At 41.4% G+C, this 72,089-nt stretch overlaps 4 protein-coding genes across 4 annotated transcripts; all 4 read right to left on the bottom strand.

Annotated features, from left to right (window-relative positions):
* Positions 1 to 25,885: 25,885 nt before the first annotated feature.
* Positions 25,886 to 26,660, bottom strand: LOC118888982 (melanoma-associated antigen B3-like). Its single transcript, XM_036840501.1, is given in 2 exon segments — positions 25,886 to 26,591; positions 26,593 to 26,660. Coding segments are annotated over 2 exon segments (774 nt in total).
* Positions 26,661 to 38,914: 12,254 nt separating this feature from the next.
* LOC118888981 (melanoma-associated antigen B5-like) lies at positions 38,915 to 39,966 on the bottom strand. The gene is given in 2 exon segments (XM_036840500.1): positions 38,915 to 39,919; positions 39,922 to 39,966. Coding segments are annotated over 2 exon segments (1,050 nt in total).
* A 4,037-nt stretch (positions 39,967 to 44,003) lies between these two features.
* Positions 44,004 to 44,990, bottom strand: LOC118888980 (melanoma-associated antigen B4-like). Its single transcript, XM_036840498.1, has one exon. It carries the CDS (start codon positions 44,988 to 44,990, stop codon positions 44,004 to 44,006), a length of 987 nt encoding a protein of 328 aa, XP_036696393.1.
* A 20,115-nt stretch (positions 44,991 to 65,105) lies between these two features.
* Positions 65,106 to 66,146, bottom strand: LOC118888865 (melanoma-associated antigen B18-like). Its single transcript, XM_036840389.1, has one exon. The coding sequence runs from the start codon at positions 66,144 to 66,146 to the stop codon at positions 65,106 to 65,108; it is 1,041 nt and encodes a 346-aa protein (XP_036696284.1).
* Between the last annotated feature and the right edge of the window lie 5,943 nt (positions 66,147 to 72,089).

The following is a 72,089-nucleotide window of genomic DNA, read 5'->3' as shown; positions in this document are numbered from 1 at the left end:
CGTTGCTGCGCACGAGCTTTCTCTAGTTACAGCGAGTGGGCGCTACTCTTAGTTGCGGTGCGCGGGCTTCTCATTGCGGCGGCTTTTCTTGTTGTGGAGCACGGGCTGTAGGCGTGCGGGCTTCAGTAGTTGTGGCTCATGGGCTTAGTTGCTCCGTGGCATGTGGGATCTTCCTGGACCAGGGCTCGAACCCGTATCCCCTGCATTGGCAGGCAGATTCTTAACTACTGCATCACCAGTGAAGCCCCGGTTTTGTTTTCTTCATTTTCTCTTTCTGATATTTCATCATTAGTGTGTGGAAATGCCACAGATTTCTGTATATTAATATTATATCCTGCTACCTTGCTGAAATCATTTATTAGTTCTAATAGTTTTTGTGTGAAGACTTAAGGTTTCTCTATATAGAGTATCATGTCATCTACAAATAGTGACAGTTTACCTCTTCCCTTCCCATTTGGATAACTTTTATTTCTTTTTGTTCGACTGCTGTGGCTAGGACATCCAACATTATGTTGAATAGAAGTGGTGAGAGTGGGCATCCTTGTCTGGTTCTTGAATTTAGAGGGCAGGGTTTCAGCTTTTCACTGTTGAGTATTATGTTGACTGTGGGTTTGTTGTAAATCACCTTTATTATTTTGAGATATGTTCCCTCTATACCCACTTTGATGAGAGTTTTTGTCATGAATGAATGTTGAATTTTGTCGAATTCTTTTTCTGCATCTATTGAGATGATCATCTGTTTTTTTGTATTTTATTTTGTTAATGCGGTATATCCCATTGATAGATTTGCGTATGTTGAACCATCCTTGTGACCCTGGAGTGAATCCAGCTTGATCATGGTATATGATCCTTTTTATGTATCGTTGGATTTGGTTTGCTAATATTTTGTTGAGGACTTCTGCATCTATATTCATCAAAGATATTGGCCTGCACTTTTCTTTTTTTTATAGTGTCTTTGTCTGGTTCTGGTATCAGGGTAATTGTGGCCTCATAGAATGAATTTGTGAGTGTTCCATCCTCTTCAATTTTTTTGAATAGTTTGAGAAGGATAAGTATAACTTCTTTGTATGTTTGGTAGAATTTCCCAGTGAAGCTGACCCCTCCTGGACTTCTGTTTGCAGGGAGTATTTTTTATTACAGGTTGTATTTCACTTCTAGTGATTGGTCTATTCAAATTGTCTTTTTCTTCTTGACTCAGTCTTGGCAGACTGTATGTTCCTAGAAATTTGTCCTTTTCTTCTACAATAGGTTGTCCAATTTGTTGACATATAACTGTTCATAGTATTCCCTTATGATTTTTTTTTTGTATTTCTGTGGTATCGGTTGTTATTTCTCCTCTTTCATTTCTTATTTTGTTTACTTAGATCCTTTCTTTTCTTCTTGGTGTGCCTGGCTAGAGGTTTGTCAATTTTGTTTATCTTTTCAAAAAAACAGCTCTTGGCTTTATTAATCTTTTCTATTGTTTTTTATTTCTATTTTATTTATTTCCTCTTTGATCTTCCTTCCTTCTGCTGACTTTAGGTTTGTTCTTTTTCTAATTCTTTTATGTGGCAGGTTAGGTTGTTTATTTGAGATTTTTTGTTTCTTGAGGAAGACGTGTATCACTGTCAGCTTCCCTCTCAGTTTTGCTTTTGTAACGTTGTGTTTTCATTTTCATTTGTCTTGAAGTATTTTCTGATTTTTTCTTTGATTTCAGCATTGACCCATTGGTATTTTAGTAGCATGCTGTTTAGTCTCCACCTGTTTGTTCTTTTCCCATTTTTCTTTCTGTAGTTGATTTCTAGTTTCATACTGTTGTAGTCAGAAAGATGCTTGATATTAATTTGTATCCTCTTAAATTTGTTGAAGCTTGTTTTGTGACCTAATGTGTGATCTATCCTAGAGGACATTTCAGGTGTGCTTGAAAAGAATGTGTATTCTGCTTTTTTTGGATGTAAGTGTCCTGTAGGTATCAGTTAAGTCCAGTTGGTCTATTGTGTCGTTTAGTACCTCTGTTGCCTTATAGATTTTCTGTTTCAATGATATTCCATTGATGTCAGTAGGGTGTTAAAGTCTTCTACTATTATTGTATACTGTCAATTTTTCCCTTTATGTCCGTTAGTATTTGCTTCATATATTTAGGTGCTCCTGTATTGGGTGTGTATATGTTAATGAGTGTAATATCCTCCTCTTGTATTTATCTCTTTATCATTATATAATACCCTTCTTTGTCTTTCATTATGGCCTTCGTTTTGAAGTCTGTTTTGTCGGTATGAATATTGCTACCTCCTCTTTCTTGCCATTTCCATTTGCATGAAATATCTTTTTTTATCCCTGCGCTTTCAGTCTGTGGGTGTCTTTTGCCCTGAAGTGAGTCTTGTGTAGGCAGCATATTAAAGGTTCTTATTTTTTTTAATCCAATCAGCCACTTTATGTCTTTTGATTAGAGCATTTAGTTTACTGGCAATTAAAGCAATTATTGATAGTTATGTAGTTATTACTATTTTATTCCTTGCTTTCCAGTTGTTTTTATAGTTCTCCTTTGTTCATTTCTTCTTTTTGTTTTTCCTTTTGTGGTTTAATGATTTCCTTTTGTAGTGTGCTTGAGTTCCTTTCTTTTTGGTTTTTGTGTATTGTATATTTTTGATTTGTGATTGCCATGGAGTTCATGTATGTTGACCCATAGCTATATCTACTTACTTTAAACTGATAGTCATTCAAGTTCAAACACATTCTAAAAGATGTACATTTTTATACTTGCTTCCTCCACATTTTGTCATTTTGATGTTCTACTTCACATCTTCATGCTTATCCTTTTACTGGTATTTGTAGTTATAATCACTTTTACAACTTTTAAATTCTTTTTAAATCTATGTACTGGCTTATTTAAGTGTTCTTCAATCCTTTTATATATTTGCCTTTCCTATTGTGATTTTCCCTTTCCTATAGATTCTTGCTTTTTTTTCTATTTAGAGAAGACCCATCAATATTTCTTTTAGGGTAGGTTTAGTATTGCTGAACTCTCTTAGTTTTTGTTTGTCTGAGAAATTATTTATCTCTCTTTCCATTCTAAGTGATAATCTTGCTGGGTAGAGTATCCCAGGTTGCAGGTTTTTCCCTTTCAGGACTTTGAATTTATCATGCCACTCCCTTTTGGCCTGCAAAGTTTCTGCAGAGAATTCAGCTGATAGCCTTATGGGGGTTCCCTTGTAACTGACTGTTTGTTTTTCTCTTGCTACCTTTAGAATCCTCTCTTTAACTTTTGCCATTTTAATTATGATGTGTCTTGGTATGGGTCTGTTTGGGTTCAATTTATTTAGGATGCTCTCTGCTTCCTGTACCTGGATATCTCTCTCCTTAATTAGGTTTGGGAAGTTTCCAGCCATAATTTCTTCAAACACATTTTCAACCCCTTTCTCTCTCTCTTCTCCTTCTGGAACCCCTATTATGCATAGGTTGGCAAGTTTTATATTATCCCATAGACCTCGTATGTTGCTTTCATTGTTTTTCATTTGTTTTTCTGTCTGCTGTTCTGATTGGGTGATTTCCATTATTCTATCTTCCAGATCACTTATTCGCTCTTCTGTGTCATTTAGTCAGCTATTCATTGCTTTTAAATTGCTTTTTATCTCAGAAATTGAATTATCTATTTTTGATTGGTTCATCACTATAATTTCTAGTTCCTTGTTACAGTGATCTGCGTTTATACTGATAATCTTTCTTAATTCAATTGGCATTTTTTATTACCATGTTTTTGAACTCGGGGTTTGGTAGATTGGTAATCTCAGTTTCATTATTTAGTCTTTCAGGGAATTTCTCTTGCTCTTTTATTTGGGAGTAATTCCTCTGCCTTTTCATTTTACTTAACTGTTTCTTCCAAATTCATAGAGACAGAGAAAGTTATCTATTGTGGTCTAGAAAGGGTGTTTTTATGTGGAGTGTCCCTGTGTAGACTGTGTATGTCCAATGTCTTTTGCTGTGATGGCTGGCTTTGATATGGACTCCAGCCACATCTTTCCCCAGGGTGTGCTGGCCTTTATCACCTTGATAAGGGGTGTGGTTGGTGTTGAAGGATTTAAAGCCTGTGCATTGTGTGAGGTGGGACTTCCTCTCTGCTCTGTGGCTGTCACCACCCTATCAGGGGTGAGGTCTGCTCCCCAGTTGTTGGAGTAGAATCCCTGAGGGTCAGGCTCAATCAGGCTCCATTCCCCTTGAATGCAAGTGCTATGCCCCAAAGGAGGGGAGTGCTGAAACAAGTGAAGGGGTCATAGAGGTCTGATGCCCTGCCTGTGTACATGTCTGTGGCTATGCTCAGCCACAGCCCAGGGTCACATCCCTTCCCCTATTGTGGTCATCCCAGATCTAATGCAAGGCTGTGGTATGGAATGAGTGGGACCAGAGTGCTCGCTAGGCTGGGGCTGGGGGTCTGGGCACTGTGGCTACAGGAATTGAGGCAGTCATGCTGCTGCCAGAGATCTGGGGTGTCCCTGTGGCATTCTTCTTGCTGGACCTGTCTGCCCCAGATCCAGCACGAAGCTGTGGTGTGGAGTGGGCAGGGCTGGAGTACTTGCTGGCTGGGATATGGACTGTGGCCTGCCAGTTTCAGTGTCTCCTGTGGCACTGCCAAAGTAAGTGCCAACAATGGCAGCCGCTACCCCATTGAGTGGGGACTGAGGCATGCTGGTTCCTGGCACCACTTGTGTGAGCACTGATAATGTCCACTGCCGCCCCACCCAGACCACACCCTAGGCCCCCAGGCTGTCTCTCCATAGCTAGACTGAGTCTTTTCCCAGGGCTCGGCTGGCCCAGATCCCATGCCGAGCTGTGGTGTGGAATAAGTGGGACTGGGGTGTTTGCCTTGCATGGATTAGAGGCTACAGCAAGGCAGCAGCAGCCAGTGCAGAGTTCTCTCTGCCCTGATTGTTAGCAAGCTAGCACGTGTGTATTCCTTGTGAGTAGAGTCTAGGCTTCTCCAGAGCTTCTATCTATTTCAGTGGATTTCCCAGTAGTCAAGGGGGCTTGTCTCCTCTGCATAGGATGCCCAGTCTGTGGCTCAACCTACTGGCTCCCCAGGGTGAGGGTCCACCTGTGAAGATCTTTTCCTTTCAGATCCCTTCCAAGAGTGGAAGTCCTGACACTATGCCTTTTTTCTGTCCTCCCTGGTTATGTGGAAATCTTTCTTGCATATAATCTTTGGTTATATAAGAGTTCTTCTGCCAGTTTCCAGTTAGTTTTATGTGAGAATTGTTCCATGTATAAATGTATTTTTGATGTGTTTGTGGGGAAAGGTGAGCTCCACATTCTCCTAGTCTACCACCTTGATCCAGTCTCTAGGATTGTTGTTTTTGTTGTGTGTTTGGGTCCTGCCACTCAAGAGAAAAATTTCTTGTGACTCCAGAGCTAGTGGAATACAGAAGAAGTCATCTTTTAAATCTAATACAGAATAACAGCTCCTGGTGGACAGTAGAGCAGACACAAGGGTATAGGGATTATGGACTCCTGGATGTATATCCTCAGTGGCTTCATTGACTGCCCTGAGGTCCTGTACCATCCAGTATTACTTATTGGGTTTCTTTACAGGGAGAATGGAGGTATTACAGGCTGATTGTCATGGTCTAATAAGGCCCTGGTCAATTAGGCCCTGTATAACAGGGGCTATGTGCAACAAGGCCTCCCGAAGGAGAATACTGTTTTCTACTGGGCCATGTATGTCCAGGTTTTAGATGGACTATCATGGGACTGGCTCCTACAGTTTGTTCCACCCATCCCTGGGCCCAGACCTCAGGGTTTACTCTGGAGAGATCCACTTGCTCTGTCTGGGGAGGTGTGTCCTCAGCCATTAACATTATCATCTTATGCCCTTTGTCTAAGGGGACACCAGACTCCAATTTGTCTCCCATTAGGTGGGTAGTAGCCCCCAATTTATGTAAGAGATCTCTTCCTAGTTGGGGTATAGGGCATTCAGGGACATACAGGAAGGAATGGGTAAGCATGTGTTCACCCAATTTACATTTGAATGGCTCTATGAATGCCCATTCTTGGGCCTTCCCTGACACTCTCATAATTTTACAACTCTTGGACTGAGTTTGCCAGATCTGGTATTCAGAACTGAGTAAGTGGCACTGGTGTTGACTAAGAATTCAACAGCCTTTCCCCCTATGTCCAGCGTCAGTCGGGCTCCTCAGGGGTCAATTGAAGTGCCAGGTTAGGAGCCCCCTGGCCCCCGTCATTCTTTATCTATTTGGACCATCTGCCTTCGACAGTAGTGGCCAGGATCTGCCATTTCCATCCCCCTTTGGGCATTCTCTCTTCCATCGTCCCTCTTGTTTACATATGGTGCACTGATTGGGTCCTAGTTTCCTTGGCTTGCTTGCCATCTCTCAGTGGGGGCCTGAGGACTCACCAGAGTCAAGAGTCTCCATGGGCAGTTAGTCCAGATTCTTGTGCTGACCAGTTGACATTGGAGGGCAACAACCAGTAGGTGGGTCTCTGAGCCTTTTTATCCTCTGACTTTTCCTCCTCTATATTTCAGTTATTAAACACCCAGCCTTAACCAGGTGAAAGGTAGGGGTATCTGGTTCTATTTCCAGTTTCTGAAGTTTATGCCTAATGTCGGGGGCACTTTGGGAAATGAAATAGGACCTCAGGATTGCCTTCCCTTCCACTAACTCACGGTCGGTGATAGTATAGATTCACAGGCATCCCCTGAGGCTCTAGGAATGCAGAAGTGTTTTCTGTTGGCTTCTGATTGATTTCCCTTATCTTATTCCACTTGACAGGCTCCTTTCCTGCTACCTGGATTCCTTTTAGGATCATATTTTTATAATGGGTCAGCCTCTGTCTTACACCCCCTCTCCTTTGTCTCGGTGGTCCCAGTTAGGTTTGTTATCTGGGACCCCTCGACTCCCCGGTCTGCAAATAGCATGACCTGCACTGATTCTCTTCTCTTTGTCTGCAGGCTTTTGAAAAGACCCTGGCCTTTTCTTCCCGTTAGGAGTACATTGAGGAGGCTCTAGATGTTAGCCAGGTGGGGTCATGGATCTGAAAGCTTCCCCTAATTAGATTCAGGAACCCTTCTGGATCTTCCCTCAACCGCTTTACTGTGAGTTTTCCAGTTACACAGATCAGAAGTGGTAAATGGGATGCATATACCTGGATGAATCCTTCTCCACTGGGGACCTGCCTCAAAGGGAGTACTTTTCCTAGTGGGGTGTTGGACCCTGGCTGGTAATTAGTTCTGCTTCGTGTACTTGCTGAACTGGGTTCTGGGGGGATGGGGCTGGGGCTGGTATGGAGGGGGCCCCTCAGGCCTGTGGCCCAAATCAGGACATATGAAGGAAGGGGGAGTAGGGAAGGAGCAGTAAAAGGGCTAGGGAGGGGATCAGGGAGGTCCTCAAGGGGAGAGTGAAGGACTGGTATTACGTCAGTGGAAGAGAGCCCACGTCCCTTTTGAAGGCTTTTGTTCTGATATAAGGCCATAAAAAAGTGGACATAGAGAATTTCGTCCCATTTCTTTTGTCTCTGGCATAGCAGGTCCAATTGTAAAATGGTGTTCTAATTAAAAGACCCATTGATGGGCCAAATTTCCCCATCTTCCAGCCGGTATTGGAGGCAGGCTGTATTACATAGGAAGATTAAATGTTTTTGGTCAGGGGGTGATACCTGAAAAATTCCCATCTGCAGGATGCACCCTAGTGGGCTATCCTTAGGTATGGTGGATGTTTGGTTCCCCATACCTTAGATGTTCTGTTTTGGATTTGTTGCCAACTACTGAGGGGGGTGGTTGGAGTGATTTGTTGGCACACAAATGCCACAAGATTTGACCCAAGTAAGATTTCTGGTTTGGGAAATTTGGAACCAGCCCCAAACTGTTGATGGATTCCTCAAGAGAAAAAAACTAGGAGGCATCCAAATAGCATGGACTCTGATATAACTGGGGGTCCTCCTTGAATGTGTAATGGGCTGTGCTTGGGATAGTTAGTCTCTCCTCAGTCAGAATGTCCCACAGGGGGGTTGGACAGGTCTGCCTCTGGGCCAGAGCAGCTTAGCCATGTCACTTCCTGACCACCTTGGTCCCTTAGGGAGTGGCACAGCTATCTGAGGCAGGGCTCTTCTCTTTCCTCCTTTCAGCCGAAAGGAGTTTTCTGACTTCCCACTAGGTGAGATCTAAAAGTATGAGGGATTCCCACAGGGTACTCACCAGATCACTGGAGTAGCTGGTATTCTGTGCTGATACTGGGAGGAGAGCCTGTGGAACCTCAGTTGGTAAAGAATCACCCAAGGTTCGCCTCCCAAGCAGAGTGGGGAGGAGAGGTCAGGCAGTGGGTGTTTCCTGTTCTTGCCAGCAGCTCACAGGGCTTCCCAGTAATGGTCTTGTGAGTGGCTCACAGGGCTCCCCAGCCCAGTTCAGAGAAACTAGCACTGACCAGAAGAGGTCAAGTCCCCGGTCGCATACCTACCTTGGGACCCTTTCGCATTTGGGCGTTCTCGGTGCCTTTTCCTGAACTCAGATCAAGCGTCCTCAGTCTGTTTTGTCAGGTGGTCCTTATTACCTGGGCCTTGTTCTGGTCTCACCTCCTGGCTCACGGGGCTGCCCACTTTCCTTTACCACACTGAATGTGACTATGGAGAATGCTACTGTTGACCCCTGGAGGTGGGTGAGGAGGGCAAAAAGCCCTGGTGTAACTGCTACTGCCTTGTACAGGGGTCAAGAGGTCAGCACTACTGGTGAGACCGTGGACAAGACTGCCGTGGTCCCCTCTAGTCCACGGATCCTCACCGTCCCCAGGCGTGCGGTACCGAGGGAAGGCCAGCCAGAGGCAGCGGGCAGATACTCATTATTGAGTTTCAGGCTCTGATCCCCAAGGATGCCAGAGTATGATCCCCTCAAGGGCGTGCAGTCCAGATTACTCTGGGGGCTACGCTGTGTGTGCACCCCACCCAGGTATCAGGTTGCTGGGCAGAGTTGCTTTGATTTGGCTGCCAAATCAAAGCAACCCGTTAGAGTGTCCTCAAAGACCAGAGTCAGCCATCCTCACGTGAACCTCCCAAAGCCTCCGCTGTCCTCCTGTTGGAGCCAGGGTGAGCCCAGAGCCTAGTGGATAAGTGCAGGCAAAAAGACCACAGTCGGTCTCTTCATGGTCCTCAAAATTTGTTACTGCCCGGGCCCCCACAAGGGTCCTCCTGCCTGGTGTAGCTTGCATCAATAGAATGAAACTGAATTCAGTTCAGAGAAAATGAAAGCTTTATTTTTTGATCAAAGAATGGAGAAGAGCAAACTTGCTTTCTAGAACACATGCTCTCCCCAAAAGGCCGTTGGTGGGGCTGCTTTATAGGGTTCTTGTCAGCAGGGAGGGGACAGTTCTTGCCGGTCAGATGCAGCCATGCTGCTCACAGCACTCCAGATCAAAGTGCCAGGTGCAGCATTTCTGCACATGGTACACTAAGCTAAAGTGTTAGGCTGAGCCATTTTACACTAGGAACTCTGGTCTGAAGTGCCGGATGCAAGACCTCTGCATGCAGTACCATATGAGCAAGTGAAACTAAACTAAGCATAAAGGAAAAAAAATAAGGAAATCTTGAAAACTTCTTATAAAAAGCCAGGGCAGGGACTTCCCTGGTGGTGCAGTGGTTAAGAATCCGCCTGCCAATGCAAGCGACACGGGTTCGAGCCCTGGTCCAGGAAGATCCCACATGCTGTGGAGCAACTAAGCCCGTGAGCCACAACTACTGAGCCCGCATGCCACAACTACTGAAGCTCACGTGCCCTAGAGCCCGCATGCCACAACTACTGAGCCCATGTGCTGCAACTACTGAAGCCTGTGTGCTCTAGGGCCCGCGTGCCGCAACCACTGAGCCTGCGTGCCGCAACTACTGGAGCCCGCGTGCCTAGAGCTCGTGCTCTGCAACAAGAGAAGCCACCACAATGAGAAGCCAGTGCACCACAACAAAGAGTAGCCCCCGCTCGCGCAGCTAGAGAAAGCCCGTACGCAGCAATGAAGACCCAATGCAGCCAAAAAAAAAAAAAGAAAAAAAAAGCAAGGGCAGAGAAGATTTTAATCACAACTGAAAGCCAAAAAAGCTATAAAAGAAAATATAAAAGTATTTTTTAAGTACAACAAAATATAAACCAAATTGATCAATGGGTGGTAGATCTAAAGAGAAAAAGTAATGCAATTAACAACTAGTTAATTTCTATAAAATAGCAAATACTCTTACAAATTGACAAGAAAAAGGCTTGTAATCCAATAGAAAAACATGTAAATAGACATACAAATCCAAAGAGTTGACAGACATGTGAAAAGAGGTTCAAATTCACCAGCAGTCAGAGAAATGCCAATTAGAGTAACAATGAAATACCATTGTACCTATTAGAATGGCTAAAATTAAAAAGTGCTCTAATCTCTATTGTTGATGGTGACTTGAGGAAAGAGGTACTTTCATAACTGCTAGTGAAATTCTGATGTATTAGAGACTTTTTTAAAACAACTTGGCAACATATAATAAAATTAAAAATACATAAACCCACTCCTGGGAATCTATCCCATAGAAATAAAAGCACATAAGGACATATGCATGCAAAAGTTCATTGCTGCAATATTTGTTTTAGTAAAAAAAGTGAATCTCTGTCATTAGGAAAATGTCAGGATAAGTTGTTGTGGCACATCCATACCATTAGTTATTATATTGTTATTTAAAATAATGAATTAGAACTTTATCAGTTGAGTTGGATGTTTTTCACATGTATTATTGAGTGAGAAAAACAAGATGCAAACATGTGTGTCCAGTGTAATGCCATTCTTATAAAATCAACAGTGACAAAAATAAAGATTATACTTATATAGAGAGATATGTGTATGTATTTATACAGGACATGTAAGGATGCCGACCATGTTATATTGGTCATCTTAAAGGCAGAGAAGGGGACATATACTGATTTGAGAGGAGGGAGAAGAGGAGAGCCAAGCAAAAGAAGACATGTAAAAAAAGGCTGCACTAAAAATAAAGCATCTATATCCATTTTAAGCATATATTTTAAATTATGTATCTATCTCCATATATTTAATAAAATTAAAAATACAAAAGTGCAAAGATATTCGAATATCAGTAACACTAGAAAATCAATTCTTATAAGCACATTCCATTTTATTCTTAAGTATATTATAATCTTCAAACTATCAACTTAGATATTTCAATATTGTATTGCATTTTTTGGTTGTTTAAAACCACTCACTGCCAAAAATGGATTAGTCACTCAGCTAAGAGTCTCTTTTGAACATGGTTTAGGTTGGCATAGGTTTCTGGTTTTTGTTTTGTTTTGTTTTTTTAAATAAATTTATTTATTTATTTATTTATTCTGGGCTGTGTTGGGTCTTCACTGCTGCACGCGGACTTTCTCTAGTTGCGGCGAGCGGGGGCTACTCTTCGTTGTGGTGCGCAGGCTTCTCGTTGCAGTGGCTTCTTGTTGCAGAGCATGGGCTCTAGACGTGCGGGCTTCAGTAGCTGAGGCATGCAGGCTCAGTAGTTGTGGCTCACGGGCTCTAGAGCGCAGGCTCAGTAGTTGTGGCGCACGGGCTTAGTTGCTCCACGGCATATGGGATCTTCCCGGACCAGGGCTCCAACCGTGCCCCCTGCATAGGCAGGTGGATTCTTAACTACTGCACCACCAGGGAAGTCCAGGTTTCTGTTTTATAATGTTTTCTTTTAACATTCATATCTTCAGTATTCCTTATTGTGCCTCTTAAACTGTCCTTTATGTTCATTCTAAAATATGTACATCTCCCTTTCTGTGATGGTTTGATTTATCCTAATGATTCTTTCCTCAGTTCTGCCATCTTAATTTTCATCTTATCATGTTGTTTTATCACCTCTCCCTTGCTTTATTGTATTTCTGTCTTGAGTCTTCAGTCAGAGAGTTGAATGTTTGGTTATATTTTCTTAAACATTCATTACAAAATATTTGGCCACACTTTGTTTCTGCTCTGTGGCAACATGTTTCTAGTAGGTGTGCTTCATGTGTTAATTAATGGTGATACTCTTTTTTTTTTTTTTTTTTACATTTTTATTAATGGTGATACTCTTGATCTCATATTTTAATAGTGTTTTTATAAAACTGCTGTATTAGTTTGCTTTTAAAATAATCTCTCATTAACATTGTTATCCCAGAAATCGGCAATAATAAGAAGATTCATACTTTTGGTTAGTCTTACTTGTCCTTTTTGTTTGGGTAGTCAGAAAAAAGTATTGAAATTTTGATAGCCTTCATCTTAGTTCAGTCTTTTTTTTTTTTTTTTTGGCCGTGCCGTGGCGCATGCGGGATCTTAGTTCCTCCACCAGGGATCAAACCTGTGCCCAGTGCAGTGGAAGCGCAGAGTCTTAACCACTGGACCACCAGGAAAGTCCCTTAGTTCAGTTTTTCAATTGCCAAGTTTGGACAAAGTAGTTTACATGCCTATTTTTTGCACTTTTTGGATTTTAATGTCTTAATTTACTATTTAGTATTTAGTATTTTAGATGTCACAGATGTCTATTTAACCACCTGGACAATTTAGAGAGTAATTAGTATTAAATACTATTTTCAATAACAGTAATAAAGTTTGCAAAACAGTAAAACAAAATGATCAAAATGAGCTATCTGAAGAAATGTGTTTTAAATAAATACACTTTTATAGGGGAGGAAAAATAATTTTTCCTCTATTCTTCTAGGTTCTTGGCTGAGACCACCCCCCTAGAATAAAAAGACAGGTTAACAGGAAAAAAGCACAGGAGTTTAACAATATGTATGCCTCCTCTATACATGGGAGATACTCCGGAAAACTGAGTAACTCCCAGTTATGGCCTGAGCCACCACCTTAAATATCATTTCCAGCTAAAGACAAAAGAAGATGTTACAGGGGAGGCCAGTTATGGGAGGTTACTAGGCAAAACACAGTGTACAAGGGTAAGGTTGTCATGCAGATATAAGTTGTTGTCTTCTCCATCATTAAAAGTTTCTGGAGATTTAGAATCATCCTCTTCTTCTGGTATAGAGAGGGAGACACCCTTACAAATGGAGATTTCCCTTATAAATGTAAATGTTTCTTAAACTTCTAAAGAGTAACTTCTTGGTTTTCAGAGCTTCTTCTGTGTCTGCAGTTCTTAAAAATAATCAGCTCAAAATAATCCTTATGCCAAAGAGATATATTTTGGAGTGGTAAATTCTGCTACCTTTCATTTTAAGAGTAAAATAAAGTAACATCCATCAGCAGAAACCTCTTTGGCATTTCAGAACTAGATTCTCTAAACCAAGAATTGGAATTGATATAAATAGCCATTACTTTTATCTCACACTGAGAAATTATTTAACTTCAGTTTTGTAACGTCAACACAGACCTCACAGTCCAGAGCTATAATTTCAAATGATTTTTTTCTCTTAACTTCTTGAATGAGTTTTTGTCATTATCCATACAGCCTTATTTTGTAGAATACAAGTCAAAGAGGGGATTTGAAATGTATCCACTTTTTTAGTACCTTTATGGTCCTTTTCACTTCTCACATTCTATGGATCTCTATTGTGAAAATTTAAAGGTATTCATTTGCTCTACACAGTATTTTTCCTATTATCTGGCTTGTGATGTGATGATTAACTTGATATTCTGGTTGAAAGAATTAACATAACCCTCATACAGGAATAACTCATTTCCAAGAGAATGTGATTCAATACAATAATGCCAACTATAATTGAATGTGTAATGCTATTAATCAATTGATTTGCTTATTTTCGAGCACTTATATTGGTAATGTGCTTGATGCTGAGCAGAATACTCAAAGGTATCTTTCAAAAGGGAATTTATATCATTCAATATCCTTTGATTGTTCAAATAAAGTATCAGCATATTAAGGTCCACTAGGACCATTGTCAATTATTGTTCAAAATAATGGAATTCTAATTTTTGTTATTTCTGTTATTTTCACAATATCCTAGTAAAGTCAGTACAAAATGAAAGAACATAAATCATCCTTTCCTTTACTATTTTAGCCATTTAATGCTTTTTACTTTCAGACTAGATAATCAGATTAAAATTTATTTTTATTGAAGTATAGTTGATTTACACTGTTATGCCAGTCTCTTCTGTACAGGAAAGTGACTCAGTTATACACACATATATATTCTTTTCCTTTATGGTTTATCACAAGATATTGAATATAGTTCCCTGTGCTATACAGTAGGACCTTGTTATTTATCCATTCTAAATGTAGTAGTTTGCATCTATCAACCCCAAACTCCCAGTCTATCCCTCTCCCTCCCCCCACTTGGCAACCACAAGTCTGTTCTCTATGTTTATGAATCTGTTTGTTTTGTAGATAGGCTCATTTTTGTCATATTTTAGATTCCACATATAAGTGATTTGTCTTTTTCTGACTTACTTCACTTAGTATGATAATCTCCAGTTGCATCTATGTTGCTGCAAATGGCATTATTTCATTCTTTTTATGGCTGAGTAGTATTCCTTTGTATATATGTGCCACATCTTCTTTATCCATTCCTCTGTTGATGAACATTTAGGTTGTTTCCATGTTTTGGCTATTGTTAATAATGCTGCTATGAACATAGGGGTGCATGTATCTTTTTGAATTTTAGTTTTGTCCAGGTATGTTCCCAGGAGTGGGATTGCTGGATCATATGGTAATTGTATTTTTAGCTTTCTGAGGAACCTCCATACTGTTTTCCATAGTGGCTGTACCAACTTACATTCCCACCAACAGTGTAGGAGGGTTCCCTTTTCTCCACACCCTCTCCAGCATTTGCTAATTGTAGACTTTTTTGTTCTGTTTTGTTTCTTTTTTCCTTTTTACTTTCCTCCTTGTGATGAGAACTCTTAGGATTTACTCTTTTTTAAATATTTATTTATTTATTTATTTGGCTGCGCTGGCTCTTAGCTGCAGCACGTGGGATCTTCATTGCCGCATGCGGGATCTTCGTTGAGGCATGTGGGATCTTTTTTTTTTTTTAACATCTTTATTGGAGTATAATTGCTTTACAATGGTGTGTTAGTTTCTGCTTTATAACAAAGTGAATCAGTTGTACATATACTTATGTCCCCATATCTCTTCCCTCTTGCATCTCCCTCCCTCCCACCCTCCCTATCCCACCCCTCTAGGTGGTCACAAAGCACCAAGCTGATCTCCCTGTGCTATGCGGCTGCTTCCCACTAGCTATCTGTTTTACGTTTGGTAGTGTATATATGTCCATGCCACTCTCTCACTTTGTCCCAGCTTACCCTTACCCCTCCCCGTATCCTCAAGTCCATTCCCTAGTAGGTCTGCATCTTTATTCCCATCTTGCCCCTAGGTTCTTCATGACCATTTTTTTTTTTTTTAGATTCCATATATATATGTTAGCATATGGTATTTGTTTTTCTCTTTCTGACTTACTTCACTCTGTATGACAATCACTAGGTCCATCCACCTCGCTACAAATACCTCAGTTTCATTCCTTTTTATGGCTGAGTAATATTCCATTGTATATATGTGCCATATCTTCTTTATCCATTCATCTGTTGATGGACACTTAGGTTGCTTCAATGTCCTGGCTATTGTAAATAGAGCTGCAATGAACATTTTGGTACATGACTCTTTTAGTTGCTGCATGTAGGATCCTTAGTCGCGGCATGCAAACTCTTAGTTGCGGCATGCATGTGGGATTTAGTTCCCTGACCAGGGATCGAACCCAGGCCTCCCCTGCATTGGGAGTTCAGAGTCTTAACCACTGGACCACCAGGGAAGTCCCTGTAGACTTTTTTTTTTATATAAATTTATTTATTTTATTTATTTATTTTTGGCTGTGTTGGGTCTTCGTTGCTGCTCACAAGCTTTCTCTAGTTGCAGCGAGCAGGCGCTACCCTTCGTTGCAGTGCATGGGCTTCTCATTGCAGTGGCTTCTCTTGTTGCGGAGCACAGGCTCTAGGCACGTGGGCTTCAGTAGTTGTGACACATGGGCTCTGTAGTTGTGGCTCGTGGGCTTAGTTGCTCCACAGCATGTGTGATCTTCCTGGACCAGGACTCGAACCCGTGTCCCCTGCATTGGCAGGTGGATTCTTAACCACTGCGCCAACAGGGAAGCCGCCCTGTAGACTTTTTAATGCTGGTCATTCTGACTGGTGTGAAGTGGTACTCAGATTACAATTTTAACTCAGTTACAGGTAAGTATAATCATTTTAATCTACATAAATATAATTTGTGCTCTATGTTTGGTATGGCTTGACAAAATAATGTTATATAATGTGATACTTTCATTTTGTAAAGAATAGTGTGGCATATTATTTTAAAGATTTCATTGAGTTAAGAAATTTACTTAGTTTCCTGCAATTTAAGAATCCCCCTCCCCTCACTATATATAAGAATTTATGCTGGACCCACAGCAAATCAAAAAATGAATATATCTTATTTGCAAAATGAATAACTCCCCATTTGTAAAAACTAAAAAAGAAAGAGTATTTTGAGAGTTTGAAAGACTATTTAATAAGTATGATCACATGACTGGCAGGCAAAGGAGGAAATTTTAGTTTCTGTTTTATGCATTGGTCCAAAAACATTCTTTGTTTCTCTAGAAGAAATTTTATACACCATTGGACCATATCATGAAATAGTCACATTTAATTGTTTTAAAAAATCTTGCTATAATGTGCACTATCCCTATAATACTTACATGCCAAACTTTTAAATTTCCAAATATTGCCTTAAGATCAGTATTGTATTCATGGATAGCAGGTGCCTTGGACCCGTGCCGTACTTTAGCACTATGGTTTAAATTTCAATTTCCACAAACTTTTCATGCAGTGAGAGAAGCAATTGTACATATTAATTCTCATGGGCCTTCTGTCAGTATTCACTATATGCATTCTTTGTAAGAATGGGTATTACTATTTTATTATCTGACATGGAGCCCAACATGCTGAAATAGTTTATATATTTCCGTTTTTTGAAATCATTATTTTAAAATATTTATATTCTAACAATTACATGTGTGACATTGGGGATAGGTTACTTTATTTACATAACCTGTCTTTGGTCACATTGTAGGTGTATCTATAGCTTTCCAAGGCAAATTAATGATTTCATCATTCTTTAGGCTATGCAATTGTAGATCCAATTTATAATATTAATGTCATTACCAATTATGTGTGATATTTCACAAACCACTTAGCTATGCATTTAAATTGTGTCTGTATGAAAAAAAATTTGCCTCACTAATTCAGAAATGTTAAAAGTGATGGAAAAACTAACTCACAGAAAACAATTTATGATCTTAGGAAAAAATGTACTTAAAAGTACTATATGATTTAAACAGTATTGTTGAAGAAAGTACTTGTTTTTAAACAATTTTTAGCCTTTAAAGGGTTAATTCATTGAGACCAGAAAGAATGCTGAGAAAACTAAAAATCAATCATTAAAGTCTTTACTATTAAGTTGTTTAACATCCTATTATATATACCCAATGATATTCAGCAACTTTTTTTTTCTTGAGCCAGTAGTATATAAGCCTTTCACCATTCTCGCTTCAAACATGCAGAAGAAAATGTTTATATTATAAAACACTTCACAATCATAGAACTTAAGATTGTTTCACCTTAAAAATAGGGGAATGGAGTAAATTCAGTGAAAATGGTGGAGTAGAGAATTCCAGAACACTATTCTGAAACAAAAACATCTAAGAAACTGGCAAAAACTGTCAGAATAAACTTTATTAAAACTCTAAAAATTAATCATAGTTTTACAACAACTGAGGAGACTACTTAATTTAAAAAGGGAGCTGACTTAGACTGGAAGAATTAATATTGTTTTAATGGCCATACTACCTAAAGCAATCTACAGATTTAATGTGATCTCTGTCAAATTACCTTTGACATTTTTCACAGAACTAGAACAAATAATCCTAAAATTTATATGGAACCATAAAAGATCCAGAATTGCCAAAGCAATCCTTATGAAAGAGAATAAAGCAGGACGCATAACCTCCCAGGCTTCAGACAGTACTGCAAAGCTACAGTAATCAAAACTGTGGTATTGGCACAAAAACAGATATATGGATCAATGGAACAGAACAGAGAGCCCAGAAATGAACCCACACACCTATGTCAATTAATCTTCAACAAATGAGGCAAGAATATACTACGGAGAAAAGACAGTCTCTTCAGTGAGTGGTTTTGGGAAAGCTGGACAGCTGCATGTAAATCAATGAAATTAGAACACACCCCCATACCATACACAAAAATAAATTCAAAATGGCTAAATAACTTAAAGATAAGACATGACACCATAAAACTCCTAGAAGAGAACATAGGCAAAACATTCTGTGACATAAATCGTACCAATGTTTTCTTAGGTCAATCTCCCAAGGCAATAGAAATAAAAGCAAAACTAAACAAATGGAACCTAATCAAGCTTAGATGCTTTTGCACAGCAAAGGAAACTATAAACAAAACAAAAAGACAACATACGGACTTGGAGAAAATATTTGCAAACAATGCGACCAACAAGGGCTTAATTTCCAAAATATACAAACAGCTCATACAATTCAATAACATAAAACCAAACAACCCAATCAGAAAATGGGCAGAAGACCTAAATAGACGTTTCTCCAAAGAAGACATACAGATGACCAATAGGCACATGAAAAGATGCTCAACATTGCTAATTATTAGAGAAATGCAAATCAAAACTACAATGAGGTACCACCTCACAGTGGTCAGAATGGCCATCATTAAAGAGTCTACAAATAACAGATGCTGGAGAGGGTGTGGAGAAAAGGGAACTCTCCTACATTGTTGGTGGGAATGTAAATTGGTGCAGCCACATGGAAAACAGTATGGAGGTTCCTTAAAAAACTAAAAATAGAGTTGCCATATGATCTAGCAATCCCACTCCTGGGCATATATCCAGGGAAAACTCTAATTCAAAAAGATACATGCACCCCGATGGTTATAGCAGCACTATTCACAATAGCCAAGACATGGAAACAACCTAAATGTCCATTGACAGGTGACTGGATAAAGAATATGTGGTACATATTTACAATGGAATACTATTCAGCCATAAAAAAATGAAATAATGCCATTTGCAGCAACATGGATGCAACTAGAGATTATCATACTAAGTGAAATAAGTCAGAAAGAGAAAGACAAATACCATATGATATCACTTATATGTGGAATCTAAAATATAACCCAAATGAACTTATTTACAAAACAGACCCACAGACATAGAAAACAAACTTATGGTTACCAAAGGGGACAGGGGGGTGAGGGAGGGATAAATTAGGAGTTTGGGATTAGCAGATACAAACTACTATATATAAAATAGGTAAACAACAAGGTCCTACTGTATAGCACAGAGAACTATATTCAGTATCCTGTAATAAACCATAATGGAAAAGAATATTAAAAAGAATATGCATATATATGTATAACAGCATCATTTTGCTGTACACCAGGAAGTACAACATTGTACAACATTGTAAATCAACTATACTTCAATTTAAAAAATTGACCAGAAAAAAAAAAAGGCAAGGGAGCTGAATCTTGATAAGAGAACTTCGTGGAATTTTCACTTACCTCTTACCTGGCTCCTCCAATGAGTACTGGCCTTAAGGAAGGGAGCCAGATATGGGTTCCTCATGCTAGAGAGAGCAAAACGGACCTGTTCTCAGGAAATTGTGGTTGTTTTGACCTATCTAATGGCTCCCTGAAGGATGAGTTCAAAGGACTCCTTTTATTTCTCCAAACTCTAAACTCTCCCAGGGAGAAGGCATTTTTCTGTGCACTGTTTGTCAAAAACATTTAAAGATAAGCCACTGATGCCTGAAGGATAACAGTTGGAACAAATCTTAGGCAAACCAAAAAGCATGGGAAGAAAGGTTAAAGAGTGAGATGCTTTGGGGGAAAGGAGCTTTGAAAAGCTACCACATATTCCTGGGAATCTAGAAGATCATATGAATGCCCAGGGCTAGCTAATGCTAAAAAATATACCTGAAAGGCCCTAATCTCTCACCTCAGGCTCACAGTTAGGCTCCATGCAAGCAGGAGAAGTATAGGCAAAGTTGTAAATTGCCCAACTGATTGTAGAAGGCATACTCCAACACAAACATATAGAGCCCATCTGCAAAGAATGGAGGTGATTTATATTCTTTATTCCAGGCATTAAAGGATCCTCAATTTCATTCCAGGATTTGAAACCTCTGTCAAATCACTAGCTGACCAATAACCTAATTGAACAGAGATGTCAGTGACCACTCATTACAAAAAACACATATCTTAAAAAGTTAGTTCAGAAAGTTAATGAAGCAAACAAACAGAAACCACAGCGAGAAGCAAAAATAAGCCATGAATGGGGGAAGAATCTGATCTCAAAGTTGACATATTATAATATTCAAAATGTCTAATTTTCAAAAAAAAATCATGAGGTATGCAATGAAAAAATGTATGGAAAAAAGGAAATTAATAGAAACTGTACAGGAGGAAACCCATGCATTGGACTTACTAGACAAAGAACTTAAATCAACTATTTAAATATTATCAGAGAGGTAAGGGAAACCAGGAACAAGGAACTAAAGGAAACTGAGAATTAATGTCTCCCCAAATAAAGAATATAAACCAAGATTTAGAAATTATTAAAATGAACAAAATAGAAATTCTGGAGTTGAAAAGTACAATAACAGAAGTAAAAAATACACTAGAGGGATTCAGTAGGGGATCTGAGCAGGCCAAAGAAAGACTCAATAAACCTGAAGATGGGTCAATTGAGACTATATAATCTCAGGAACAGAAATAACAAAATAAGAAAAATGAACAGTGCCTAAGAGACCTGTGGAACATCATCAATTATGAAAGCATACATATAATAGGAGTCTCAGAGGAGAGAAAGGGGCAGAAAGAGTAACTGAAGAAATAATAAAGTTACAGTTTCCTGTCTGACATGTGAGGAGCTTAGAAGTCGTCATTCCATCCTAACAACAAATAAAAAGCTAAAAAATCAATAAATTTTGTTAGATCTGCCAGAGAGGTGAGACCACAGAGCAAACTGCTGCCCCTCTAATTGGAAAGGCAGATAGTTCAATACAGAGAATCAGAACTTACCAGAGCAGAAACCTCCATGGGAACCGTGCCAGGGTAGGAAAACCTGAACTGTAATTGAGAAACTTCTTGGCGGCTCATTGTGGAAAAGTCTGAGAGTTAAAAACTCTCTACAGGGACTTCCCTGGTGGTGCAGTGGATAAGAATCCACCTGCCAATGCAGGGGACACGGGTCTGAGCCCTGATCCGGGAAGATCCCACATGCCGTGGAGCAACTAAGCCTGTGGGCACAACTACTGAGCCTGCGCTCTAGAGCCTGCATGCCAGAACTACTGAGCCCGAGTGCTGCAACTACTGAAGCCCGTGTGCCTAAAGCCCATGCTCCGCGACAGAAGAAGCCACTGCAAGGAGAAGCCCATGCACTGCAACGAAGAGTAGCTCCCACTTGCCGCAACTAGAGAAAGCCCGCATGCAGCAATGAAGACCCAACGCAGCCAAAAATAAATAAAATTAAATCTTTAAAAAAAAAAAAAACTCTCTACATTTTTGTGAATTTTACCTCCAGGAGCTCTACCAGATTGTCACAGTGAAGACTAGAAAAGAAATCCCTTTGGGCTTCCTGCAAAGGGAGGGAAAAGTAATCATTTGACATATGCCAGAGCATTCTGTTCGTAACAATGCCTGCCCTCAGAAGAAACTATATTATCAGAGCCTAATCTATTGGAGTTTTATCAAAGCCCAACTGGTCTGGGAGAAATAAAATACCCAACTCTAGCCTTCTCTATCCTTCGATGTGGGACAAGGGAAATAAACAATTCCAGTTCCATATAGCCATCCTGTCCAGTTTAAGAGGGGCGTGGGACTGAGAATCACTTGTGAACTTTGTAGCTAGTAGGTCAGAAGTACAGGTAGCAAACTGGGACTTGTGATTGGCATTTGAAGTAGATTCAGTCATGTGGGACTGAATCTTTAACCTGGGGGATGTGATGCATTCTCCAGGTAGATAGTGTCAGAATTGAGTTAAATTTGTAGGACAGCCAGTCACTGTCTGCTGAGAATTGGAGAACTGCTTGGTAGTGTTGGAAAAATCCACACATCAAACTGGAGAAAATCAAAGATAAAGAGAAATTTTAAAAGAAGCCAGAGGAAAAACAACCTATCTTTAGAAGAGCAAAGAGTTACATCTGACTATTCCTCAGAAACCACACAAACAAGAAAAGAGTGGAGTGAAATATTTAAAGTGTTGAGAGGACAAATAGAGGATTTCTCTATCCTGCAAAATGATCCTTCAAAAGTGAAGAACAAATTAAGACTTTCTCAGACAAACAAAAATTGAGGGAATTTGTTGCTAGTAGATCGACCTTGAAAAAAATAAAAGAGGTCCTTCACAAAGAAGGAAAATGATGTAGAATCCATATAAAGAGAAGAGAATTAGAGAAAGAATAAATGAGAGTGAAAGAAAACTTATATTTTTCTTATTCATAATTGATCTAACAGATATCAGTTTGTTCAAAACAATAATTACAACCATGTATTTGATGATTATGGCCTATGTATAAGTGAAATAAATAATAGAAATAATACAAGGGACAGGAGGGAAAAATTAGGAATACTTTGTGATTATAAGCTACTTGCACTATCTGTAAAGTGATGTAGTGTTATTGCAAAGTGCACTTGCATTTGGTGTAAATGTATACTGCAAACACTAGGGCAACCACTGAAAAGAAATTTTAAAAAATAATTGATACAATAAAGGATAGAAAATGGAATCACATAAAATGCTCAACTAATTTTTTCCAGTTTTATTGAGGTATGAATGACAAACATTATATACATTTAAGGTGTGAAATGTCATGTTTTGATATACATGTACATTGTGAAATGAGTCCCCCAATAAAGTTAATTAACGTAAAAATCACAAAAGGCGGAAAAAGAGTATAAAACAAAAATAAGAGAAAAACGGGCAGCAAATAGAAAACAGTAACAAATATGGTAGATATTAACCCATTCACATCAGTAATTACTTTGAATATCAACAGTCTAAAAACACCAATTAAAAGGCAGAGATTGTCAGCGTGGATCAAAAAACAAATCCCAACTATATGTTGTTTAGAGAAAGAAACCTGTTTTAAATACAAAGATACACATAGATTAAAAGTAAAGGAATGAAGAGGGATATACCCTGCTAACGTTAATCAAAATAAAGTGGGAGTGGTTATATCGATTTCAGACAGAGCAGAGTTCAGGGCACAGAAAGTTATCAGGGATTAAGAAGGGAATTACATAATGATAAAGGTGTCAAATCTCTAAGAAGGCATAACAGTCCTTAATGTGTATTTGCCTAACAAGAGAGCATCAAAACGTGTGAGGCAAAAATTGATAGAACTGTAAGGAGAAATAGATGAATCCAATATTACAGTTGGAGACTTCTGTGCCCCTCTATCAGAAATGGACAGAACCAGCAGGCAGAAAATCAGTAAGGACATAGTTGAACTCATCAACATCACTTATCAACTGGACATAACTGACATCTATAGACTACTTCATCCAACTGCAGAAGACACATACTTCTTAAGCTCACATGGAGCATTCACCAGTATAGACCACATTCTGGGCCATAAAATATATCTTCACAAATTTAAAAGAATAGAAATCACACAATTTCTGTCTCAGACAGTAATGGAATTAAACTAGAAATGAATAACAGAAAGATAATTGGAAAATCCCCAAACCATGGAGATTAAACAAAACACTTCTAAACAACACATGAGTATAAGAAGAAATCTCAAGAGAAATTTGAAAAAAATATTTTGAACTAAATGAAATGAAAGTACAGCTTATCAAAAATTGTGCAGGTTTTTGTGTGGACATGAGATACAGGTGTAACAATTACTTTGCAAACTGTGTTCAAATGTAATGGAACAGGGCCCAGAACACCTACCTTACCTCTGCCAATGGAGAGTTTCTTTCTAGTTGATCCAGGATTCAAAAGTCATTTTGGGCTTCCCTGGTGGCGCAGTGGTTGAGAATCTGCCTGCCAATGCAGGGGACAAGGGTTCGAGCCCTGGTCTGGGAAGATCCCACATGCCGCGGAGCAACTAGGCCCGTGAGCCACAACTACTGAGCCTGCGCGTCTGGAGCCTGTGCTCCGCAACAAGAGAGGCCGCGTTAGTGAGAGGCCCGCGCATCGCGATGAAGAGTGGCCCCCGCTCGCCGCAGCTGGAGAAAGCCCTCGCACAGAAACGAAGACCCAACACAGCCAATCAATCAATCAATCAATCAATCAATCAATCAATCAATAAATAAATAAATAAATAAATAAATAAATAAATAAATAAATAAATAAATAAATAAATAAATAAACAAACAAACAAACCCAAAAAGTTAAAAAAAAAAAAAGAAATCCATAAAAAAAAAAAAAAAAAAAGTCATTTTGCGCTCCAAGCTTAAGTCTCTCAACTCTGAGACACACCATGTGAAGAGCTGGCCCTTGTTCCTCACTCCCACTTAACTCCACATGACATAGCTAAACTTAAACTTTAATCTGACGAACTTGCAGTTTCCCAAATGGATGTACCTTGGAGCATTTAAACTTAACTCCTACTTCACTGTGTTTACCTGGAGCTCAACTCCCTCACTCTTTTTAATTGTCCCTCTGGTTTACCATATATCTTACCACCTTCCTTATAAGATTACTGCTGCTAGACACAAAGATCCTAGCATCCCCAGAAATAACACAATGTATTCCAAAGAGCAGATGCCCAATTAATGTTAAGGGAATAAATGAGCCAGGGAGCATATTATCTAATTTATTAAGATTTAATTTCTCTTAAATTCTTAAGTAAGCTAAACAAATCCAGGTATGTGTCATTTAATTTTTACTGAATAACAGACTAAAGAAGATAAGGAAGAGATGAATTGATAATCTTTTACTTTATTTTGCTCTATTTCTTGATGCCAACAATTTTACTACTGACTTATTTCACTTTTCTAAAGTAACACCTATTCCAATGCCATGTTACCCTATTCTAGATGAAAGATAAGAGTGAATGTTTCCCAATTTGATTCACAAACTATAAAAACTCCTACTTGCAAACTTGGTACACAGCAGTAAATGTATAAACAAGTGATTCATAAACTTATACTCAGAAGCTATTTAAACCATCTATTAATAGAGACGACATTTGAAAAATAATGAAAAGAGAGACAAAGAGACAGAGATACAGAGAGACAATGAGAAAGAGAAATGAAAATCTCCAAATTACCACATAAACAGGAAAATAAAGATGATACACATCCATGGTGAAGGAAGTGATCTCCAGGGAGTTGGGATGCTCTAAGTCAGGGGGACAGCAGGGGATAGGGGCTGTCTGCTGCACTGAGAGCAGAGTGTAGCCCTTAGAGGAGGCCGCAGAGAAGAGCTGGTCAGCAGGTCAGGTTCCAGAGTTGGAAGAAGGACACACTGGGGAAGTCCCGGGAGAAGGGTGCTGTAATGGTAGAAAGAACTGGAGCTGGACAAGATACCAGCTTCTAGACAGTTAGCTCTCAGTAAGATCCTAGGAAAATGAAACCCAGGGACAATCCCCAAATATTGATTTATTCTCATGTTTACTCTTCCCTTCAGTAGGCCTGCTTTTAGCACTTTGGCTACAAGTGCCTTTTTATTGCTTGAGATACATTTTGGAATAGTGCAAAGAAAAGTGAATTAAGAGACAGGTCTGCCTCAGGCTGGGAGGAGTGGAACAGTATGGCCTCTAGACAAATTCAGACCAGGGGTCTATTCCCAGCTCTGCTAATAACCAGTCTTGTGAACTTGAAAAAACTGTGAGTTCCTCATGTGCCAAGTTTGGTAAACCCTATCTTATAAGGCTCACTAAATCTTTGGTGATAAGCTACCTGGGCTCCCCATAGATGAAATGTTTCCTTCCAGCATACACTCGCATCATACTCAGGAATTTCCAGATGTCTTCCTCAGTGGCACAGTTGCCCTTCATGAAGATCATACCCAGGAGATTCATCAGGAGACCGGTCTTGGGTAACCCCCTTCCACCACGCACCCTCCCATTGTTGGGAAGTTTCAATTTGCTGACAAGATTGTAGCAGTGACTGGTTGAGTCGACTTCCTTCACATCTACTGCAAAGACTATCTCAATGCTCTCAGAGGCTCTCTTGAGAATCTCAGCAAATTGGCCGTGGTAGCTTTGGTGGACAATCTTCAGCATATCTTCCTTCATAATGGGCTGTTTCATTTTATACTTGTACAGAAGGCACTGCTTCAACAACCCAACCTTCCTGGTTAAAAAGTCAGTTCCTGAGCTCTCAGTGAAGGGTGGGACCTCATAGGCGCTTGCCCTATCCTCATGTTGGCCGTTGGAAGCTTCATCAGATCTCGTGTAAGAAATGCCTGCAGAAGTAGTGGTGGTAGTTGGTGCTCTTTGAGGCTCCTGGGCAGTGCTACATGACCCAGCAGCAGGCAGACTTTGGGTAATGCCTCCACACTGAGGAGAGGAGGTGGTAGTGGACTCCTCTTCTGCTGCTGCTATGGCCTGGGCACCCCCACAACTCAATCTCACCTCCGGCCTGGTGGCGTTTATCACCAGCATGGACCTTACTCTTCTGACTCTGAGGCATGGTCAAGGACAGCAGGAAGGAGTATATATAGGAGGTCAGAAGATGTGGACACCTGGAGGAAGGAGAATAAGATGCTATGAGCACCTTCAGCGGGGAGATTCCTCCCTGGCTTTAACCAAGGCCGCCTCTGCAGGGTCTTTGAGGGCACTGCTCTAGGCCCCCTCAAGGCTTCTGTTTTGGTCAGCCTGTCCCCTGAGAACCCTGTGGAGGATGTTAGAACCTTAGACTGCGGCCTGCCAGCCCTGCCTGGGGTATACTGGGATAACAGCAGGGGCTGCCAGTAGGAAGCCTCTGTTGTGGGGTGTGACAGTCTTCTCAGTTTACAGTCAGGATCATCATGTCAACTGTTGGCAGGTCAAGGGCCCCCTCTATTCTGGTGCTTTGAAGTTGACACCTCAAACCAAATCCAACACTTCCCTGAGACCCCAGAGGAGGAAGTAAAGGGGTCCCTTAGCCCCTCTCTCTGTCAGGGGGCACCCAACTGAGAGCTATGTGGAGCCCTCTCTGTCATGGGCTGCTTGGGTGATCAGTTGTCATTCAGGATATTCACCTGTTCTCCAGGTAGTACCTGGTACACCTCCCCTCTGCTGACTGGTGGCTGCAACTTGATACTAACCTTATACTCTTCTCTCTTACATTTGATGTAAATAAGTGAGGGTGATCCTCAGCCTGACAGCCCTGCCCTGAACCTTCAAGTTCTGAATGCAAAGGTGGGGCCTAGATTTTTTGTTATCTATTCAATGATTGGTGGTCCCTTCAGTCTTTCCCTTCCTTTGACCCTTGGCATAGTCTGGGCCTTCTCTCTTCCTGCCAGCGTCTCCTGAGACACACCCCACCCCAGGAGGATATGAGGGTTCCCCCAGCTGCCAGTGGTCTCCAAGGCTGAGAATAGGGGATGGATTCTCTTGTACCCTATTTGTGGGTGTTCCCCCCAGACAACTAAACTCCTGGAAAGATCTGGAAATCCTCCTACTGTGGGGGATAAACTATCCCTTATAAACAAAATCTCTCACCCCCCCACCTCCTGCCTCCCCACCACCCTCAGCCTTCCTGCCTCCCACCTCCCACCCCCGGCCTCCCGCATCCCCCACTTCCCCGCCTCCCTCCATCCCCCCACCCTCCCCTCCCCGTGATACCATAGGAGAAAATGAGTGTCAGTCATCACATCACCAGTTGTACAGACACCCCAGGCTGCCAGCAGGGTGGGAATTCCCTCAGTCCTCACATAGGGTCCTTATCCTGACTCCTGGCCACACTTGGGATGCTTTTCTCTGCTAACTTGAGGCCCCTCCCCTCAAACCAACGCCCTCACATCCCTGAGACCCTCCTCTCAGAAGTAAGCCTGATAGCCCTGCGCGGGGCTTCCCAGGCTTGACGGAAGCAAGCAAGTTCTGTGCCACTTCACTGTTCTGGGGTTGAGGTCCCCTCAGACCCCACTCAGAGTTCCGTCTTTGAACTCCTTCAGGGCAAGGCCCTCAGCTTCCTGATCTATCAAATAGGAAAGGAAGGCTTCCCTCTACCTGACTGCCATGCTTGGGTCCTCTGAGAGTGGCAAGCAGGGCCTCGTTGGGACTTTCCACCTAAATTTCCTCACCCAGACTCTTGCTAGCGTCTTCTCCTCCGTGTGCTGAACTGGGGCTGCCCACATAAACCAAGGCCCTCAGCGCCCTGAGAGCCTCTGGGCCGAAATCTCCCTCAGCCTGACTGCACTGCGCAAGGCATCCCAGGACTTAGAAGAGGGGCGGGGTTTTGGAGGGGAGGCAGGGGTTGGGGAATGTCTCCCATTCGTCATTCAGGCTCCTCACCTCGACTCGGTTCCTGCTAGAACCTGGAACTCCTCACCCCTGAGGCTGCTCGTCGCAGGAGGCAAAGTCTCTCACCTTCCTCAGGCTCCCTAGGAGCAAGTGAGCGCTACCCCTCACCTCACCACCGACAGGGCCTCGATCTCTGGTGCCCCCTCTGTTCTGGGGTGGAGGGCACCCTCAGTTGCACACAGGATTCTCAGTTATACTCCTTTCAGACCCTTGGGAACTTCCCTCTGCCACTGCCCTTACAACAAGGTCCTCACCTCCTTGAGACCTTCCTTGCAGGAGGCTGCCTGATGGCATAGGTCTAAGATCAGGCTAGGGAAAGTCTCTGCAAGACTCCCTACACTACAGAGAAGTGGTGTTCTCCTCAGTCATCATTCACCTAGGTCCTCGTCTCAGCTCCTGTCTCTTTAATGAATGGTTTCCTGGGAAGTGCCACATCCCTGCAAACGCTTGAGTACTCTCTCCACTGTAAATCTTACGACAGTGGATCTGTGTCTCAGGAAAGATGTGCGATGGGGAAGCTGAAGAGCAAGGTAGAGGACTCACATAGGAGGTGAGCTTTCAGAGAGAAAACAAAAAACACGCTGATTATTTCTCCTCTACCACCCAAACTTGGCTTCTAATGGAACTTCTGTTCTACAAGACTTACATACTACAGGAAATGGGCTGAGCCTGATAATTTTGTGAGACCCCATCTTTCGAGGTTAACTGACACTGCATATATAGATGATCATATTGTTACCAGATAGTATATCCTTCCTTTCATTATTCATATCCTTCATTTATTTTGGTTTTCTTATCGCCCTGGCTATGTATTCCAATCCAGTACTTTGGGCACAAACTGTTTTTTTTTTTTCTTCAGTCACCTGAGATATACTATGGAGTAGTGAGAAGAAAAGTGAATAACGATACGCAAGGTCAGCTTCAGGGTGGGAGTGGTAGAACAGTGTGTGCCCTACAGAAATTTAGACTAGGAGTCTAGTCTAGCTGTGTCACTTAAAACCTTGTGAACATGAGAATATTGCAAGTTCTTCATTTGCCAACTGAGTTTGATAAACCCTATCTTGTATGACTGTGGGAATGTATGTATTGTGTATAAAGCACCCATCAAAATGACTAGCAAATATTGGGTGTTTCATGAATGGCAGTTACTATTTTTACCTAGACAATATCACCCTCCTATGTAGGAATGTTTTCTTAAATCCAGCATATGTCAGAGAAAATGCAATGCTCTCAGACAAAACACTACCAAATCAGTCAAAAATTTGCTTTAGCAAGTAAAATTAAGTATCTTGTCCACACTGGGAGCATTTATTATTTAATTTTAGTGTGGAGGTGTTTTTTTTCCCCCACCTGGATGCAACTCAAATTTCCTAGAATTTTGTTATGCACCGACTCTTTCAGTCCTTTCCAGCTGCCCTTCTATCTAAACCATGTCCATTTTTATTTTTGTTTCTTCCCCACCAAAATCTAGCCCTCTCTTAGAATTTGCCAAATTATACTCAAGATAACCTAACTAAAATGCTCTTTTAGTGCATTGGGATCTGGCTCTACCAGTTCAAGGCAGAAAGTGTCAACGGAGTGGCTCCTGTGCATCTCACCCATTGGGGCTCAAGGCAGGCTGCCCCAAAATGTGCCACAAAGGCATATTGATTACCTTGTATTACGGTTACTGAAGAAATGGCCAACGCAGGAGGGACAGTCTGACCCTCCTTTATGTCTCCCTGAAAGCAGGATATAAATCTCTCATGTGAAAGATGTACTCCCTGCATCTGGAGGTAGAAGGACACCCTTATAGCCAGAAATAGGAAATTCAGGCAGAGAAGCCTATATAAACAAACCTTGTTACTTCTTTAATTTACTACCCCAAGCCCAAATTCTGTTTAGATTCTTCACTAATGGAGCACTCAAAATGCAAGTTTTTTTGTCCTGTCCATTCCTCAAAACTTTATTGTTTCTTCATCTAAAAATATAAAAGCTGCCTTTTTTGGGCCACTTCTTAGGTCCCATTTCTAAGAAACCTCCATGTGCATGAATTACAATTTGTTTCTTTTTCTCCTGTTAATCTGTCTTGTGTCAATTTTGTTATTAGTCCAACCACAAGAACTCAAGAGGTGTAGGGGGTAAATTTCCCCCTCCCTGACAGTTGGCAAGCCAGGCAGGAGGCTTTCCATCCTGAGGCTGCTGCAGCTGAGAGATCCTGGGACATGTGACAAAGGCCGCAGAAGGTAAGATTTCTTACCATGTCAGCCTCCCAGATTGCTGCCTTCAAGGTCTGATGGAAGGGAAAGTAATGAGAGTCCCTTTTTTTTCTCTCTAAATTTAGGTTAGCAGGAGAAAATATTTGTGTAGCTAGTTCCTTAGACTTAGGGAAACTTTAGGATTCTATTCTTCTCAAACATGGTCACTGTTTTACTTTGTCTCTGTCTGTTGTGTCATTTGTCATAAGGAGAAAGAACCATAGGGCAATACAGTAGGCATAGGCCCTATAAGCCTGCTGTTCAAGCCAACCTCACAGACTGTTAACAGCTGTCACCAGACCCGTGTCTATTTAGACAAACTTTGCTGTGGTTCCTCTACGTAAAAACGAGATGAGGTTTTACCTTCCGTCTTCTTCTATGTCTTGAGAGCCTGGCATTTTGTCCAGTGAGAATATTCTCTCTGGTCTGTCATCCAGAAGGTGCATTTACTGGGGTGTATCTGGTGGCTAGTTGAATAGACTGGGGTTCCAAGACATGAAGTTACCAGCACTCTCATTGTCTGGTTGTGCCAGCTCTCAGGGGAGTTTGTCATAAGGGGTCCTGGCCCATAAGGGGCATTTGTCATCTCAACTTTTATTGCTTGTTAGTACTGGAAAAGCCCCATTCCAGTAGTGCCTGCCTGCCTGGTGCCATAAATTAATGGGTTTATGGCTGGAGTGCCCCACAGTTTCGTGGGACACTAGAGAGATTGTTTTCACTATACCAGTCGTACCACCTGTAGCAACAAAGGGCTTTTACTTTTTTAGACTAACTCTGGGAATGAACTTTCTGGATCTTGTGAGGGCTAAATAATCTCTTGTGATATGTCTCTTGCATTTTTGGTTAAGCAGTAAAAAAAAATGCTTATTGGTTTGAGTTGCTGTTTGAAATTAATATAAGATCCTACTTGCCAATGGCCAGATGATGGATCCTTTAAATTGGCTGTATTCACATATGAACCGGTTTGCAAGGCAAAAATAGAGACATAGACATAGAGAACAAACGTATGGACACCAAGGGGGGAAATTGGGGTGGAATGAATTGGGAGATTGGGATTGACATATATACACTACTATGTATAAAATAGATAACTAATGAGAGCCTGCTGTATAGCACAGGGAACTCCACTTCGCTGTACAGTAGAAACTAGCACAACATTGTAAAACAACTATACCCCAATAAAAAACAAGAAAAATAAATAAATAAATAAATTGGCTGTATTTAAAAGGAAAAAATTTTGTGAGAGCTCTCATCATAAACATCTCTCATATTGGTACTTATGGGAGGATCAAATTGAAAGGAAAAAAATTATAATGAATATTAAGAAATTCCTTATTATGATGAAAGAAATTAACACAAAAATCCAACATAAATTCTGCTCTTAAAAATCGCCCTGTTTCCTCAGTAGTTTTCCAGGCCCTCCTACAGATAATCCGGGAACAGATCAGCTGGAGTCCAATATTCAACGGCTAATAGGAACAACTGTCTTTGTCTTGTAAATCTATATAAAATCAGAAATACAATTCTAGAAGCAAGTCAAAGCGCACCTAACCTTACCCGTCCCAAGCCCTCACCCATCCCTCTTAAAATGCTTGTAGATATTATAAATGATCAGGATATTAGAGTAAAATTGTCCTTTACTTAAGAAAAAAATTAATAGTGATTACTCAAAGACTTATGATAATAGACAAATATACTCCAAAACTCCCTAGGACAAAACTTAACATTTCCTTCCCTGCCCCTTAAAGTTATGAGTCTGGATTAGCTCAGTCTGTAGAACTTAAAAAGAAAAAAAAAAAGAAGAAAAAAAAAAGGAAAGGGACCTCTTCAAACACAAACTGCTAAAAGACTCTCTTGCCTGAACAGTCTCCTCAAAATTGCTTGTCAAGGGCAAATACAGATCTTAAAATTCTTCTCCACAAATAAAAAAAGACTTTAGCCATCTGAATGAGTACACTTAATTAATTCTAACTGTTATTTATAAACTAGTGAGTTTTGTATTGTACCTGATTCATGACTGAAGTTTTAAAATGAAAACTATGAGATCTCTGGTTTTGTCTGTCTATATGTCTATATGTCTACTTTATAAATATGGTATCTTTCTACCTCCAGATTATGTTGCCAAAATCATTATTTGTAAAAGAGCTCTATTTAATTGGCTTAAACAAACTAGTACTTATATAAAAATTGTTAAAAATATAAGAAAAACTAACCCAAATGTTTTTCAAGTTCACATGATCTAGAATAATCTTTAGTAAATATTGTAAAAGCTAATTTTAAGCTTGTTGATTTAATTAATATGGGTATATCTTCAGAGTTAGCATAAAATATAATGCAGAAAAACAACTTTTGTTCTACTGGGTTTACTAGCTAATGTCTCTGTTGCAACAGTTTGTCAGAAAACAAACAAACAAAACAGACAAAAGACCTTAGGATAATGACTAAATGCTTTAATGACTCATGAAATTTTCATGAGTAATCTAAGTATGATTATTCAAGAACAAAAGAATTAAATAGGTGTAAGTGAGATAAGAGTGTTTAGGTGAACTTTTTTTTTTTTTTAATTAATTAATTGATTTTATTTTTTTATTTTTGGCTGTGTTGGGGCTTCGTTTCTGTGCGAGGGCTTTCTCTAGTTGCGTCAAGGAGGGGCCACTCTTCATCGCGATGCGCGGGCCTCTCACTATCGCGGCCTCTCTTGTTGCGGAGCACAGGCTCCAGACGCGCAGGCTCAGTAGTTGTGGCTCACGGGCCTAGTTGCTCCGCGGCATGTGGGACCTTCCCAGATCAGGGCTCGAACCCGTGTCCCCTGCATTGGCAGGCAGATTCTCAACCACTGCGCCACCAGGGAAGCCCAGGTGAACTTTTTAACAATAATTGTTTTGTGGTATGTCTACCTAAATAGTTTCCTAAATCTCTTTGGTAATTTACACTCTTAGGGTTTTGCTAGTTAAATTAAATGATGAGAATTCATTGAATGTCTAGTCATTTCCAAATAAGATAAAATACTAAAACATTAACTGCTGAACAAGTCTAAGGTTGCATATTTTTTACCTCTTACTACAGAGACTAAGTATGTTTGGGTTTATTAATAAATATACCTTATGCTTTATTGAAAGATTATCCTATAACATAACATATATTTCTAGAAATTATAAAATGTATTTTTAAGTTTGCCAAGCCACAAAATGTTAATACAGTTCAGAACTGTTTACTTCTTTATTTTCACTAAAAAATTAAGATTTCAAAGGATTAAGAATTCTAATTAATATATTGGTTAAAGCTACCAGATATAGCAATAGAAATAGGATGTGTTTTGGGGTAAGAAAAGTTATAGGGTATGGAGATGTTTTTGTTAAGGAAAAAGAAAGTGATTTTCCGTAAGGCTGGTTATTTCTAAATGGGAAAGAAAACAAGGTACAAATTAAAATGGACATAGAAAATTGTAAGTTTTGTGAAAAAAGGAATCTTTGGAAAGGAATTTTATGTGTGGTCAGGACTAAATAAGATTAGAATCAATTTAATTAAGTAAATGAGCTTAAGTATCAAAAGTAAACTGGTACAGAATTGGAATTTGGTTTTATCTCTGTTAAAAGGACAGAGGTGTTTTTTTTTGTTTTTTTTTTTTTTTCTATTGGTCTGCTCTTGATAAGAAGAGATTATGAAAGGTTTTCTTTACCTTGAAGGAGTCTGACCAAAAAATATATATAGTGTCTTGTCTTATCTTTATCAGGTCTTTGATTGCTAAAGTAAACATAGTCCTCTGGGTGTTAAAAGAGTGAAATTTTGCTCAGAACCATATAACCTTCTATATTTGCCTATGAAGTCTTTAATTGTTACTTTGGTTAAATGGATAAACAAGCATTGTTTCACAGTGACCTATTTGACTAAGTGTTTTAAAGCCTCTTTGATATTTTTGACAAGCTTCCCCCAAATCAAATTCTATATGAAGTCTTTTTGACTTAGAACTAACTTTGAGATATGAGTTATTTCAGAGGGCCCCTGAAATATCTCAAAGATTTGTTCTCTCTCCTTATAAAAAGAGAGATATTAAACTAATTAGGAGTATTTGTTATGTTAAATTACATGGGAAGCATTGTCAAATAAGAAGTAACGTTAAGCCTTTTTTATGTTGTGTCTGTATAGGTATGTATTATAAGTGTTCCAGAAATTATGCGAAATTACTGGAAGTCTTCTATGTCCTGGCATAAAATGTTGTCTGTCACCAAAATTGAAGCTCACGCTAAAAGGACTAAACCCAAGTATCAGGGAAACACTGAAGCTGACTTTTATGCACAGGCAGCAACAAAAAAAGAATCTGTAAAGATTGTGGCACGTGTGGATAAAATCCATTTTGCTTCTGCCAAAAAATTGACCCTTAATCGCCAGACTTGCCATCCTGATGTCCGTTTAACATAGCACCAGTCTGCCTCTGAATTGGAGAAATTAAATGGGTAAACAATAGCTATAAAATAAATAGCTGGGGCTATGAGAAACCCAAGATGGTCCCTTGGTTCCTCCCAGCTTTCTGGCAACCCCCCCCCCCATTTAAGATAACTCAAATTATAAATAGACATTGGTAGGAAGATTTCTATAAAACTGTGCAAAAAGTTTACCAGCAATGTCTGACCTGGCAGGTCCATAACCCTGGGAAGAAAAAAAAAAAAAAAAAGATTTTTGTCCCCAGAGGCCTCAAGACCTCCTTTCGCTGGACCCTTTGAACACCTGCAACTGGACTTCATTTATTTGCCACTTAGTATGAGTCATCAAAATACTCTTGTTATTGTATGTATATTTTCTGGATGGGTTGAAGCCTTCCCTTGCTGCAAAGCTGATTCCCTCACAGTGGCAAATAAACTGTTTAGAAAATGTGTTCTCCACTTGGGGTATACCTTTTATAATATCCAGTGATCAAGGCACAGATTTCCCTGGGCAAATCATACAAGCCTTAACAAAAACCTTGCAAACTTCTTGAAATTATCACTGTCCCTATCACCCACAATCTTCAGGGAAGATCGATAGAACTAATGGAAAAACTGGATTCAAGCAGAACAAGAATTAACATGGGACCGAATGAATTGATGAATATGATTATAATTTTCATGATTTTTTTGTCTGAAATATTACTGATTTTTAAAAATCTTTCATTTTCCAGATATAAGGGAATTTTTTAACTTACAGCAATTTGATAAATTATACCTTTGTAAATAGAATTTAAACATTTATCTTTTTGTCCCTACCTGATCACTCCAGAATTCAGAAAGTCTCAGTGAGTATTCTTATTTTCTTGGCAAAATAGTTATTTGCATAATTGAATAAGAATCTGTTCTTATAGCAGGACACAATTGGAAACATTGGTTATATTGCCAAGACTTTGATTGGAATGTCATATTTGACAGAGATACATGTAGACTCAGATATGACCAGATAGCTTGAAGGAACTAAGGTCGACTTTATGGAACCATAAAGCCCCTTGAAAAAACAGCCTAGGACCTTGCTGACAGAGTTCCCAGCAGCTTCCCAGCAGCCTTACCAGGTGAGTAAGGAAGGCCACTTCCTGGCAGGCACAGGAGCCTCAGGATATTTGGGGGACTTCAAGAAGAGAGGAATTCACCCAAATCTCTAGGTATAAAAGGAACTCTGACGACAAGTCTTTGGTGTGGCTTCCTGGCCTTGAGAAGCTATTAAAATTTCACTCTGGAGACTCCTTATGAAAACTTCCAGCAAAGCAGATTTAAAAGAGCCTATATGGCCAATTGCTATTCTTGCTGGACTTAACATAAATAATCAGGCCAAGTTTATTGAATCTAGACTTATTTTGCAAACAAATTAGTCTTAATTTTGCTTTCTTTGGTAGAGATGAGGGAGATTTTAGAGAGAAAAATTGTTTCAATAGAAACTATACTATGCACTTGTGGGTATTAGATTCTAGTGCTATTACTTTTCCTTGAAGTTTTGTCATTTACCTGTAAACTGGACTGGATCCTGAATTTTTCTAGTTTCCTCCAGTATCTGGCTGCAACTCTCTAAACTAACATTTCCAATTTTCTCTCATTCTTTTGATGTATCTGTGGGGAGAAGGTGAGCTCTATGTCCTACTCCTCTGCCAACTTGACCTGCTCCCCTCTCCCATCCTTTTGACTTGAATCATTGAGAGCTAAAACTGTTCTTTTCCTGAAGCCCTGCACACTGAAGCTAGACGACTTGATATAAACGTCAGAGAAATTGCCACAACAGCTCATATTTAAACAATCTACAGCCAGTTGCTGTATGAGCCACTCAGAAAGTTAACCTGAACACTCAGTGACATCATCAGAGACATTTCAAACTGCAATAGATGCTTCGAACCTGACACCTAGAAATCTTCTTGACTGACCGCCCCCTGGGCTCAGAAACTGGTTTATAACCAGCTCCAATCATTAACCTTTGTTTTTCTTTTGTTTCCATAGAAATGCCTCTTATTAAATACCTGATATTGCTTGCACCATAGACCTAGCTTTGGGAGCCCATCTGCATCACTGCCTCCTGAAATGAGATACAACAATTTAACTGAACTGAACTGTTCTCAGAACTAAGAAACTGGTTCAATGAAATGGAGGACTCTACTAACCCATTCTCTGTCTCCACAGTGACCAGTTCAGCTCTTAATATGTGAAACTTCCAGGGAAGTTTCAGAGGAGGGAACTGTTAAGGCTTAGGGCAGGCTGCCCCCAAATATACCACAATGGCATATTGATTATTTTGAATTAAAGTTATTTAAGAAACAGCCAGTGCAGGAGGGGCACTCCGACCCTCCCTTCGGTCTCCCTGAAAGCAGGAAATAAATCTCTCATGTGAAAGATGCATTCCCTGCATCTGGAGGTAGAAGGATACCCTTATAGCCAGAAATAGGGAATTCAGGCAGAGAAGCCTGTATAAACAAACCTTGTTACTTCTTTAACTTACTACCCCAAGCCCAAATTCTGTTTAGATTCCTTACTAATTGAAGGAATTACCCAAAATGTAAGTTTATTTGTCCTGTCCATTCCTCACAAGTTTATTGTTTCTTTGTCTAAAAAGTATAAAAGCTGCCTGCTTTGGCTACTTCCTAGGTCCCATTTCTATGACACCTCCGTGCACATGAATTACAGTTTCTTTCTTTTTCTCCTGTTAATTTGTCTTGTGTCAACTTTATTAGTCTAACCACAAGAACTCAAAGGGGTAGTGGGGGAATTTCCTCCTCCCTGACATACCTCAAGGCAGTTAACCCTTATGTCTCAGAAACTCCCTGGAGACAATGTGCAAAGAATACCTGTCTGTGCACTGTATTCTCCTGCATTGAGATAAGAGCAAAGACACCTTAGATTTCTGTCTGTTAGGGGCTTAATTGTGTCCCCACAAAAATTCATGTTGAAGGCATAAACCCCAGTACCTCAGAATGCGACTGTAGTTGGAGATAAGGTCTTTAAAGAGCTGGTTAAGTTAAAATGAGGCCATTAGGGTAGGCCATAACCCAATCTGACTGGTGTCTTTATAAGAAGAGGTTAGGACACAAAAGGAGAGACCAGGGATATATGCACACAAAGGGACAGCCAAGTGAAGAGGGTGGCCATCTGCCAGCTGAGGAGAGAGGCCTCAGAAGAAACCAACCCTCATCTTGGACTTCCAGCCTCCAGAACTGTGAGAAAATAAATTTTGGTTGTTTAAGCCACCCATTCTGTGGTATTTTGTTGTGGAAGCCCTAACAAATCAATACACTGCCCCAGGTAGAGATTTCTTTCTGGATTATCCTTTTACTTTCCCGTAAGTCATAGAGGGCATCTCAACATCTTGTATGACTGCAGCTCCTTGCTTCTAAAGTTGTATGGGCATAGGCTGGGTCTTTATCTTAGCATTGCCGGTACTAGCACAGAACCTTTTAAAGAGCAGATGCTCAACTGACGTTTGGGAAATAAAAAAGAAAGTGAGTAAGAGGTCTAACTTGTTAAGATTTAATACCTCCTACATTCTTTAATAAGCATATTGAGGTATAAATCATTTAATTTTACAAAACAGAAGACTGAAAGGATTAAGAAAAATCAAGGTTTATCATGTTTTCTTTTTAATTATTTTTTATTTTTTCATTCCATTATCCCAACAATTTTATTGTGGGATTCTTTCCCATTTCAACAAAAATCCCTATTGTGATGTCAAATTTTCTTATCTGGATGATTTTTAAAAAGTCTCAGACTTCAGTAAGGGTGGGAGAAGCTGCTGGACGTGGCCATGGAACATGCCTGGAAGTGACAGTATTTCCAGGCCTGGCTGCAATTTTGGCTCGATCTCTCTCTTCCTCATCTTGCAAAGCTTCTTCATATTGTGATGAGAAGGCACTGGGAACCGTATTGCTGAACTTCGCCAAAAATTCCAAGATTTTCATTTTGCTGGTTTCAGCATGGGCTCTCGGGCCCCACAGGAACTCATAGCGTGGAGGATCACTGTTAGGCACCTGGCGGTACTCCAGGTACTTCAGCCTCACGAAATCTTTGGTGATGAGCTTCCTGGGCTCCCTATAGGTGGAGTGCTTCCTCCCAGCATATACTCGCATCACATTCAGGAATTTCCAGATGTCTTCCTCAGTGGCACAGTTGCCGTTCATGAAGATTACACCCAAGACTGTCATCAAGAGACCGGTCTTAGGTAACCCCCTACCAGGACACACCCTCCCATTGTTGGGGAGTTTCAGTTTGCTGACAAGGTCATATGAGTGGATGGTTGAGTCGACTTCCTTCAAGTCAACTGCAAAGACAGCCTCAATGCGTTCAGAGACTTTCTTGAGAATCTCAGCAAATCGGTTTTGGTACTTTTGGTTGACAATCTTCAGCATGTCTTCCTTCATAATGGGCTGCTTCATTTTATATTTGTGCAGAAGGAACTGCTCCAACAAATCCATCTGACTAGTTAGAGTATCACTGTATGTGCTCTCAGTAGAAGGTGAGACATCAGAGGAACATGGATGTTCCTCATCTTGACTGTTATCATTTTCATCAGACCTTGTGTCAGAAGTACTTGAAGAAGTGATGGTAGTAGATGGGGCTTTTGAAGACCCCTGAGAAGTGCTGTTTGACCCAGTAGCTGATGAACTCTGGGGATTATCTTCCAAAACAGGAGAAGAGGAGGAGGGGGGTTCTTCTATTACTGCAGTGGCCTGAACTCTCCTGTGACTCTGGGAGTCATCTTGGGCCTGGCGGCCCGTTTCTCACGGGTGCGGAGCTTACTCTTCTGACCCCGAGGCATGATGACTGTGCTCAGGCACAATGGTCAGGAGTGTGAGTAGAAGAGCAGGGGATAAGGGTCCACTGGATGAGGAAGGTTGAGAGAGTGTGCAGCTTCAGCAGGGAAATACCACCTTGGTTATAAGGAAGGCTACATTTGTAGTTTTCCTTGAGGGCACTGCTCTAAAAACCCACAGGGCTCCTGTTCTCCTAATCAGCCTGTCCCTTGGGAAACCTGTTGAAGGAAATTAGAGTGATCTTTAGGCTGCATCCTGCCACCCCTGCCTCAGGCATGCTGGGGCGACAGCAGGAGCTGGTGGTCTTCTACATTGAGGAGTCTCTTATGTCACATCCAAGACCATCATTTAACTGGTGGCAGGTCATGGGACCCATTCCCTCTGCTGTTCTGAGGTTGACATCACAAACCTCCCTGGGATCTATGAGAAAGAAATGAAGGGGGTCCTCAGCTTATCACCCCTGTCCAGGTGCCCCCAGTACTGACTGCTCAGTGGGGAGTTTTCTGTCCTGGCCTCTGGAGTCCTCAGTCCTCATTAAGGGTCCTTAATTTGGCTACACATAGGGCCTGATATCCCCACCCCTTTCATTGAATGGTGGCTACACTTTCAAACTAAGGATTTCACCTCCCATAGACCTGATATAAATAAGTGTTGGTGGAGCTTCAGCTTGATAGCCCTGCCCTGGATCCTCAAGGGCTGTAACAAGGGGCAGGGCTGGATTCCTTATCACTTCTATTTAGTGGTAGATGATCCCCCAGTCCTTGCTTTGACCTCTGTCATGGCCTGGAATTCCACCCTCCCTTGCCCTTAGGCCTGCCCCTTATACTAAGGCCAGCACCACCCTGAAACCCCTAGGAGAAAGTGAGATTCTCCTCATCTGACCATACCTGTCCTTGGTCTTCTGAGGCTGAGAGTAAGGAATGAATTCTATGGTTATGGGGTATGTGGTTCCCTTAGTCCTCAGGGTATTCACCTGGTCTCTGGAAAAACCTGGAAATCTTCCCACTGCTGGCCCTAGGCCATACCCCTTAGACCATGTCCCTCACCCCTGTGTGACACCATAGGAAGAAATATGTCACATCATGTCAACAAAGCCCAGGTATCCCAGGGATACCAGGAAGGGCATGGTTCCGTGGGGTTCTCTCACAGTCTAAAGGCAGAGGTTTCCTTAAGTCCTCACTCGGGGTTCTCACCTCGACTCCTGGCAGGGCTTGGGACTCCTTCCTTTGTTTACCTAAGGACCCTCTCCTCAGACTAAGGTCCTCACTCCCTGAGGTGCCAGAGAGGCAAAGTCTGGGAATGCCACATGAGGCTACTCCTACCTGTGCCCTTCCAGGGTTGACATCAGGATTCAGGCTCCTTGGGGCTCTCTCTGTTCAGGGTAGGGGTGTGCCCTCAGTCCTCATTCAGGTTCCTCACCTTGACTTCTGAAGGGCCCTAAGTTTCCTCTTTCTTTCAACTTAAAGTCACCCATGTAGACCAAAGCTCTTATGTTCCTCTAAACCCTGAAAATAAGTGAGGGGATGCTCAGCCTGGCAGCCCTGCCTTGGCCTTCTAAGTCTGAGAGCAGACACAGGCCAGTCTCTCTGTGACTTAAGTTATTATGTGGCTTTTGTCTCCTCAGTCCTCATTCATCAGTATTCACCTTGACTCCTATCTCTTCTATGAAAGGCTTCTTGGGAAATGCCACATCCTTGAAAACTCTTAATTGATCTCCCTACAACAAATCTTGCAGAGAATAGGTTGAGCCCTAGGAGTGATGTGAGATGGGAAGCTGCAGCCAAGCAAGGGCCCCAGTACAGGTGTTGTGCTATCAGAGAAAACACGCTGATCTCTTCCTTCTCTTCACTGGCCAGATATAGCCTTATATAACCTCAATTCTAATAGATTTACTTTCTACAGGGAAAGGGCTGAATTAAATGACTTTGTGAGCCCCTGCTCTTTTGAGGTTTACTGACATTTCCTTCATAGATAGTTATATTGTCACCAAATGCTATCTCTTTCTTTATTTGTACCTCACTTTTATCTTCATATTTTTATTACTTATTCCTGGAGCTTTTTATTCCAAAACCATGTTTGGGGTATGAAGTCCTGCTTTTTAACACCTGAAATACATTTTGGACTAGTGAGCAGAAAAATGAAGTGACCCAAGGTCGGCCTCAGCCTGGGAGGAGTGGCACAGTGTGGGCTCTAGAGGGATTCAGAGCCAGGGTTCAGTCCAGCTCCTGTCACTTACCAGCCTTGAATTTGAGAATATTCCAACTTCTTTATCTGCAACATGAGTCTGAAAAGGTCTACAGTGCAGGACCACAGGCATGCATGATGTATGTAAACCACCCGGCAGTTTGAGACAAAGTTTGGTACTTTCAATGAATGGCAGTTATTACTAAGATGATTTTGACCCCAAATGATAACAAACTTCCTTCACAGAATTTTATTTCCAGCCTACATTAGAGAATATGCAACTCCAAACAATATAGAAATCCACATCAGCCAAAATGCCAAGCGAGTAAAACTAAGTAGTATTTCCCTATTAGAGCATTTGTTTTAATATTGGTATGGGGTCATCTTCTGCAGATGGATGCAACTAGGAGTTCATTTGTTTCAAGGACCAACAACTTCCCTCCCAGGTGCCTTTTCATCCAAACCACCCCTAATTTCATTCATACCATTGCCACTAAAATTTGAGCCCTCCCTTAGAGTTTGCCAAATTACACTCAAAATAACCTAATTAAAATGCCCTTTTAACGGAGCGAGCTCTGGCAATCCCATCCCACAAAAAGAGAGATAGTCCAGTGGCTTCTTGGCATCTCACTTCAATGAGTATCACCTTTCTCAGAAACTCTCTGGACAGCTCATGCCTAAAACACCTAGTTTGAATGTTCACTTGCCCTGGGGCAAGTGCATAGGACCCCTTCCATTCCCTAGGTGGGGATTCTCTCTGGTTTTTCCACATCCCAAAGTTAACTGTGAAGATATGTTTTCCATTCCAGGTTTAGTCTCTCAACTCTGAGAAACACCATCTGAGTGGCCCTTTCCATCACTCCCACAGCTTCATCTAGCCCACCATGCATCCTGACTGATAATTACTTCCTGCCGAGGGACTAGAAGTTGCCCAAGACCCAACGCTGCCTTCATCAGGTAACTTACACTTCCTTGCTCTCATCTGGAACCTCCTCTTCCACACCCTTTTTAAAAAAATTTTCATTTGTTTATTTCTTAGAGTGTATCTCACCATCTTCCTTACATGATAGCTGATGCTAGACTCTAAAAATTCTATGGGCAGTGGCTTGGTCTTCATTTTCTTACCAACCATAGTAGTATTGGAGAGGCTTCCAAAGAGAAGATGGTCAATTAATTTGAGAGAAAAAAGAAGGAATGACCAAGAAGTCTTATTTATCATTTAATTTTCAAACAGTTTGAATAACCTAAGCAAATCTAGGTATATATTATTTAATTTTACAGGCAAAGAGACAGAGAAGAAGACAAACTAAGAATTAACCAGCCTTTACTTTTGTATCACCATTTTGAGATCCCAAATATTTTCCTGTGGGATTCTTTCTCACTTCCACGAAAAATCCTATTCCAATGCCATGTTACCCTGTTCTGTAGCAAAAGGAAAATATTGAAGGCTTTTCAGTTTTTTTTACAAATAGCAAACTCTTAATCTTAAAACTGAACAGCAATAAACATGACATCCATGACATTAATACACTTAGATTCTGAAGCAAAATAAACCTTCAATGAAGTAATAACACTTGAAAAGATACTAAACATCTCTATCATAAATCTATCTATCTAGCATCTCTCTACCTACTTACCTACCTATCATCTGTCTATCTTTAACTAGGTATTCTTCATATGGAAAAAAGAAAATAAGATACATATTTTATTAAAACTAACTGCACCTAAACTGCCATACTACTTAAAACTGTAAGAACATATATGTTTTGTTCCCTCTACCAATACTATTCTGCACTATTTAGGAGCTTGACTGCTCTCTTCTAAAACAAAGTGAACAAACTGCCCGTGGCCTCCCTCCCTAGATGTGGGAGGAGCTGCGGGCCTTGGCCCTGGAACGTGCACTGCGCTGAGCGAGAGCTGCGGCCCTGGCCGCGGCTCTCACTCCTGCTCTCTCTTCCTCATCTTTCAGAGCCTCCTCATAGAGATCTGGGAAGGCACTGGGGACGTCAGCATTGACCTTCGCCACAAACTCCAGCACTTTCATCTTGCTGGTTTCAGCCAGGGCTCTCGGGCCCCACAGGAACTCATAGCACGGAGGATCGCTGTTGGGCACCTGGCGGTACGTCAGGTAATTCTGCTGCACGAAATCTTCGCTGATGAGCCTGCTGGGCTCCCCAAAGATCGAGTGCCTCCTTCCAGCATACAACCCCAACGCATTGAGGAATTCCCAGATCTCCTCCTTGGTGGCACGGTTGCCCTTCATTAAGATCATGCCCAGGAGAATCATCAGGAGACCGGACTTGGGCAGCCCCGACTCATCACTCAGACTTTCCTCGCTGGAGAGGGCCAGCTTGCTGATGAGGGCGTAGTAGTGACGGGTGGGGTCAACTTCCTTCAGATCGAGGCCAAAGACCAGCTCCATGCTCTCAGAGGCTCTCCTGAGGATCTCATGGAAGTGCTTCTTGTACCGCCTGTCGATACTCTTCAGCATTTCTGCCTGCCGGATGGGCTCCTTCAACTTGTACTTCTCCAGCAGGAACTGCACCAACATGCCGGAATTCCTGGTCACAGGATCTGTGCAAGTGCTGTGAGTGGAAGGTGCTGCCTGGAAGGTACTTGCACTTTCCTTATCTTGGCTCGCCCGGGCACCCTCTTCATATCCTGGGCAGGAAACTCCCTCGGGAGTACCCCGAGAAACAGAAGCAGGGGAGGAGGGCAACTCTTCTATCTCTGCTGCCGCCGCCGCCGCCTCAGTGGCCTGGGCACCCTTGAGACTCTGAGTCTTCGCCCGGGCCCGGTAGCGTCTCTCGCGGGCACGGCGCTTGCTCTTCTGGCCTCGAGGCATGATGACACAGGTCAGGGCCAGCAGGCGGGAGTGTGGGCAGGAAGGCAGGCAATGAGGGCACCTGGGGAAGGGACAAGGAGATGCTGTGAGCACCTTTGGCGGGGAGATTCCTCCCTGGCTTTAACCAAGGCCGCCTCTGCAGGGTCCTTGAGGGCACTGCTCGAGGACCCACAGGGCTCCCGTTCTCCTGCTCCGCCTGTCCCCTGAGACCCCTGTGGAGGACGGTAGAGTGAGCCTTGGGGCACAGCCAGCCAGCCCTGCCTGGGCGGTACGGGGGTGACAGTGGGGGCTGGCAGGGGAGGTAGGTCCTCGCGGTTCCCATTCAGAGTCAGGATGACAGTTGCTGGCAAGACTCCCCCCCCCCCCACCCCATCCCGTCTGCTGCTCTGAAGTTGACACCACCACCTTCCATGACACCCAGGAGGAGGAAAGGAGGGAGCGTTCAGCCCACCACCGAAGGGTCCTGGGACCCTCCCTTCTGCTGCCTGGTGATGGCCCCTTCAGAACAAAGCTCTAACCTCCCTTGGACCTGGCAGAGGAAATGACGGGCAGTCTCAGCCTGACAGTCCTTCCTTGGGAGTTTACGGGTTGGCAGGAGGGGACAGGCCATATTCTCTCTCGTCCCTTCTCTTCGGGGTGGGTGGCTCCCTTAGTCCTCACTCGGGGTCCTCCCTGGACGGCCGGTGCAGCCTGGAGCTCCCCTCTTGCCCCGAGGGCCATGTGCTCGCACCAGTGCCGGCACCTCCTTGAGTCTCATTAGGAGGCAGTGAGGGTGACCACGCGGCCGCATGTGGCAGAGTTTTACCAAGCCTGCAGCGTGCGGCAGACAGGTCGAGGCCCTGTGGTTGGCGGCCCCACTGGTCCTCACTCAAGGGCTTGGGCTGACTCTTGGGAGTGCTCAGGGACGCGCCTTCTGCTGGCCCGCACCTCCCCTCTCAGACAGCAGCCCTCCCTTCTCCGTGTGTGGCCAGAAGGAAGCGGCTGACAACAGGGGAGGGGTTCTGAGGTGCCCTTGCGACGGGGAGGACGGTCCTCACCCTGACTCCTCCCGTGCCCTGGAAATCCTCCCTCTGCTGACCTGCGGCCAGCCCCTCAGAACAAGGCCCCCTCCTCCCCGAGTCTCCCGCGTCCGTCCGTCCATCCGTCCGTTCGCCCGCGTTCGCACTGGGGGAGCCCCTCCGTCTTGAGACCTGCCCGGAGGCTCCCAGGCTGACGTCAGGGGCGGGGTCTGCGTGGCCGCCATTCTGGGGTGTGGAGCCCCTCGGACCCCACGAGGGTCCCGTCCTTCACTGCACAGGGCCTGGGGCGCTCCCTCTACTGAGCTGAGCCAGGGTCCACCAGCCTCAGAGCGAGGCCTTCCTTGCCCGAGACCCCGCGGGGGAAGCGGATGGACTTGGGGCCTAACGGCCAGGCCCGAGCCTCTCGGGCCGAGAGCAGGGGCGGGGTGGGCGGGGCCCGTGTGGCCGCCTCTTTGCGGAGGGAAAGGGGATTGGGGGTGTCGGGGGCATGTCCCCGCACTTCTAACTGGGGTCACCTCACACCTTGACACCTGACGAGACGTGGGACTCCTCCCGCGACTTACCCTCGCAGGACGGCAGCTCTCAAAAATGGCCTCGCCCCCGCAGCGTGGTTAGGAGGACGTCACTTCCGGTCATGCGCATCTGGGCTCCAGGAGGACAGCAGGGGCGGGCGGACCCCGGCCGGGGCGGGGCGGGGCGGGGCGGGGCGGGGCGGGAGGTGTGGGGTGGTGCAGGGTGGTGCAGGCGGAGCTTCCCGCAGGACTGGCACGTGGGCCTTTCATTGACTCTCGGCAGGTCCTGGGACTTTTCCCTCTGCTGAGCTGAGTCAGCAGGCGTCACACCTTGGCTCTCATTTCTGTCGGCACCCCCAGCCGGAAGTATCTGGGGGCCTGAGCCTCACAGCCATGCCTGGGTCCCCCGAGACTGACAGTGAGGCCTCTTTGGGGCCCCCTGTTCTATGGTGGATGCTGCTCTCAATCCCCTCTCAGTGTCTTCTCTTGACTCCCTGTAGGTGCTGGGCTACCTCCCGTCTGCTGACCTGAGGCCAAGGCCTCGCATCAAAGACATCAGCTCCCTGAGACTGCTGGTGTGAAGTGCAGGCTCGTCTCATATGGACAGTTCTGCCTCAGACTTCCTGGAAATGGCTGTAGGAGGTGAGAATCCTGTGGGTTTCAATGTCTTGGGTTAGGGAAGTTGCATTGAGTTCTATGAGTCTTGGAATTCCTCTTTTTTTTTGGAATTTTATTTAATTTATTTTTTTTACAGCAGGTTCTTATTAGTTATCCATTTTATACATATTGGTGTATATATGTCAATCAAAATCTCCCAATTCATACGACCACCACACCACCCCTCACCATTTCCCCCCTTGGTGTCCATACGTTTGTTCTCTACATCTGTGTCTTTATTTGTGCCCTGCAAACTGGTTCATCTGTACCATTTTTCTAGGTTCCATATATATGCGTTATTATACAGTATTTGTTTTTCTTTTTCTGACTTACTTCACTCTGTATGACAGTGTCTAGATCCATCCATGTCTTTACAAATGATCCAATTTCGTTCCTCTTTATGGCTGAGTAATATTCCATTGTATGTATGTACCACATCTTCTTTATCCATTCGTCTGTCAATGGGCATTTAGGTTGCTTCCATTACCTGGCTATTGTAAATAGTGTTGCAGTGAACATTGGGGTGCATGTGTCTTTTTGAATTATGGTTTTCTCTGGGTATATGCCCAGTAGTGGGATTCCTGGGTCCTATGGTAATTCTATTTTTAGTTTTTTAAGGAACCTCCATACTGTTCTCCATAGTGGCTGTATCAGTTTACCTTCCCACCAACAAGTGCAAGAGGGTTCCCTTTTCTCCACACCCTCTCTAGCTTTTGTTGTTTGTAGATTTTCTGATGATGCCCATTCTAACTGGTTTCTTCCCTTTCCTAACTTTAGCCCTGGGACCTCTCTTGCGTGATATCAGTGTCATTAATCAAATTTTCTGGAATGAATTTTTTTCTTATGTGAAATTACTGTGATACTTGCTATTTCTATTTCAATATTTTCTTTATATTTTGACAAATAAAAGTTGCTTTTTATGTATATTTTATCAAATGTGATGTTTGGATATATGGGTACATTGTGAAATGATTGCCAGAGCGAAACTATTTATCGTATCTCCTCCCATAGTTACCATTTTTGTGTGTGTGGTGAGAAATCCCATCATTTTGAACAACATGGATGAACCTAGGAGGACATTATGCTAAGTGAAATAAGCCAGACACAGGAAGACAAATATCACGTGATCTAACTTATATGTGGTATCTAAAAAAACAAAAGTTGAACTCCTAGTAACAGAGAGCAGAATCGTGATTACCAGAGCCTGGGGGGTTAGAGAGAAGCAGAGATACTGATCAAAGGGTACAACTTTCAGTTATAAGATGAATAAGTTCTGGAAACTTACTGTACAGCATGGTGACTCCTGTTAATTATAATGTGTTATATACTTGAAATTTGCTGAAAGAAGAGATCTCAAGTGTTCTCACTATTTTATTTCCATTCATGCCTTATAGTCTATTAAGATGACCATTAAAAAAAGCCCTGTCTTCACCAGCAGAAGAAGTTTCAGGTGGTTATTAGGACAATCTCTGGACTCATATTACCTCAACCAACCAAATTTTGGTGCTGTTCTGATATTATCCCATAGTCCTGGCATAACCCAATAGTCCTGGCGTGTGGGCTCTGAGGAGCTGCCTCAAGTTCCCTCAAGTTCAGTGAGGCAGTGGAAATTCATCCACCCAGGGCACACTGGGAGAAATAAGGGCTAAACTTTAAAACCTTTGCTTCAAATGATCCTGTCTTCCCTAGACCTATCTCAACTGCCCTCACACAAGCACTTGTTCAGTACAGACTTAGTACCCTCAGGGTTTTCTCATTATTGCTATACTGTTAATGTTGATATCATTTTGTTTATTCCTTCTTTAGTTTTTCCAGGGTTGATTTGGGGCACAGGAGACAGCACCTGGAGTTTGGTTGTCATCTTGGAAGTTACAGGTACAGCACTAAAACTAAATAAGTTAAGGAGAATTGACTTCTATACAATATTCTGTTCCCCTGAATAAACATATTATACTGCTCTATTTGGGACATTTTTTTTCTAACTCTATCAGTAAATTTTTATAGTTGTCTTCATAAAGATCTTGTACAGTTTTGTAAGGTTTCATTTTAGGTACGTTTTAGATATTGTTGCTGTTGTGAATGGGATTGTCCTTTACGTGTTCTAATTAGTTATCGATTTTGTGTGACCAGGTTTCTGATTTTGCTGTAGTGATTTTCAATATACTAGGTTTTTGATGTTCCTTATACATTTGAATATTGTGTTTGCCTATTACTTTAGGTATTTTAATTATAAAATCATATTGGTACTATTATTGTTTTTTTCATTGTTCATATATTTATTTTATTATTCTTGTTCTTGGCTGTGTCCTGCTATACATTCACATACAGGTTTGTGGTATCATACATCTTTGTGTTTTTCCAGACTTTATTGGGAATGCTTCTAATATTTCACATTTATGTATATCTGCTGACGACTATGATATGGGAATTCCATTCTTATAAGTTTGCTAAAAGTTATTACCATTAATTTATGTTGAATTTTTATCAAAGCTTTTTCTTTACCCCTGCACATGATCAAGTGCTTTTTCTCCCTTATCTGTTAGTATAGTGAATTCTGATTCATGTTTTCTAATGTGATTTCTTCTTTGCATTCCTCTGACACAGCCTATTTTTTCTTATTAATTCACCACTACATTGCATGTGCTATGAAGTTATTTAAGACTTGTCTCTATATGAGTGAGCTTGACTCATGTTCTTTTTTCAGGGTATCCTTACCTCGTCTTTGTATCAAGGAGCGCTACCCCATTAGAGTGGATGAGTCATTTCCTATCTTTTGTATGGTTTGGAAGAGTTTATATAAAATTTTGATTGATTCCTCCTTCATTTGGTATAAGAAGCTTCCAGGAACATTTTGAGGGTTCCATGGGTTTTAACTACAGTTTTAGTTTTTATTGTTAGATTAAGTTTTTTGTTCCTTTATGGACGTATTTAGTCATTTATATTTTGCTAAAAAATCTTCCATGTCAGTTGGATTTTTAAATTTAGAGGCATACTATTTATAATAAAATCATGTTATTGAAATTCTCAAACATACAGTGGCACAGAGAATAGAATAATGAACCCAATATACCTGATACTCAACATCAACAGTCCTCAATAATAATAGAAAGACCCTTGAAGATGAAGGTTTATTTATTGGTAACATTACTCCAAAGATGACACTGTGCATTTCCATTAGGAGATACATGATGTCTGTTATCTCCTTTGTGGTGATGTTGCCAGTCATTGAGGTTCATCACCCTCAGCCATTAATCCATTAGGGGCTGCAGAATGGTAACTCTAGCATTCCTTTGTGATTACTAGCTAAAAAATTCTCTAGGTAGAATTTTTTCCTTATCCACCATTTGTTATCCTGTTGTAAGGGTAAAAGTATTTATAGTGTTCTATTATAGCCTTTAAATCTCTTCTGTAGGTATATCTTACAGAATTTTATTGAACTAATATCACTTATTTATGCTTCTTTCTTTTGTAATTGATAATACCTACAGAAAGTATTATAGAAATATTTTCAAAGAGCTGGCTTTCATTAGTTGGCTCTACTACCTTCTAATTCATCATTTCTGCATTTATCTTCATTATTTCCTACCTTCTAATTATTTGAATGTAATGTGCTATTGTTTCTATAGCTCTTGAATCATTTGAATGTTTAAAATTTTTTTTCTGGTAAATGTATTTAAGGCTATAATATTCGAGTACCACTTGGACTATTTCTCACAGGTTATACTGTAGAGCTTTATGTGTAGTGCTTGAAATTTTTAAAAGTTGAATAAATCTCTCCATTATACTGTTAGAGTTTTTGAATATATATGTGTGTGTTTGTGTATACACACATACGTGACAGAGTTAAGTTTTTCTTAGGACTGAAAGGAGGCTTTCACATGAAAAAATAAATCGATAAAATTGGTTATCTGTAATTGGTCAACTGTTATCCAGGAAACAGAAATCACTCTATACAATTTGGAGAATTTAGTGTAGGAGATTGGTTACTTGAGAAGCCAACTGGGGAGAATTGAGCAAAACAATACTTTGCAACTTAAAAAGGCATTCCCGCCTCTAGGCTAGAGGAACAAAGAGAAAAAGTATTGTTACTGAGGTAAGTTGGAGCCATGGAGATAATGTGGCCATCGAAGGGAAACCACCTGCTTCAGAGGGGAAGAAGGTGAAGGATTCTGGGCACTTGGATCCTCCTGGGCTCTACTCTGCAGCTGTCACTCCTTGGTTTAACTGAGCTGGCATCCAGGTGTTGGAGAGCACAGAGCATGAGAAATGAGAGTCAGAGATTTTATACTAAAGAGCAGAGCAGAAGAGTGAGGAATCGATCTGAGGGAGAATAAATCCACAGCTGGCATACCTTGTGGACAGATTAAATGAGAGAAAAATCATATCTAAATTGATACAGAATAGTGTTTTATAAAACTTATTCATTCATGATAAAGGAAATTATGCTACCAGGCAAAGGATATCTTTGAAAGTAAAGGATATCTATGAAAACAAGAACAATAAATAAAAACAACCTGTGAAATCAATACAGTTATTTTTAAAAGTTGGTGGGTATAAAGTCAATATGTAAACATGCGTTTTGTTTCTGCAGCAACAAACATGTGACCATGAAATTAAACAAAATATAACTTGTAAATTACTAAATAAAATACCCATGCCTCATATAAAAATATATATAATAAAAATTTAAAATATACAGCTATTAATAGAGAAATTAACAAAAACTTAAATAGGGAATTATCATATATTCATGGAGAGGAGCATTCAATATTGTAAACATGTTAATTCTCCCCAATTTTAATCTGTCGTGTATGGTAATACCCAGTCCTCCCAAGAGAAACTCAAGAGGTTTTGTATGTGAAACTTGATAGCTTATTCTAAACTTTAAATTTATTTGCAAATGGCCAAGAAGAGTCAATATGCTCTTGATAAAGAAAACAAATATGAGGACTTACTCTACTAGATGTTAAGAATTACTTTTTTAAAAAACACTACAGTAATTAAAAATTTGTGTTATAAGTGCCGATATAAGCAAATAGACCAATAGAACTGAATAGAATGTCCTAAAACACCCACTTATACGTGGACCTTTGATTATTAAAACTGCCATTGCAGAGAAGCGGAGAAAGAACACTCTTTTTATTAAGGTGTGATAATGGAACAACTGTATATCCAAATTGAAAAATAATGCAACTGGAACACTCCCTCACACTAGACACAAAATTCAATTTTGGGGGCTACTAAAAACCTTCTTTTATATATATTATGGTAATTTTCAAAGTTACATCTAGTTGAGGAGAGCAAAAAAACTTTGTATTTTCTATGAACTAGAGAGATACCAGTATTGTTCAAGTAGGGCATCTGGAAGGAAAGGGCTGAAAGGAAAAGGGGACATCAGTCAACTGAGTAACAGAAGGAATGGGAATGATGTGAGCTGAAGAGGAAGAAGAAATGGCAGCTCCTTCTGAGAAATGGCAGCTCCTTCAGTCCCCTTGTCCCCAGCTTAGTTGGCCTGGATACCATCTCGGGCTTTCACTTTAAAAGAAAAGTGCATGGGGATTTCGCACAGGCTTGGGAGAAAGCTACCTGGGCCAATGATCTGTTCATTCCATCTACCTCTACACCAGTCTCTCCACTGACCTGTCAATCGCTAGACTTTGAGGAAGCATAACCTGGACAATAGTGTTATAGACATAGTGACCAGGGGATATAGTGCTGATTATAGACACACTGAAGAGAACCAAGAAGACATTAGTGACTTAGAGGCAGTCCCAGCTTGTCCACCTGTGATGGGGGCAGTGTCTCACCTTCTTCTCCACCAGAATGAGTGCTCCTGCTGTGGGGTGAGGAAATTGGGAGCCAGGGCCTCTCCACCGCTCCCTTTCTTTTTTTTCTTTTGCCCATGTGGAGGTATCCTGCAGATTCTGCTCTTTATCAGGGAGACTCTTTTGTAGAGGCTTACACTGGGGTTTAGAGTACTTAATGGTACAAGGGAGACATTTCTTTCCCTTGTTGTTGTCAGGGCTACTCTGAGTGGAGAGAGGTCGGGAAGCAGGGAGTGACCCTGATTCCACAATGGGCAGGCAGCTTTGCACAATCTCATTGTGAGAGCCTGCTCCTCTAGCAAGTGAACTAACACCACTCAGGGCAGGTTGTGCCCTGGAAATGTGTAAATGAGGGCTTTCCATTATCTGAATGGTATTTGGAGCTCCAGTGGGAAAGACTTTAGGTTGACAGTCTATCCCGAAATGTGGAATAAGTCACCCAGAAATAAATCCACAGGGTCATAAGCTGAGGGGAACTGGAGGAGGATGGGGACTAACTTGGTTATCTCATAGGTACATCTCAGCCCAGAACAAGGCCTGCCTTCACTTCAGCTCCACATACTTCCTTCCAGCTACCCTCAACTCTGACAGGAGTGAACAACTCCTACTCACTCAAATGTTTCATGAACCTTTTTCTAACTGTTACCAGGTAACCACTTTAGGCAGGGAAACTTGGTATGTAAGGAATGAAGAAAGGCCAAAAGAAAGGGTTAATAGCTAGGTCAGTATAGTAGAGTATTCTTCTTGTATCCATTTTCTACTGCTGCTACATAGCAAATTAGTGCCAATTTAACAGGATAAATGAACACAAATTTATTATCTCAGTTTCTATGTGTAAGAAGTCCGGGTAGAACTCAACTGTGGTCTCTGCTTTAGAGTCTCACCTAGCTGCAATCAACGTGTCAGTTGAACTATGTTCTTATCTAAAGGCTCAACTAGAGAAAAATCCCAGTTGACTCACTTTGTTGGCAATGGTGCTAAGAAATTTGGGGTTTGTTGTTGTTGTTGCTGGCTGTTGGTTAGAGGCCAGCCTCAGTTCCTAAACACAGCTAAATGTTATATGTCAATTATACCTCAATAAAAATAAAATAAAATAAGAAAATTTTATTTTTCCCAGGGCAAAAAAGAAACGAAACTCCCCTCCCCCTCCCCCGTTTTTTAGAGCATTTACTTTAAAAAACTTGTAAATTCTTTCTCTGCCTCATTGAGATCTATGTAAATCTTTTAAAAGCTAAATAAGCCTCTCGCCAGTTTTACAACCCAGGAATGTTTTTCTCAAGTAACTGGGAGCCACCTCTTTGAAATATAAATATCAAGGAAGTTAGCACCCCACCTCCTAGACTCCATAAGAGTTTAACTTTGACCTGTCTCCAAGTTGTAAAAAACTGCCTCCTTTCACAAAGGTATGACAAGTTTATTTTTCCTTTGGATAAAGGCAATTATCTAACAAAGAGGGCAGCCCCAATTACCAGATGAATTTAGGATGAAGTATGTGTAATACATGGAGCTGTCACATCCTCTTACTTGAGGAACACTTATCCTTATCTTGAGAACATGGGTGTAATGGGTTGTATTTGTTTGGTGGTATAAAAGGGTGAGCTCTCTTTCCGTCTTCGCAATCTTTTTAGCAGATTGCCTGTGATGAGTGTCACATTCTGGTTTAATTCTTATTAAATAATAAAACTGTTTTCTCTCTTTCCTATATTTTGCAGAAAGGCATTTGTTAGTTGGCAGGAGAGTTTGTTTCTAATAAATTACCCCAAGAAATCTGGCAATGAGGACAAGACTTCTGTAAGTTCCTGGATCAAGTGAATCAGCAGAAGTTCTGTGGACACACAACAGTCAGGTAAGAGATTTAAATTATAAAGTCTTCCTTCTAGCTCTGTGCTCTTTTGGATTATTTGTCAGAAGAACCAACCCCGTCAAATTCAAGATTTTACTATAAAATATGCATGGTAATATGGGCTCTAAAATCCCATCAGGATCACCATCAGCTTTGATGATGGAAAAATATGGGAAGCCACTTCTTTCTCAGTATTTACTAGGTACTAGCTCTGTCACATTAGACATGATATACCTGTAAGAATCTAGTCTTGCAGTGGCCTGAGGATGCTTCCTTTAATTTGGATAAAGTAACATACTTTCAGAGGTTCTCAGAAGGGCCTCATCTCAACCAAATGAATTATTAGTATTTATGGGATTAATATCAAAAAAATAAAATATAATATAATTTTTTTTAATAAAAATTAAATATAAGTTGGATAGCCAGGAGGAAAACCTGAGAAAAATGGAAGAGGAAATTAGAGAATTATAGGCACTGTCTCTGTCACAGAACCCTCCTCCTTTCCCTGATGTCCCAACTCTCTCTGCTCCCCTGCTTCTCTCTCTCTTTTTTTTTTTTATTATTTGGCTGCGTCAGGTCTTAGTTGCAGCACGCAGGATCTTTCGTTGCAGTTCACAGGATCTTCGTTGTGGTGCGTGGGCTTCTCTAGTTGCAGCCTGCGGGCTTTTCTCTAGTTGTGGCGCACAGGCTCCAGAGCACGCGGGCTCAGTAGTTGCAGCGCATGGGATCTTAGTGGCATGTGGGATCTTAGTTCTCCGATCAGGGATTTAACCTGTGTCCCCTGCATTGGCAGGTGGATTCTTAACCACCGGACCACCAGGGAAGTCCCTCCCCTGCTTCTCCTTTATCTTTCCCTAACTCAAATCAGTTTCTGGAGAGGAGGAGGCAGTGATCTTTTGGATGTGTGGCTCCCTTCATTAGTGATTTCCCTGCACAGAGGGACTAAGGCATAAGTTTGTTAACTGCTAATGAATTACCTGCCCTGTTTGAGGACACAGGTTTGTGTACCTCATGCCCTAGCCTGAGTCCACTTCATGTCTTCATGCCCAGGTTCACCTACAAGATTCCCATATCATCCCCACACCAGGTAGGTAGGAAGGAAAGCAGAAATGATAAAGCAACATGATCATGGAATAATTGAGAATGTGGATAAAAGATTCTGTTCCCGTATGAAGGCAACAGGATGGAGAGTAATTCCACTAGGCACTTGAAACAAAGCAAACAAAAAAAGATGTTAAGCTGATAAAGGTCAACATGGGAAGATTAGCCAAAAGACCATATAAATTACATTTTTCTTGTTTCAGTATGAGAACAACAAGCTCTTCCTATTCAGATCACCAGCAATGCCGATGACAGCATTGAGGAGCTGCCCAGGCCTCCAAGGTAATTCACTTGCCTTTCCAATGAGCTGATGTGACTCATTTAAAGGCTTTTTTCACTGTACCCTAGAAATACTTTGCAGTGTGTTTTCAGTTTACAGCCCCACACATGGGGATGTGCACTGCCTGCTGTGTGGAATTTTGCAACTAGCTGGCTTGGCGAGTTTGATGGAACAAGCATGTCAGGGTCCAGAAAATTACCGCATCAAGGTGTATGGTGGCCAAAGGAAGCCACTGCCCCCCACCACCACAAGTATGGAAGAACCAAGGGCTTTAAAGACCTGCAAGAAGGGTTGCTGATAGCCATGCTTGAAGCCTTTCTGCTAAAGGTGAGCTGAGAGAAGTTGCAGAGGTGTAACCAGAAAACCAGTGAGTCCCCCCAACTGATTTCAGTTGGCTGTTCGCTAAGACGGTCTCAAAATTTATTGGCTCAGGGCCAAAGGCAGATCAAAATCACTCTCTGGCCCTAAGCACACTTGTCTGGGCTCTCTTGATGACTATCCACATTCAAGTTAGGCAGAAGGAGGTAGGATGACAAGGACAGATTGTTACTCAAATCTTAGCAGCAGCTATGCTGTTTTCTGACAATCGAAAGAAAGACAAAGAGGAAAGAAGAAATTAAAAATTGTTGTGTTGGGCTTCCCTGGTGGCGCAGTGGTTGAGAATCTGCCTGCTAATGCAGGGGACACGGGTTCGAGCCCTGGTCTGGGAAGATCCCACATGCCGCGGAGCAACTGGGCCCGTGAGCCACAACTACTGAGCCTGCGCGTCTGGAGCCTGTGCCCCGCAACGGGAGGGGCCGCGATAGTGAAAGGCCCGCGCACCGCGATGAAGAGCGGTCCCCGCACCGCGACGAAGAGTGGCCCCCACTTGCCGCAACTAGAGAAAGCCCTCGCACGAACCGAAGACCCAGCACAGCCAAAAATAATAAATAAATAAATAAAAATTTAAAAAGTAGCTATAAAATTAAAAAAAAAAAAAAATTGTTGTGTTAGCTGCTTAGTTAAAACTATTTAGTAGAGGAATAACCCCTACTCTGGACAACTTGTGAAGGGAGTAAAGAAGGGAGACTCTATGTCATTCTTACAAGAAGCTGGGACATTGGAAAAGGAACTGTAAAGAGAAACTCCAAATGCAGAAGTTGCAGGAAGCAGGGAATCAGGAAAGCGCAGGAAGACTAGGGAATAATTGGCAAAATGGCTAAAAATGGACAGATATTGGAATCTTGGGGGTGGGAATTGGTGATACTGGTGCTACTTATTCTGAAATTTCCTCAGGGATTTTTCGCTTTTCATTTGGTGATAGATCAATACAGGTTTCTGGTATTTTGGGTCAGCCTTCTTCTTGTCCCTTTTCATCCATGGTTCCCATACAGACAGGGCCTATGACGAAGGAAAATCCTTTCTTACTTTCTCTTGATCCTCCTGTAAACCCACTGGAGAGAGACATGCCTTGGAAATGAAAGGTTACCACATTCTATACACTGGACAGAGTGTCTGTGGAGTACCCTAGGGGGAGAAAAGCACCTGATTGGGTTCATTGTGCCTTCTGAATGAAATGGGGTATGGCAGAAAGTGGCAGTGTCATACCATGCTGGAAAAGCACCCCAAGCTAAAACAAATCTATGCATCACTTTGGGCCCTAGGGAATAATGATACTGGTTTAATTTGAGATATAGAACCAATAAAAATAGCTTACCAAAGGGATGTCATGGCTACGCATAAAACAATATCCTTTGTTGAGAGCTCACTTGTAAGGAATAAAACTGGTTATAAAAGAATTAGAGAAAAAGGGAGATAATAAAAAATGAAAACAGTACTTGCCCTGTTATACTCCCATACTTATAGTAAAGAAGGAAGGTATATTTTATGAAGATCTTTGACCACTACATCATTTTGTACAAGATCTTAGAGAAGTAAGTAAATCTGTTGTTCCATTAACCCCTATAGTCCCTAAGCCTCCAACTAGTCTCACTTGTGACTTCAGTACCAGTATCTGCAGTGTTTTTTTCTCTGTAGTTGATCTGCCTTCTGATTTTTTTTTCCTCCCTCTCTGTTCCTCTAGCACACAAATCTATATTCTTGTTTGCGTTTGCTTTCAAAAGAGTACAGTATTTATGGCAAAGGATTCCTCAGAGCTCTGGGGACTCTCCTACTGTTTTCTCTAGTCATTTACAGGAAAATGTAGAGAAATTTGTGCCACTAACAGAGGGACAGTCATGCAGTATGTAGATGATTTGCTGGTAGATTCAGAAACTAAAGAGCAATGCAAAGCTGAAACTTTGTTACAATTCCTCTCTTCACAGGGCCATAAGGCTGCCCTAGGCAAAGTGCAGTATTACCAAACTGAGGGAAAATACAGCATCTGTTGTCAGCTGAAAGTGGCCAAGTGTTACAATCGAGGAGCCAGCCAATTTTGCAAATAAAAAATTATCTTAGATAATTAGGGAACTAGTAGGATATTGTAGACAGTGGATTCTAGGTTTTTACAGGGCAGTCATAACTTCTGGCAGAGCAATTGCACGTTGTTCTCTAGATCCTCTGGTTTTTGTCCCTAGAGTCTGAAGAGGCTTTTGAATAATTGAAGATGGCTACAGCCTCTCTCTCCCCACAGCTTTGGAGTCTAAATTTTGAAAAACCTGGCGTGATTTATTTGACATTTCTGTTTAAAATGCAGACTTGATAATGTTTACTGCTGGGTCATGTACTTGAGATAAAAGTGCCTGACTTAAGGCTTCCTGTGGGGTGGTGAAATGAAATCTTGGAAGCCCATGTTTTGTCCAGAGTTAGGTCTGCACAAGCAGACGAGATAATAACAGTTGCTAGAGCTACAATTCTTGGTCCTAGACTTAAAATGGATACATATGCTACTAATAAATGTTTGGTTCTGCCATGCCACAGGGTAAATTTGGAAAAATAGGGGATTTATTACTTTGATAAGAACTAAGTTTTCTCATGGAAAAGTTATAACTGATTGGTTAAAGGCTTTACAACTGCCTGCTCAGATATCAGTAATTCATGGTAGAACTCACACAGGGCAGAAGGATGAAGTTTCTAAAGGTAATAATTTTGCTGATAGAGCTGTAAAATTTGCTCTTCAAACATGGCAGACTCATTCATTTTTGCTTTTGTTGCTTGTGCTTTGCTGTCATATCCAGGAAATCACTGCCTAGATCAATGTCAAGGAGCCCTGTTTTCCTCCAGGAGTTTTACAGTTTCAGGTTTTAAATTTAAGTTTTTATTCCATTTTGAGTTCATTTTTGTGAGTGGTATAAAATAGGGGTCCACCCTCATTCCTCTGCATGTAGTTATCCAGTTTTCCCAGCACCTTTTTTTTTTTTTAAATCAGTCATCAATTTTATACACATCACTTTATACATGTCAATCCCAATCGCCCAATTCAGCACACCACCATTCCCCCCCGCCACCGCAGTTTTCCCCCCTTGGTGTCCATACGTTTGTTCTCTACATCTGTGTCTCAACTTCTGCCCTGCAAACCGGTTCATCTGTACCATTTTTCTAGGTTCCACATACATGCGTTAATATACGATATTTGTTTTTCTCTTTCTGACTTACTTCACTCTGTATGACAGTCTCTAGATCCATCCACGTCTCAACAAATGACTCAATTTCGTTCCTTTTTATGGCTGAGTAATATTCCATTGTATATATGTACCACAACTTCTTTATCCATTCATCTGTTGATGGGCATTTAGGTTGCTTCCATGACCTGTATTCAAAATGAATACATTCTTATGTATTCAAAAGAATGGAAATCAGGATCTCTAAGAGATGTCTGCATTCTCATGTTCCTTGCAGCACTACTCACAACAGCCAAGATATGGAAACAACTCAAATGTCCATCAAAAATAAGTGAAGAAAGAAAATGTGATTCATACACAAACACACACACACACGGACGCACACACACAGTGGAATATTATTCAGCCTTAAAAGAGGAAATCCTGCCATTTGCAACAATATGATGGACTTGAAGGACATTATGCTAAGTGAAATAAGCCAGTCACAGAAGGACAAATACTGTATGGTTCTGCTTAAGTGAGGTACCTAAAATCATCAAACTCATAGAAGGAGAGAATCAACTGAGTTACCAGGCGCTGGGGTGAGGGGGAAATGAGGAGTTGTTCAATTGGTATAAAGGTTCAGATATGCAAGATGAATTAGTTCTCAAGATCTGCTGTACAACATGGTGCCTATAGTTAACAATACTGAAAATTTTTGAAAGAGCATAGATCTCATGTTAAGTGTTTTCACCATGAAAGAAAAAACCAAAGGGACACGAGGAAACTTTTGGAGGTGATGGATATGTCTGTTACGTTGACTGTGGTGATGATTTCTCAGGTGTATACATATGTCCAAACTCATCAAATTGTACATATTAAATATGTGCAGTTTTTTATATCAAATGTATCTCAATAAACATGTTTTTTTTTTAAAGAAAAAGGATCTTAGTTGTTAAATGAGTGTGGTGGATCTATGTGTGCTATCATGGAAATATTCTGCATTCATTTTGTTAAGTGACAGGGTCAAGAGGCAGAACAATATGTACGTTGTTAATCATACATGTTAAGTTCAATATATTTTTATAGCACATCTACATATGAAAAAGCCTCAGGTCAGCTTTAAAATGACACACATCAGTTTGTTAATTGTGGTTGCCTCTGAGGAGGGGGCTGGATTTTGAGGAAAGGGGGAGATTGTAATCTATCTGTAAGAATTTTTTGCAGCAAGAATATATGTACTGTTACCTTTGTAATTACAATATTTAAATACATCTAACCACAAAAATAGTAGGTATGTGGGACTTCCCTGGTGGCGCAGTGGTTAAGAATCTGCCTGCCAACGCAGGGGACACGGGTTCGAGCTCTGGTCCGGGAAGATCCCACATGCCGCGGAGCAACTAAGCTCGTGTGCCACAACTGCTGAGCCTGCGCTCTAGAGCCCGCGAGCCACAGCTACTGAGCCCACGCACCGCAACTACTGAAGCCTGCCCGCCTAGAGCCCATGCTCCGCAACAAGAGAAGCCACCGCAATGAGAAGCCCGCACACCACAACGAAGAGTAGTCCCCACTCACCACAACTAGAGTAAGCCCACACGCAGCAACGAAGACCCAATGCAACCAAAAAATAAATTTAAAAAAAAAATTTTTTTTAAATTGTAGGTATGCATTAATCAGATAAAGTAACTGATGCAACAGATAAAACCTGCAGACCCACAATGGCTTAAAGCAACAGAAATTTATTTCTTATACACATAACGTCCAATGTGGGTAGGCAGGGGCCTCCACTGTCAGATGACCCAGTGATCCAGTCTGCTCCCATTGGCAGTTCCGCTTCTCAACAAGCGATCTCCATGTTTGCTGCTGAATGGAACAGAAAGCATGGAAGTGGCATACTGGCTTTCAAATTCCTTGGCCTGGAGGTGACAAACATTGTTCATATTTCAGTGTCTGCGTAGTCACATGAGCCTTCCTAAGTACAAGCGGATTGGACTGAACGTGTAGGACACGTTTACAGGTGACATTAGGCACAAGGGAAAACCAGGATTTTCCTCTGGGGCAAGAACTGAGATAAGAGGCGTATGAAGGATGGTGAATTATTTTGATCTTTGTTGTTCAAAGACAGGGTATCTGTCAGGAAACCCCTGACATTTTTTTTCCTCCTAGAACGACTGTGGGTTCTGAGGAATTCAGCCTCAGTAGATGTTTGTTAGACAGTGATTTCCATGGTCTTTTCTCATCTTCAACTTATGAGGGAGGCTTTTGTAAGCTCAGTCATTGGTGTATGTGTTCAGTGGCCAGTCTCAAATAACACATTCCTTCAAAATCCTACTGACAATATCTGGGTCATTTACAAAACCCCCCATCTAACTTCAGTTATATCCCAAGAACCAGTATCTTCTGTAAGAAATAAGACTGTGATCACCAGCTCATTTGGAATATACTCTGAGACTTGTGGGCTGGGGATGGGGCTGTGGTGACCAGGTATCTAGACTTCACTGTCAGTGGTTCCACTGGGAGGGATGGGACCTTCACTGTACACATGCAGAGAGTTGGAATGCTCTAATCAAGGGGAGGGCATATGACTCTGGACTGCCTGTATCACAGGAAACAGGGTGCAGCTCCAGAGGTCACAGTGAAGAGCTGGTCAGTGTATGAGGTTCAGATTTGGGCAGGAGGGCACACTGGGGAAGACCCAGAGGAAACATGCTGTAATTCAGGAAAGTGCTGGTACAGGACTGTGCCAGTATGTGAGCAGAGTCACCTGTCAGGGAACCCTGGGGCTAGTGACAGGGGGATCCTCCGCATATGAAACCCACAGACAATCCCCAAATTGTGCTTTATTCTCATATTCACCTTCCTTCATCAGGATCGCTTTTTGTACTTTGACTAGAGTGTCTTGTTTTTTAATTGTATGTGATACATTTGGAGTAGTGAGAATAATAGAGAATGAAAAGACAGAAGGTCTGCCTCAGGTTGGAGGAGCGGAATAGTGTGGGCTCTAGAAAAATTTGGACCAGGGGTCTAGTCCCAGCTCTTTCACTTATCAGCCATGTGAACTCGAGAAAATTACAAGTTCTTCATCTGCAAAGTATGTCTAATAAGCCCTATCTTGTAGGACTGTTGGGATATATGTAATGGATATGAAGCACTTGACAGAGTAAGGTCTTTAATGAATGGCAGTTATCATATGATTTTTTTTTTTTTTTTTTACTGCAGATGATACCACCCTCCCCTCTGGGAAGATTTATGTTACATTAATCCAAGAGATATCACAGAATATGCGGTTTCCACCAAGTGATCGCATAAAGCTGCTTAGCAGGTAAAACAAAATAAATTCCCCCATTTGAGGATGTTACTTAATTTGTATGTGGGGTTGTCCACCCCAGATGGATGCAACTCAGAGGTCGTAGAATTTGTGTCAAGGACCAACAATGTCCCCCCTGGGTGCCTTTCTATCCAAATCACCTTTATTTTTATTCATTTCTTCACCACCTAATATGGAGCCCTCCCTTAGAGTTTGCAAAATTATACTCAAGATAGCCTAATTAAAATGCCTTTTTAATGCCTGAGATATGGTTCTCAGAATTCCACCTCAAGGGAGTATCACCTTTACTTCTCATAAATTCCTTGGAGACGCTATGCATAAAACAACTAGATTGTGCTCTGTGTTCAGCTGCACTTGAACAAGAGCACAGGACACCTTCCGTTTCTGCCGGAGGAGGAGCTTTTCCTCTGGTTTATTGATGATACTAAAGTAACTCTTTTTTTTTTTTTTTTTAATTTTTATTTATTTATTTATTTATGGCTGTGTTGGGTCTTCGTTTCTGTGCGAGGGCTTTCTCCAGTTGTGGCGAGGAGGGGCCACTCCTCATCGCAGTGCGCGGGCCTCTCACTGTCGCGGCCTCTCTTGTTGCGGAGCACAGCTCCAGACGCGCAGGCTCAGTAGTTGTGGTGCACGGGCTTAGTTGCTCCGCGGCATGTGTGATCTTCCCAGACCAGGGCTCGAACCCGTGTCCCCTGCATCGGCAGGCAGACTCTCAACCACTGTGCCACCAGGGAAGCCTATGATACTAAAGTAACTCTTATGAACAGGTTTGCATTCCAGGGTTTTGTCCTCCAACTCTGAGAAACACCGTTTGTATACCTGGCCTCTGCTCACCAGTCCCACAGCCTCATCTAGTCTACCACCCAGCTTAAATTAACAGGATATCCCACTGAGAGACTTGTATTTTCCCCAAACCCCAAACTTCTGTTCCCCAGGGAATTTGTACCTTATTGTTTTCACCCTCCCCCTCCCACTTCTCCCAACCCCATCCCTGTCCCATTACCTCCTTACTCCTTCTTACTTGTCCTTTAGGTCTTAGAGGGTATTTCACCATCTTCTCTGTATAATTACTGCTCCTTGACTGTACAATTCTAAAGGCAGGGTGTTTTGTATCCTAGTTTCACCATTTATAACACAATAATTTTCAAAGAGCAGATGCTCAATATTTGGAGAATGAATGAGCCAGTGAGCATGAGTTCTAGTTTATAAATATTTTATTTCTCCTACATTCTTTAATAAGCTAAGCAAATCCAGGTATGTATCTTTTATTTTTACAGAATAACAGACTAAAATGGATAAGGGAAACCAAGAACTGCACATTTTTTAAACTTTTTTTCTCCTGTATTTTTTTTTAACATTTTTATTGGAAGTCTCCTGTATTTTTTTGATCCCAGTAATTTTACTGATAAAATTTTTCACATTTCCAAAGAAATGCCAATTACCATGCCATGTTTTATTGTTCTAGTTCTATAAATACGAAAGGTCTCCCAATTTGTGTTACAAAATAATAAAACTCTTAATCTTAACTCTATTAAGTTAAATCTAATAAATATGTAACGGAGGTCACTAATAAATTTAGATTCTGAAATTATTATACCTTCTATTAAAGAAACAACATTTAAAATATAACAAAAGGAAAGAAAGAGAGAAAGGAAGGGAGGGAGGGAAGGGGGAAAGAAAAGAAAAGAGAAGAAAAAGGAAAAGAAAAGAAAAGGAAGAGAAAAGATTAAACTCTAAGTTTACCATATAGAATAGGAACACAAAGAGGATATTACACTGTGTTCCCTATAGACCCACCCTGGCCATCCACAACTTAGAATGTTACTGCTCTTTTTCCACAAGGAAAACAATCTTCTCAGACTTCATCATTTGAACTATAACCTAAATAAAAAAGAAAAAAAGGTAAAATTCCAAGTTAGCAATACACAACAGGAACTCAGGGATATACCCTTCTTCAGTCCCACCCTGACCCTCCACTATTAGAACACTGACGCACCTTTTCAACCAAAAAGTGAAGAACCAGCCTTGAACTTCACTTAGCCTGGGAGAAGTTGCTGGCCGTGGCCCTGGAGCGTGCACTGGCCATGGCAGCAGTACGAGCCCTGGCTGCCATTCTTGCTTGGGCTCTCTCTTCCTCGTCTCTCAAAGCTTCTTCATACCAGAATGGGAAGGCACTGGGCACTGTATCATAAACCTTGGCTAAAAACTCCAGGATTTTCATCTTGCTGATTTCAGCGTGGGCTCTCGGGCCCCACAGGAACTCATAGCGTGGAGGATCGCTGTTGGCCACCTGGCGGTACTCCAGGTACTTTAGCTGCACCAAATCTTCAGTGATGACCTTCTTGGGATCCCCATAGATGAAGTGCTTCCTTTCAGCATGTACACCCATCATATTCAGCACTCCCCAGACCTCCTCTTCAGGGGCACAGTTGCCCTTCATGAAGATCACACCCAGCACGATCATCAGGAGCCCGGTCTTGGGCATGTTCTCTTCTTCATTCATCGTTCCATTGAAGGTGAGGTCTAGTTTGCTGACAAGGGCATAGCAGTGCCTGGTAGGATCCACTTCCTTCAAATCAAGACCAAAGGCCAGCTCCATGTGCTTAGAGGCTCTCTTGAGGATCTCATTGAAATGACACTTGTACTTTTTGATAACAAACTTCAGCATGTCTGCCTTAGTAATTGGCTCTTTTTTTTGATACTTCTGCAGCAGGAACTGCACCAACAAAACCACCTTCTTGTGTAAAGGATCTCTGCGTGAGTCCTCAGTGCCCTTGGAGGATTTTGAGCTTTCCTTCTTTTGGCTGTTGGTACCTTCATCTGAATTGGTGCATGAAACAGCTGCACTAGCATTGGTGGTTCCCTGAGGTTCCTCAGGAGTGCTAGATGTCCCAGCAACAGGCATATTCTGAGGCCTGTCCTCAAAGAGAGGATAGACAGAGGAAGGGGACTCTCCTGCTGCTGCTGCTGCTGCTGCCCCAGTGGCCTGAGCATCCTCCAGACCCTGGGTCTCAGCACGGGCCTGGCGGCGTTTCTCACGGGCACGGAGCTTACTCTTCTGACCTCGAGGCATGATGACTCTGGTCAGGGACTGCAGGCAGTTGTTCAATCTTCCAAGGTTGATGAGAGGTCACCGAAGAAGACAGAGGAAGAGATGGTGTGTATAGCCTCGATAGGGAGATTCTTCTACCTTGGCTCCAAGAAAAGCTGCCTCTGCTTTTCCCCTTAAGGGTACTGTTTTAGGAACCCACGAGACAGCGGCCAGCAGGACTCTGTGGAGCGCCTCTATTCTGCGGGAGCTTGTCACCTCAGTTCTAACCCAGGATACTAAACTTGACTCCTGACCAGTCCTTTGACTCCTCCCTCTGCTGATTTGAGGCTACCCCTTCAGACCAAGGACTCCCATCCCACAAATTCTGCAGGCGGAAGTGGAGGAGGAGTTGGGCATAACAGCCACGCTTGAGCCCCTCGGGGCCGACAGTGGGGTTGGGTCATGTCGGTACAGGGCGGGGCTCTATGGGGCCGCTTCACTTCTGGGAGGAGTGTATCCCTTCAGGTCTAACAAAGATTACTCACCTCGACACCTCTCCAATCCTGGGACTCCTCCGTCTGCTGATACGAGACCACACCTCTCAGACCGAAGCCTCAGGCTCTATAGCTGGTGTGACAGAAGTTAGGGAGAGCGCTTCCGGCCACGCCCACCTGGCTTCCCAGCGTTATAGCAGAGGTGGTGTTCTGGGGGCCTCCCTCTCTCTTTTGGGAGGCGGAGGAGTCATGCAGAACTCACACTGGGGTCTTACCTGAGTCCTGACAGGGCCCGGGGCTTCTTCCTCTGCTGAGATGAGTCAGCTGGCCTCAGACCAAGTTCTCATTTCCCTCAGAACCCCCAGTTGGAAGTAAGGGGGAACCTGAGCCTAGCAGCCATGTCTGGGGTCTCCCAAGACTGACAGTAGGGGGGCTCTTTGTGGCCTCTTATTTTGGAGTGGGTTCTCCCCTCTGTCACCCTTCAGTGTCTTACCTTGATGCCTTGTAGGTGCTGGGCTACTTTTCTGCTGACACGGCACCAAACCCATCAGGTAAGGCATAAATCTGTAAATAATTTAAGGAGAATTGACATCTGTACAATATTCTACTCACCATGAATAAACATAATATGTTGCTGTATTTGAGACTTCTTTTACCTAAATCGATCAGTAATTTTTTATATTTGCTTCCATAAAGATCATGTGCATTTTTGTTAGTTCTCTTTTTAGGTATATTTTGGATATCGCTGCTGTTTTGAATGGTGTATTTTCCATTACATATTCTAATTAGTTACTTATTTTGTGTGATAAGAGTCCTCCTTTTGGTATAGTGATCTTCTACACCAGCTTTCTGAAGTTCCTTATACATTTGAATATTTGGCAGCCAATTTCTTTGGAGTTTTTAATTAGAGGATCGTATTACCTCTTTTCATTATTCATGACTTTTATTTTGGTATTGCTGTGTATGGCTGTATACTGGCTATGCAATCCAGTCCAGGTTTGAACAGCAAAGTTGGTACCATACCTCCGTGTCCTCTTCTGGACTTTATTGGGAATGTTTCTAACATTTCACACTTATATATGTTTGCTGTTGATTTAACAATATGGAAATTCCATTCTAATGTAAGTTTTCTAAAAGTTATTACCATGAACAGGTGTTGAGTTTTTATCAATTTCTTTACTCCCACACATGATCAAATGCTTTCTCTTCTCTGTCTGTTAACATAGTGAATTCCAATACTACTCTTTGTTAGCAAAACCATTCCAGAGGTGACGCTGCAATTCTATTAGGAGATACATAATGTCTGTAGTTTCCTTTGTGGTGATGTTGTCAGTCATCGAGGATCATCACTGTCATCCATTAATCCATTAGGGCTGCCGAGTTGTAATTCTCTAATTCTATCATTCCTTCTCAAGATTATTAGCTGAAATATATCTATAGGTAGAACCTTCTGTTATCCTCCCTTTTGTTTTCTTGAGGTGAGCCTTACAAGGCCCTATTTTACTGCCTAGAAAGATAGATAGATAGATAAAGAAGGCTAAGTCTCTCTTTGTCTAATCAATATCAGAACAGTCTTTAGCCCAAAATTGTTTCATATTTTTTATAATTTTAAATAACAAAAAAATCTTGCTTGAGAACAAAACCAGTTAATAACTGGTTGAATAATTCATCTGTCATTAATTACTATTAATGAGCGGCATTGGAATAATCAATGTTCAGGCCCTAGAATTTATCACATGACATATTATTTGTGCCTACAGATGGTTATAATTTTGGAAGACATAGAAAATTTTCCTATGATTTATTCAAAGCCAGCTTTCTTTGAAGGGATATAGTTTCTCTGTTCTTTCTATATAGCTATCCAGTCGTTATGCTAGTTGAGTTTTACTTTTTTCTTTATAAATTCCAATGTGGATATGGCAAGTAGTGTAAGTGTTATTACTATTTTAGTTTATGCATATGTAGACATAAAAACAAGTTGTGGCACTCTGTCCTCTGGGTTCACAAATTTATTCAATATAGGGCTGTCCTAATGGACTTCATATAAGGACTCCATTAATGTGGTCAATGCAAAAATATCTGATTTGTTTGAATAAATATGCTAATATGTTGCCTCAGTTTATTAAAATAATTTTTCCAACTTCTCATTTCACTTGTTAGTAAATTAAATGTTTAGATTTTTGAATGAATATTTACTTCTTGAGTAGGTAACATTGTTGGTTGTTTCTAAGTTAATAAGCCTGGAAATATAGAATGTTATAGAGCAAAGACACTCAAACTGTGGGTAAGGAGTCTTAGGTTATAAACTAACTGTTACAACTATTTGAGTTCTTTATCTATTATAACCTCCTTCTCCCCCTGTGCTTCCGCCCATCCTGCTTCCCCCTGAATGGTATAATAATGCCTTCTCAAGCAGAAGTCATTTAGAGTGATTCAGCCCCTAATAATAACTTCAGCCTTTCAATGGCTGAAGACTTTGTTCCCCTTTACTTTCTGTTTCAGTTCGACTTGAACAAATTGTCCACACTTAAATCTGCTGTGTCCAGTACCATTTCAACCCTTTCAATGGCCACACTGCCAATGAAGGACTGAATTTCTGAAGGCTTCCTCATCCCCACTCCTCATTCTCTAAAACATCAGCTCCAGCCTAGATAATGATATTAAGGAGGAACAAGACATGTTAGTGATCAAGGCCATTTTAGAGGAATGGGTGCACTGTCTTCAATGAGCCCAATACCTGTGACACCATGCTTAGACTGACATAGCCAGGAGTCACTTTGTCAGCTTAAGAGAACTCTGCTTTTGAATACATAACTTCGCCCCTTGCCAGGCAACCAAAATAACTGAGTAGAGAGTTTATTTAAGAAATAGAAAATGTTAATATGGCCTAGTAAATGGAAGATAAGGAAGTGTCCAAGGGTACATGTTACTGAGTTAGGGCCAGGACTAAGGTGAGGTGAGTGATAAAATAAATAAATTTTCTTTATTTTAAATAATGAAATAAATAAATGCAAATAAATACAAAGTTTTAAATAAAGACAGGATCTGACGCTGCACTTGTATGATGCTGAGAGTGAGTGCCTCACTTGTTTAACCCTATTTTTAGCCAGTGGATGGTGTTTTTATTTAAAAGTGTGATATTTTCTTATCATGGATTTTGGCATTTATTTTGACTTTTTAAAATATTGAATTGAGACATAATTTATCTTGATTACTGAGATTTTTTTGGTTCCCCCCTTACCTTAAATTTTTTTTTTTTAATAAATTTATTTATTTATTTATTTATTTTATTTTTGGCTGTGTTGGGTCTTCGTTTCTGTGCGAGAGCTTTCTCTAGTTGTGGCAAGCGGGGGCCACTCTTCATCGCGGTGCGCGGGCCTCTCACTATCGCGGCCTCTCTTGTTGCGGAGCACAGGCTCCCGACGCCCAGGCTCAGTAGCTGTGGCTCACGGGCCCAGTTGCTCCGCGGCATGTGGGATCCTCCCAGACCAGGGCTTGAACCCGTGTTCCCTGCATTGGCAGGCGGACTCTCAACCACTGCACCACCAGGGAAGCCCTACCTTAAATTTTGAACTCAAGGTGAAGGCCTGACTGGTCTCACCCTAGCCCCAGTCCTGGTAGGTCTTTAGTGTTTAATATTAATCCTGGCCTCACACTTTTAAGAGCATCATTACTTAATTATACCTTGCCTTGTTTTAAATTTTAGGCATCATTTCACTGTCTGCTTTTGTGATCTTGAGCAGTAAAACTACCCTATATGAGACTCCATTAAAAAAAAAAAAGGTTTAGAGTAGATAATAAAGATATTCTTTTTACTGAGTTGGTGGGATGATTAAATAAAAGTATATATGAGAAAATACTTTGTAAACTTTACAAATTATTAGTTGTTTAGAAATATTTATTGGGTTGAAACTTTGAGAAAGTCCTAAAAATCAGTCTTGATCCATCCTTTGAGATACCCAGTGGATTAATTTTCCATTGCTGCATAGCAAGTTATCACAGACTCAGTGGCTTAAGATAACACCCACTTATTATCTCCCAGTTCTGTTGGTGAGTAGTCTAGATGCAGTTCATTTGTGTTCTCTGCTCAGGTCCTCACTCTCAAGGTATCTTATTGGCTGAGCTGTGTTCTTATCAGGAGGCTCTGGGCAAGGATCCACTTCAAGGATTCAGGTTGTTGGCAGAATGAAGTTCCTTGTGATTGTGGAACTGAGGTCTCCATTTCCTTGCTTGCTGTCAGACAGGGGCCATTCTTAGCTCCTAGAAGTTGATTGCATTCCTTGCCGCATGGCCCTCTCCATTTTCAAAGCCCACAGTGAAGAATCTCCTTCATGTAGAATCCCCAGAACTTTGAATCCATTTCACCAGGAAGACAGAGTCTTGCCCCTTTTAAGGGCTCACTTGATTAGGTCAGGTCCACCAAGGATAATCTCCCTTTCTTAAAGTCAGCTGTGCCATGTAACATAACCTAATCATGGAAGCAATATTCCATCATATTCACAGGTCCCTCCTGCACTCAGTGGGAGGGGATTAAACAGGAGTTTGAGCCATGTAGGGTAAGCTTAAAATTCTGCCTGTCACAACTAGAAAAAAATAAATGATTGCAGAATTTCTGACCACAGTGGTAGCTGGAACTCCCAAGTTGCATATGCTATACTAAATTTAGAATGAAGGGTTTTAAAGTCTCTGATGCTATGGGTTGTGTTTTTGCTTTTTTTTTTTTTTAAACACTTGTTCCTGATGGCCGTTAGCAAATACCAAATACTGGGGTATTTGGAACATTTAAAATCTGATCATTTAAGAGGTTTTGGTTTTTTGTTCATTTGTTTTCTTATTATTTTCACTCTTAGTGGAATGTTAGAACTAACCCTCTCAGTATATATCAATGTATGTGCACTCATGGGGCAGGCAAGAAGGCATGGGAAGACAAGTTATCAACTACTACAAGATAAGTGAGAAGTACCCTAAGAAAGAAGTGGTTGTGACTGGAAAACTTTAATTAGCCTAGTGTCCTACACTGTTTTAAATCTAAAGTGTGACTGAATTATGGAATGGGGCACATGGGTTCCCCCACCCCATTCTCTAAAACATCTGTTATTGAGCCACAGAGATATGAGGGGAAATAGTAAGGAGGGAGGACAAATATTTTAAAGTAAAAATAATAATAACTACTTATTTGTTGAGGACCCATTATGTTCAAGGAAGTGTGCTATGTCCATTATAGTACTTCACCTGTGGTGTAGGTTTTATTTATTGGATTATACAGGCAAAGGAACTGAGGCTTTTAAGATTAAGAAGCTTTCATTCCTCCATTTAGTTTTTATTTAGTAAACCAGGAACTTGACCACAGTCATGAAGATACCAAAGGCTTAGACTAAACAAGAGATAGAGAAAAGGGGTGTCAGCGAAGTTTTTTTTTTTTTTTCCTGGTCAGAAGTGGCAAAGATTCCTTGACAGTAGATAAGCAACTTTATTTAGTTTTATGTGTTGC

The sequence above is a fragment of the Balaenoptera musculus genome, chromosome X (genome assembly GCF_009873245.2).
Source record: "Balaenoptera musculus isolate JJ_BM4_2016_0621 chromosome X, mBalMus1.pri.v3, whole genome shotgun sequence".
Classification (NCBI taxonomy): Eukaryota; Metazoa; Chordata; class Mammalia; order Artiodactyla; family Balaenopteridae; genus Balaenoptera; species Balaenoptera musculus.
Note: the sequence above shows the minus strand (reverse complement) of the source record. Positions and strands in the feature narration are given on the sequence as shown.

What these genes read in the sequence shown, in the direction of transcription:
- LOC118888980 (XM_036840498.1), bottom strand. Translation starts at nt 44,990, where the DNA reads ATGCCTCGAGGCCAGAAGAGCAAGCGCCGTGCCCGCGAGAGACGCTAC.
- LOC118888865 (XM_036840389.1), bottom strand. Translation starts at nt 66,146, where the DNA reads ATGCCTCGAGGTCAGAAGAGTAAGCTCCGTGCCCGTGAGAAACGCCGC.